This window comes from Bos taurus, chromosome 26, assembly GCF_002263795.3.
Source record: "Bos taurus isolate L1 Dominette 01449 registration number 42190680 breed Hereford chromosome 26, ARS-UCD2.0, whole genome shotgun sequence".
NCBI lineage: Eukaryota > Metazoa > Chordata > Mammalia > Artiodactyla > Bovidae > Bos > Bos taurus.
Window position 1 is genome coordinate 34,574,441 of NC_037353.1, and position 60,948 is coordinate 34,635,388.

The following is a 60,948-nucleotide window of genomic DNA, read 5'->3' on the forward strand; positions in this document are numbered from 1 at the left end:
TGGTGACATGGCATTAAAGCAGCAAGTTCTCTAAGAGAGCATTTCCTCTCTGCTTACCACGCTGCTCGATCAATCCCATCCCGAACTCTCTCCAGATAGAATATAATTGAGCCGGCACTCAGAAATAAAAGCAGTGCTTTCTAGCTCAGACTCAGACCTTTATTTTTACAGGAAGAAAAAGAAAAGAAAGAAAATTTAAAAAAAGAAAAGGCCCATTGATGAACCAAGTTTAAGCTGAATTAGCCTCTCAAACTTTGGAGTGTTTGAACCTATGCTCAGCAGCCAAAATGAATGACGTCTGAGATTAGGAAGTTAAAGGTTTTCATAGCAGAGGTGTTGTTGGCTCCTCCTGGGAGTGGGCAGGTTGAGAAGTGGATCTGACCACAGGAAGGGAGCGAGACAGCTGGGCAGTGTATTGGGTTCATTCTCTCTAACAAGTGTCTGCAGAGCCCTGCAGGAATGCTGCTTTTCTTCCAAATGTCCAGCTCTAGGAGACTCGACAATTTTTCAAAGGATGGAAAACTCTGGGTATTTTCTTTTTAGGGATTTGGGCCCATCCAGGGCCACAGACTCCTCTGGGAGGGGTGAGTATGCGGAACCACAGGGACTAAAAGGCCAAGTGAAAGGAAAGGTCTCTCAGGATCCTTCAGACAGGGCTCCCTCCAGGAGACCAGGAAAGGGAGACACGCACTTTTCCTAGTCAGTGACGATTGGCGGGTTTCATAACGTTCCTCTGCCACCTAGTGGCAGAGTCTACATGTAAATTCCACAGAACGTTCTAGGGATTCCTATGTCAGGGAGGACTATCTGCAAGACTTTTATGAATTAACTTTGTTTTACTCAATCAGTTTTCAAAACATGCTTCCTGGGGCTTACCAGAGAAGCGATCAATGAGAATTGACTTCGGGTCTGTGTTGCTGTGTGGGGTGATGACCACTTTGCCATGTGGACCCTTTGCCTGAGGACTTGTACCAAGTGACAACTTTTTCCATCATAATAATGTGATTCACAGCACAAAAGCTATATACACACATGCATGTGCTCACGCATGCACACACACACACACACACACACACACACAATCCTTGCTCTCTTCATCACTAGAGACAAGGAGGTCCACCATAATTCCTTGACTAGCCTCTACCATATGTATTGCTTTGGGGATTCTTTTATAAGGGTCAGGCCAATCTTTAATGACATCATGCCATTTACATGCCTGCAGTCTTTGCCTGACCTTGCACTGTTCTAAGCCTGGAAGAGCCATGTTCAGTTCTGGTGTTCTGGACTCTCAACCACGACAGTGGCTAACATTTATTTCATGCTCATGCTGTGTGACAGAGTACATAGAGTACACTCGTCATCTCATTTGAGTATCACAGTAATACTAGAAGGAAGGTACCTACCCTCACCATCATTGTACCTACGAGGAAACTGAAGCATGAAAAGGTGTAGAGGTTGTTTGACATAAACAAAAAATTCTGTAAAGCAATTATCCTTCAATTTAAAAATAAATAAATTGTTAAAAAATGATATAGAGTTTTGATCAACTGATCCAACCCACATGGGCAGATTCTGAAGTGTACATTCTTTCCCTATTTTGCCAAAACTGCCTTCATGTTCCTATCATATCTCCACTGTTTGACTTTTTGATGATATGAAACATAGAATTTTTCAAATTGATCAAATTGCTTGATTAATAGTCCAAGCTCATCACTGTGCACAAATATAAGGTCTCAGCAGGAGACATAAGAGACCTGGGTTCGATCCCTGGGTCAGGAAGATCCCCTGGAGGAGGGCACGGCAACCCAGTCCAATATTCTTGCCTGGAGAATCTCATGGACAGAGGAGCCTGGAAGGCTATGATCCATTGGATCACAAAGAGTTGGACACGACTGAAGCTACTCAGTATGCAGCATGAAAAACCGCCTGATTCCAGGAGGCGGGTGCCATAACAGCAATGCATATCACATTAAACCAAGGGCTTCTTAGCACTGAAGCAGAGGCCTGGAAGTGAATTACACGTGTGAAAAATTTGTAGCATATTTCGGACTAGCAAATCTCAGGGAAGATTTCCCAGAGCCATTTCAAAGGAAGACCTTGTAGATGGTGTGAAGGAATGAAACGAGCCCAGATCCAAAGTCAGACATCGAGGCCACCTATGCAGTCAAATGAATTCAGAACCTACTTTCATCAATTGCTAAAAATCATTCTTTTGACAAAGCTAAAAAGGAAAATAAACGTTGAAATTTAAGATCTCAAATAAAACGTGACAGCAGAAAAAACATACTTCAGTTTCCACACTTTCAGGCAAGCAGAGAACGTCTTTTAGTGCTTTGACATGAATGAAATCATTCAGTTTTGTGCCTTCCAATTTTTAAAGCCACTTGAGGTTTTAAGGCCAAGTGTCGCTAACTCTGTTAGATGATCTTGTCACCTCAGGGCGCTCCTAAATCTTTTAAAATTTGTTTTCATTTAGAGAAACGGCACTCTGCTGAGGATAGAGCAATGAGAAGGGTCAAAATTAGTAATATGAAAGGGAACAGACTCCAGAAAAACTGATATTCATGTCATTTGAGGTTGTTTAAAGTTTTTTTTTCAATTTTCCTTTTGAACAATGATGTACTGTACAGGGCAGTAAGTGATTGCACCTATATGATTAATTTTGTTGATCTCTACTTGTGTATTTCTACCTTCGCTGCATCTTTTACAACAGGCATTTGATTCATGCCAATTATAAGATTAATTAATAATCTTGTTAATATTTTATATTAATTAATAATAACATTTAATTATTTTAGTTAAATTTAATTACATTTTTATTAAATAAAATGTTGCTGCTGCTGCTGCTGCTGCTAAGTCGCTTCAGTCGTGTCCGATTCTGTGCGACCCCATAGACGGCAGCCCACCAGGCTTCCCCGTTCATGGGATTCTCCAGGCAAGAATACTGGAGTGGGCTGCCATTTCCTTCTCCAATGCAGGAAAGTGAAAAGTGAAAGTGAAGTCGCTCAGTTGCATCCGACTCTTAGCGACCCCATGGACTGTAGCCTACCAGGCTCCTCCGTCCATGGGATTTTCCAGGCAAGAGTACTGGAGTGGGGTGCCATTGCCTTCTCCGAATTAAATGTTAAGCTTAATTTAATATTTAAATAATAATTAACAATTAATAATATATTAATTAATGTAAGAAATGTCAATAAAGGAATCCAGCGGTTAAGACTAGGAGATGGCGATGGCACCCCACTCCAGTACTCTTGCCTGAAAAATCCCATGGATGGAGGAGCCTGGTGGGCTACAGTCCATGGGGTCGCTAAGAGTCAGACACAACTGAACGACTTCACTTTCACTTTTCATTTTCATGCATTGGAGAAGGAAATGGCAACCCACTCCAGTGTTCTTGCCTGGAGAATCCCAGGGACGGGGGAGCCTCGTGGGCTGCCGTCTATGGGGTCGCACAGAGTCTGACACGACTGAAGCGACTTAGCAGCAGCAGTAGCAGCAGCAGCAGTGGTTAAGACTCTGTGCTTTCACTGCTGGGACCTAGGCTCGATCCCTGGGTGGGGAACTAAGATCCTGCAAGCTACCTGACCAAAAAACAGAAAAAGAGAGAGTAAAGAAATGTCAATAAGTCAGAAACTTGCAACCAGCTGTACTTGGCCTTGAAATCTTGGGTCTATTGGGGCCATATGTTTATTTTACAATATTTGATAGAATTTTATATATTGTAACCCTTTCGCATCCAATAACACTGAACTCTGCCAGTTTTTACCTTGGCTGTTGGTAAATCAATCAACTAAAGTAGTTAATGCAAAAAAAATTTTTAATACATTGTTGGATTTTCAGCAAAATGTCTGCCAAGGAAACTTTTCAGCACGGAAAACAATATTTTTAGAATATAAATACATATTTATAAGTAGAAGATGTATTTTAAAATATAAGGTGAGGGATTCCCTGGCTATTCAGTGGGTAGGACTCGGGCTTTCACTGCCAGACTCCATTCCTGGTTGTAAAACCAACATCCCACAAGCCATACAGCGTGGCCAAATATGTATAATTTGAAGCAGTCCCAAACAAAAAATGTGTTGTTTTCTACTACACATTAAAATGCAATGACAAAGCTCTGCTTCCTTTCAACTAAAATGTGGCCAGATACCAAAGGCAGTCCACAGCCAGGACACTTCTTTGTCTTTCCTGAAGTCAGTGTCTTCTTGCATATCTTGCTAGAGAAAGTTGGCAAAGAGTGTGTATCTTTCCTAGCTAGATATTCTATCCCACTGGCAAGAAATACATGCCATTTTTGTAAATTATAACAATCCAAGAATGCCATACTCTTTCTCAATGACCTGCAGAGCAAATTGTACCTTGGGCTGCACAAAGTAATCTGAATTACCCAAGGAAAATGTGACCAGTACAGAGATCTATTGAGATATTGTTTATATGGCTGTGTTAATTTTTCTTTGATATTGTGTAATTTGGTTTTGCAACTGCTTAGATAAATAGTAGTTAAGAGAATACTGAATAATTTATAATTCATTCACTTATTTGATAAGTGGTGACTGTGCATTCTCTCAGGGCTGAGGATTCTGGCAACTAGGACTCTGGTGTCCTTGCTGAGAGCAAAAACTCTACAGTCATCTGGTCTGAATACCACCAGTTTCCCCAAAAGTAATTTATAATGATTTCCAGACTTATTTTTCCAAATGAAATGTCTATTATCTACAGCCTACATTGGGTGTTGGGCTTCCCTGGTATCTCAGCGGTAAAGAATCCTCCTGCAATGTACGAGATGTGGGTTAGATGCCAGGGTGGGGAAAATCCCCTGGAGGAAGGCATGGCAACCCACTCCAGTATTCTTGCCTGGAGAATCCCATGGACAGAGGAGCCTGGAGGGTTATGGTCCATTGGGTCACAAAGAGTCGGACACGACTGTAGTGACTGAGCACACACATTGGGTGTTAGGTTCCTCCTCCAGACTTTTAGGAGCCAGGCATGATGAAAGAACATCATGGCTTTGAGGAGCCATACAAATGGCTAGTGGGTACATGAAAAGGTGCTCAACCTCCCTGATCATCGGGGAAATGCAAATCAAAACAATGAGCTATCAGCTCACACCTGTTAGAAGGGCTTTTATGAAAAGCAGAAGTGTTGGCAAGGATGTACTGAGTGAAAGGGACCCATTTTACACTGTTGGTGAGCATGTAAATTGGTACAGCTACTATGGAAAACAGTATTGAGGTTCCTTAAAAAATTAGAAGTAGACTTACCACAGGATCCAGCAATCCCATTTCCAGGTACATAGCCACAGGAAATGAAATCAGCATTCCATGTTCACTGCGGCGATATTCACAAAGCTGAGATATGGAAGTAACCTAAATATCCATCAACAGATGAATGGATTAAAAAATGTAGTGCTTATATTCAATGGAATATTATTCAGCATTAAAAAAGAAGGAAGTCCTTTTCAGGTCATCTGATGTACTTCACTCTCACTTTCAGCAGTAGTCTGGGTCTAGTCAGGAGAGAGAAACAATTCAGTAGGTTAAGCAAAATTTAAATACAAAGAATTACTAACTATGAGAAAAGACTGTAAGATATGAGGAAATTCTATATGGTACCTTTGGCTGATGGAGAGAACCCAAGAAAACACAAACTTGGCAGGGGTTCAGCCCACTGAGCAGCAGAGGTGTTGGCTGGTTTGGCCAGCAGGGAGATGGTCTGGATTGTTCGGCAAACAATATGTAGGAGTGCCAGCAGAGGGGCAAGTGGTCAGCAATCAGCAGCGTGGCCCTGCAGTGGCTACTTTGTACGACTCTCTGGACCACATGTAACTGTGTGTATTCCTGCAGGGGTTTTGCCTTCCATGCTGAGAAGGCTATAGAAAGGTCATCAGGTGCTGCAAAGTTGCAGAGGGATGGCTGGAGCAGGCTCACTAGATGTCCTCTTACACAAGGCTGATACTCAGCCCCTTCCAGCAATTTCTAGAAGGTTCTTCCTCCTGTAATGTGCTTCCATTGCCCTCTGCTAAGGAAGCTTAACACCATGCTCACTTCGAAGGAGTATTGGTTAAAGGAATTCTCCTGTTGGTCACAGGGCAGATATTTCACATTACATTTGGACCTGAGAGGCAATAATTCAATAACCCACATACTTTCCATCTTCAGAGCTTCCTTAGCTTATTCGGTGCTTGGAACCGAATATGTAGAACCATAAGGTATTGGTATCAACTGTGATTCAGGCACTATCAGGGTCATCGGTGCTTCTGGAGCAAGGAAAAGCCTGGCAAAGTGTGACCTCAGGCAGATCACTTCGTCCCATGGGCCTTTCCCCTCCTCTTATACTGAGTGGCTGGAGTGGATCTGTGATTTTCAAATACCAGACTCCACTGAGGGGAGAAAAATAAATAGAGCTTTTCACAGTACTAAACTCATGCAATTTAAATGTTAAATCTTTCAGCCTCTTTTGAAAAGTGTTAAAGCTTCCTCTTTCATGAAATTATGGTGATAAATGGCAATTCTTTTTGATCCTCACTTAGCAGAATAAGTCTGCAAGCTCAGAATTTTGTTTCTGAAATGTTATTAGCCTGTGGGACCTGAAAGTCTGTTCGCCGTAAGCCTAGATGCTCTCTCAAGCCTTCCTCCATCTCTGAGAGCTGTGGTCCACATGGCCCTGCAGTCTTTGCTTCTCATCGTTCAACTCTAAAACAGGCAGAATAAAATCTAAAAAAGGTGCTTGCTCCAGCAGCACGTGTAATAAATTTGGGTCCATCACAGAATTCATGTGGCCCCTACACAGTGATGACTCATGAATAAATAAAGCATTTCATGTTTTTAAGATATTTTGTAAACCCCAGGGCAACCACTAAGACATTTTACAAAGAGGATTAACTCGTAAGCCAATTATGGAAATATAATTGAATTGTACAAAATAATCCAAAAGCAGGCAGAAAATCTAGAAAAGGATGGAGAATTATTTTACATGTGTATCTGGCTTAGCTTAAGGATTGAATCTTAGTGGCTGCAAACACAGCCTGAGTTCTATCAAAACACACCTTGAGGGACTTCCCTGGTGGTCCAGCGGTTAAGAATTCACCTGGCAGGGGACGCAGTTTCCATCCTTGGTCAAGGAACCAAGATCCCACAACCCAGCTAAGCCTGTGGGCAGCAACTACTAAGCCTGGCAACTAGAGAAAAGGAAAAGCCCTGACTCTGCAACAAAGACCCAGCACAGCCTAAATAATTAATTAAAAAATAAAATGTAAAATGTTTAAACATACACACACTGACTCAGGAGCCGTGCTTGAGTTATCTACATTGCTTTGAAAAGCACCACAGAACCTAAATGAAATATTGACGATGGAGCTTTCTTAAATTCAGGGAATGAGCACCAACCTTGTGGCGGGGTGGACACATGGTCAGTTGCCAGCACCTGTCTGCCTTCCTGTCTTCAACGGCACACCATTGCCTGGTTTTAAGCTGGGGTGGCTGAAATCGGAGCCCTGGTTAAACCCCCTGACCCAAGGACTAAAGGAGGCAAGTGTTGCCAACACCTTCCTTTGGCTGGTATTAGTAAAATTCCAAGCCCTGTCGTGCTTTTCCTCCCTTTTCTCCCTCCTTCCTAGCAAAGGTGAAACACCCCCAGTACGTCCACAGTAGAACCTGGCCTTTAGCACAGAGTCTGTGTGACCATGTCCAAAACATCTTAATTTTAAAGGTCCAGCCATCTAAACACTCTCCCCACTGACACCTCAGTGGCTGTGCATGAGAGGATGGGGTTGGCTGGAAAGAGTAAGTTCAAAGGCACCTGCATCCTTCTCATTACTTATTCTCATCCTTCAGCCACTGCACCTGCTGTCCCACCTTCAGAAACAGCATCAGGCTGCAGGTGTCTCCAGGCAGCACGAGGTCTGATGCTAGACTTGAATTACAGATCTTCTCAGGGAATGCTGCTCAAATGAACACTGGCAATACATCACCTTCTCTTACCTCTTTCCAACTGTATGAGGAAGCTGAACAATCTCTTTCAGGAGAATTAGAAAGTTGAACAATAGGATCTTTCTAGATAATAAGTATGTGTGTGTATGTATATAATCTCCATCCCTGCCCTCTTTCTCTTACTATGCACCTCCTATGGTGCCTGGCATGTGATATGATTCTTAGAATACAATTTTACAAGCCACCTATAGCAAAAGAGCACACACTCATTGAAAAATATCTTGGAAACAAGAATTTAAAGTGAAATATGAAAGTATACCAGGGACTTCCCTGGTGGGATACATCCAAGTCCATGTCCAGTGGATAAGAATCCACCCGTCAATGCAGGAGACATGGGCTCGATCCCTGGTCCAGGAAGGTTCTACATGCCTTCTGAAGCCTGCATGGCTCTAGAGCCGGGGACTCACAATTAATGAGCCCCTGTGCTGCAATTACTGAAGCCCATGTGCTTAGAGCCATGCTCCACAATAAGGAAGCCACCTCCATGAGAAACCCGTGCACTCCAACTAGAGAGTAGCCCCCTCTCTCTGCAACTAGAGAAAGCCCACACACAGCAATGGAGACCCAGCACAGCCATAAACAAACAAATGATACAGCAGTGTGTACAGGGCAATCTCAGGGAAGCATTCACATTAAAAAATCTTTTTAAAGAAAGTGCAGCACGCCTCAGGGGAAGCCACTGTTGAGTCTATGAATCTAATCAGAACTTCGCCTTTACATACATGGACAGTTGTATATTTAACAGTGCTTTTTCACTCTGTTGTAAAGGCTATTCTATTAAAGCAATAATCTTTGTAATACAATTATATATGCATCCTTCAACATTTTAATAATAGTATTTGCAAAAACAGGAATTACCCCTTTCTTTTTAAAGATTTAGCTTATCTGGCCACATCTCAGAGCTTCACAGTCTACACAGTTCTTCCGCATTCAGTGCCCAATTTAATCCTCAGAACAGCTCTGCAAAGTGCGTTTTATCATCCCCATTTTACAGGTGAGAAAACTGAAGCTCAAAGAGGTTATGTGTTTAAGGTTTCACAATCAGTGGCAGGGCAGGGTCATGCAAGTCCGTGTCCAGATCATTTTACATCCCTCAGCGTTCTCCAGCTGCCTTAGATGAAGATGGGGCCGGAAAGGGAGGCCCCATTACAGTCACCAACAGGGCAGCAAGAAAAGATATACCCACAGGTAATTCAGAAGCTTAAGGAACCCAAAGTGCTGAAAAAATTATAGTATCATCCATTAACTGAGTCCTCTGCAAAACCACTACTGAGGTTACAGAGAACAAAATGACTGATTTTTCTACTTCTCTGATCACAGTTAGAGGAAGAGCTTAGTCAAAAGACAATCAGAAAGAGGAAGAAAAGAGAGGTGCCAAGTCTCCAGCTAAGAGTCTGCTAAATCACCCGAGCTTGCACGTCCATCTTCTTTAACAGTTGATTGGTCTTTTTGTTTAAACCATATTAATACAAAGAAAAAGAATCTAATTATGACTTCAACCCACTCATGGATATATTTGTGCTTTAACTGTGTTCCTTATCATTTTAAAAGGAAAACACACATTCTTAACATGCAAAAGCAATATAGTACATTATATTTATTTCTGACCAGAGACACTAGGTCCTAAATGCTATTGGGCTAAGTAAGTACAGCATTGAGTAAACCCCTAGAACCTGTAAGAGCATCTCGCAGGACAAACCATGCTCATATATGAAACTACTTTTCTTATGCTGACAAGTGTCCAAAACCAATCAGAGGGGCTTTTACCTTCATTGTTGGAGGGATCATGCAACCAGCTGTATCAGAACGTGAGACTCAGGGCCCTCAAGCCATTTCTGCAGACCTCACCTTCACTTGAACTTGGTCCTTACCTCTACCCTACCCACCCCCAAACCTGATAAAGTCTCTGCTTCTCATGCCCACCACTCTATGACACCTATTGATCTGTTAATGAGCATTTAAGGCAGAAATTAATCTAGAAAAACATTTCAGTATACTCTGAGTAATTGTTTCTCAGGATTGACTGGCTTTTTTTTTTTCTTTTTAGAGGGGAAGTTTTAATAGAATCAACTTTAAATTATATAATACATGAATTTATCCTTTTAAAAGGGGCTTCTCTGATAGCTCAGTTGGTAAAGAATCCAGCTGCAGTGCAGGAGATCCCGGTTTGATTCCTGGGTCGGGAAGATTCACTGGAGAAACAGGCTGCCCACTCCTGGATTCTTGGGCTTCCCCTGTGGCGCAGCTGGTAAAGAGTCCACCTGCAATGCGGGAAACCTGAGTTCGATTGCTGGGTTGGGAAGATCCCCTGGAGAAGGGAAAGGCTACCCACTCCAGTATTCTGGCTTAGAGAACTCCATGGACATCCAAGGGGTCTCAAAGAGTCAGACACGACAGATTTTCACTTTCACTTCTATCCTTTAAAAAACTGGAACAGTCCTTAAACCTGGCACCTCCTCCTCCATTCCCCCCTCAATACACAATCAAAGTAATTTCTTCTAGTGTTTAGTGTTTTCTATTCAGTGTTTAACTTTCTGGAAATCCCCTCCTTTTAAAAAATAATACATATATGTTAAACTGTACATCTCTAGTTGAACTTACAAAAATGTGCAAAGTGACATCAGGAATCACTATGGAACATCCTCTATAAACAGCCACGTTATGTGGGTCCTGCCTCCTGTGGCATACCATCCATAGCAGAGGCAAACCTATCTATGATACAGTAGAGCACTTCCACCATCACAATAGCAATTTGACAAGGAACTGAATGTGACAAGGCATCTTGCTGAACTTTCTCGTTTTTCCCTTTCATCTCTTCCTCACTTGACTGACTTGTAAAAAAAGCCTATCCCAGCAGAATTTGAAGGAAGTGATGAAGGTTGGAAACTCAAGAGACAGCCAAACCAGCTCTGGGCAACAGTGTTGTTTTGGGTGTGTGTTAAGTTGTGTGTGGGAGATAGGAGTGTGGACAGAGACAAAAGGAAAAATTCTCTTCCGCTTTATCCTAAAGTTGTTACTGAAATGAAACTACACTGTGCCTGCAGGTAGAGTGCCATCTTTAAAAATCATCAGCAACCTTTGTGCTTTAGAAGACGGACTTGGCAAACAAGTGACTCAGACTGACTTCTGAGACTTCAGGACACCTTTGTGAGACTGTAATATTGGATCATCGAATTTCTCAGGAGGTATCTGGGGCTTGAGTGTGTGGCACACCATTCTGCCTTGAAGCTTCCAAGCCTCTGCTTTAACTTTTTTTTTGGAAAGTTGGTGCCTTGGAGCTTAGAAAGCATTTAACCACATAAAAGTAAAGAAAAAAATGTAATAAACGTTACAGGCAAACACACATAGCCTTCTAGCCCATAAATTTTGATTAGAGTTAGTCACTGTTTGAAAATACCATTTCTATAAGAAGGTGGATTCTGGATTCCAATTAGGAAGCAAGCAAGAGACTTTTCTTGGCCTGCGAGTCCCAAGCAGGTTCTCCCTCCATCCTTCCAGGCTTGCCTAGATAACACAAAAATAACAAATAACACAAAAACATTCAAATCCAGGGAGAAGCTGGTTCAGAGCCCAAAGCAATAGCCAAGGCCTTTAGCATGAACTCTAGGGAGTTGGGTTTTGGTGGGGGAGTTGGGATCTATTGGGGGCTCTGGTGGGAAGAGCTGAAAGTGTTTCTGTCGTGTTGGCGGGCACACTAGATCAATGGCAGCATTTGGTCAGACTTCATAAAAAAGAACCTAAGAAATACCACGGCAGGCTTAACTGCTTTGGGACAAGTAACATGTAAGGATGCTGAAAACACATCTTGCCCTTGGGTCTTTGAAAAATAAAAACACAGTGAAATGGATGATATGCAAAGCCATTCCAGTATTTAGTTTCCAAGTAAATGTAACTAAAAGTTGGCTAACTCTGTATTTCAGTGAATCCTAAAATTTCAATAGAACTCTTTTTGCACTGGGTTAAATGGCAGGGACTCCTCTTTCAGATGTAACACCCTACCTCTTCCCTTTTTTCTGAAATGCAATTATGGGTAGATCATCTGACTGGCTAGCAGCACAGCCTTCGGACAATTCAAAAGGCTGAAAATCTCTCAGAAATAGGATATGACTTCAGTGGGTGCTTCTTTTAAAAAATTAGAATCAAGTCTCCTAAATGTAATTTAGGAATTAATAGTGCATCTCTGCAGGGGCAGGGGCATCTGGTCTGGTCACACTGTTCTCGGCATTAGCCCTGGTCAGCCAGAGGCATCCTCCCAAGTTGCTGGTCCTCTTGAAGAAGTGTGCACCCATCCTGCACTCACTGATTGAAGCAGACTTTAGTAAGAAAAGGCAGGACTTCCCTGGTGGCACAGTGGATAAGGATTCGCCTGCTAGCGCAGAGGACACAGCTTCCATCCCTGGTCCGGGAAGAGTCCACAGGCCGAGAAGCAACTGAGCCCGTGCACCAGAGCTACGGAGCCAGCATACTGCAACTCGAGCCGGTGCTCTGCAACGAGAAGCCACCTCAGTGAGAAGGCCGCGCCCTGCAATGAAGAGAAGACCCTGCTCACTGCAACTAGAGAACGCCCGCATGCAGCAACAAAGACCCAGCGCAGCCAAAATATACATTTTTTAAAAAGAAATCATTAAAAAAAAAAAAAAAGCAGTCTTGGATTTAAGTCCATTGGAACGGTCCTTCATAACTGCAGGTCACACTGACCAGTTAAGAACCATAAGCTATCCTCTTCCAAAAACTGACTCTTCTTTTATATACTCCTTTCTCTTGCAAACAAATCTAGAAGCCGCTGAAAACAGATTACTAAGTAAGTCAGCAAAGCTTCCTCAATCCTATTAACTGTACCTTTATTTTAAGGATCCTGATTTCAGGAGATTCTTTCCAATACTGAACTCTTTAAGGAATGTGGCATAATCTGTGTGTATCTGAACTGTTATGAGAAACGGAAAACAACACACCATGATGTGAAATATCCATTATACATGTTACCTGTATGAAGCTAATGCCATTTCAATATCTTTTTATTGAACCTATTAGGTCTTTATTATTAAACCTACATAATTTGGGCAAGTAAGTTCCATAGTTTTGTGGAAAATCTGAATTTATTACTGGCTTGTCAAGTTCAATGAGAAATTTTCACATAGGCAGCCTTTTACAAAAGGCCAGATTTAGACAAAAATTTAAAATACAACATGGCATTCAATTAGTTTACTATTGTTCACGGACTTGTAATTAGTAGAATAAAGACAAAAATGGAAAGCAAAAATTCTTATTAATCTGGTTTAAAAAGGAACATTCAAGCAATTTCAGTCTTCTGATGTCTGGAGAATCAGTCTGTTAGTAGTGGTATGTGTAAATAATCAAAGATGCCAGTAAAATACAACTTGGTAAACAGGCATTTCCTATTTAATAAGTACAGTATATACATAAAATTCTCTTGAAAAGCTTCATTTTATACAGAAAGATATTTACAAAATGAACAGTGTAATCAAACTAAAGATTATCTGTACAATGCACACATATATATATATATGAACTTTGGAAGATAAACAAGTTTCATCATAGTCAAAATGGACAGCTATATGCATTTTAAAAAAGAATTTCATTTCAGAAGAAAAATACATCTTTAATATACAATTATATTTTTCATTTATTTTCCTGAAAAATTCTATTTGGATTCTCTTTTGATTATCTTCTCTTGTTCAGTCTTGAAAATTTTTCAGGTTTCTAGTGCCACCAACCAGTATTAAACATGAACAATCTTAGTGTCAAAAAAGAAATCTTTTGTTTTAAAAAGAAGGTTATTGGAAGACAGACCACTGAATCCAGCATTCATAAGGCAAATTAACCATATGGAATACGATGATTGATAAAAATAAAATATTTTCATCAGGGTAACATATACAACATTTACAGTATTAATGGTTTCTAGTGCTTTTTTTCTTCTACTGATAAATCCTCATCTGAAATTATATGTAAAAATCTTTAGAAAATAATATACTGCAAAACAATTTAGAAACAAACATGACACCATGATTAGGTTCATCTTTATGAGCATCAAGTGGACATTAATAACTTACTAAAATGGCAAAAATTAAGTGCCATTTTATGGTCACTGGATTTTTTTTCCCCTTCTTAAAACAATAATTAAACATCAAACTGTGAAAAAAGTTAGGAAATGTGCAGAACCATCACAAAAAAAACAATCTGCTCCCAGTGTACCTCAGCAAGGATTCACTTCCCAAAGCGTCATGCCAGAGCGAGACTTCTGGATCACCTACTTGCCAAGTGCATTAACCTCCTATGACAAGGGCTGGTTGTGGGCTGCAGAGACTCAAAGACTGCCTCCCAGCGGTTTTCACTAGACCATAAGCCCCATGCGGACACGAACTGCCCTGTCTAGCCTGTCTACAGTATAATGTTGACACCCTATATGGTGCCTGGCAATAAAGGGGTTTTCAATAAATGTGTTTATTATATGAAAAAATAACATTTGTTGGTAGCCTGACAAACTTTAATTTCAAGATAAATTGCTTTAAATGGTTATGGATAGAAAGTTTAAAAAACAAACAAACAAAGTTTAAACTCATTCTACTGTTCACATCCACCATTTTCAATCCTTAGAGCTTAACAGGCTAAACTCTGAAGTGGTATGGGGAAAAGGCAGTCACAGTAAGTATTCACTTTAAAATTAAAACCTAGTAAAGTGCATACTTACTGTGACTGCCTTTTCCCATACCACTTCAGACTTTAGCCTGTTAAAATTTGGCCTGTTTTAAAATTAAAACCTAGTAAAGTGCACGTGTATGTATACACACACACAAAAATAATTTCCTCCTCAAAGAAATCAAAATGGCGCTAACAAAAACAGCCTTTGATGTGTTTAATTAATAATAAACAGACAAACCAAAATTTCTCCCAGAAGTTTATCATTTATCCAACCATTTTCCTTTTCTGGACACCCCATTCTTCTTTCCATATATTGCCTTCTAAATGCTTAATCAGGATCTGTGGGTCAGTCTAGAGAGAGATCTGATAAATGCACTTTGCTGTACACACTTTTGCTCAGTCATGATCTATATACAAAAGGATATAGTAGAAACTAAAGAACAAAAGGAAAATAAAGCATTTTCTTCAAATTTTCCACAGTTCCTTACATTTATGGGGGGAGTAATAGTAAGTCAATATATGGTTTATAACTGCATTCTTCTAAAACTGTTTAACCATTAAACGTCTTTGAATGCTGGCACAAATGTTAATATTGGAATGTTTCATTTTCATATGCAATATATGTATGCAAAAATGTGTGTGTGTACGTACATATATATTTTTAAAGTGTACAGACATAGAATACTGTAGATCTGACCACTGTTTGGTCTCCATTAACATATTTTGTGTCTTGGAAGGAAAAAAACAAATACTGTAGTGTATGAACCTATATCACATAAGAAGCTGTAAAAATTTAGTTACATTGACTAGTCTTTGGGAGCATCAATACTATTATCAAAAACAACTAGGAAAATAATTCAGATGTGATTGCACTTACCCTCATTTCTTTATTTTGATAAAATTATTACTGGTAAAAAGACACATTATGGTAAGACTAAAACTTTTACAGCTATTTTAAATATAAAGTGTTTCTGAACTTATATTTCCATTTTGAAGTGAAAAGATTTTGTTTTTGGATGAAACCTATTAACTCAACATACAGAAAAAATAAGATGGTACAATGAATCATCTAGCCTTTAGTAAATGATCTTTTTACACAATGCTAAGTTGATTTAAAAAAAAAAAAAAGTTAAAATACATTAAAGGGACATTGCTAACAAAAGCCCAGCCCAACTGGTAAAGCCATACAATTCTTTAAAGGCTTTTAATCCATCACCTCAATGCTTACTTCTCTTGAGAGGAAAAGAAGGATGCAAAAATTCAAAACAAAAACGAAGCTTGCTGCAACATCTGTGTATGTGCCAAGGTATCATTACAGAAATGATCTGAATATAACGAAATGTAGAAAATCAGTGAGAAATTACAAGAGACAAGAAAAAAATTCAGTGACAGAAATACTGATACTGTGACCAGCAACACTTGAGTGCTTATCTTAAATAAATATTGTAAAAATCCAATAGGATACATAAATTTGGCTCTAAAACTCCTTTGGTTACAAGGACGTAATTATTTTGTGTTTTAAATAAATATATCGAAACACAGCACATTTAGGGGCTGTAAGATCACACCACTATAACATGGAAGTAAACTAACAGTAAAGAATGGTGCACAGATAAAATGGTTAACAGTGCCCTATGCTGGATTCTCTTGGGAACTGGTTCATCATAAGTATCTTATATTTATCTTTATACTTGATGTCAGTAAAACTAAAGTATTTCTGTTTCAAAGAATTCGTTATTCATCTCTTGGTTCTAATGACTAATTTACTTCACATTTTAAAATACAACTGAAGTCCACAGGAATTTTCTAAATGAGCAAATTATTTCAAATCATAGTTTATGTAACTAGAGATTTTTAAAAACTTAACAATTAACTCAATTCACATCTGAAAAAAATGTTCCTAGCACAAATAAGGAAACCTGACAGAAGCATCCACGCCCGATCCCTGCTGGTCACTGAGAGCCACTTTCCTATCAGCTTCCATGAAGATCAAAGGATTTAAGAACTCACTGGTGTCCCTAACACACAAGCAAATGTTATATCAGAATGTCAAAACAAAAACTTTCTTCATTTCTTTAGTTTTATTCATGTTGGAGAAATAGCGTATTACTGAATGATTAACACCTGTCCTTTCATGCATAATTTTAGAACGTGAAATCATTTCTGACATTATATATTTTAAAGGGAAGAAATACGGAGAAGGGGTTTTCAAAAGCCCTTGTTGTAATGTTCAGCACTTCATGTGACTATCAGCCAATTAAATTCAGTGGTTCAGATTCAATGACAGGCTGTCACTGTACAAGAACAAGTTTCATCAGAGCTCACATTCTTACAGTACACACAGCAATGCATTTGTATTGTAAAAAGGTACTTCTTTATACAGATAAGCAAAACAAACTTTTTACTGGCTGACACACAAAGCAGGGAGAAGTTTCCAACAGTGCTGGGCAGTGGCACCTGCTCCGTGTGTGGCTTTTGTCTGTTCACTGAGGAAGAGCTTTTGCGTTAGGTTTTCTTCGTCCTCTGCTCTAGTTCATGCTGGTGTTTAATAAGACGTTCTATTTCTGTTCCAAGTGTTTGCAGATTTTCCTTTAACAGTTAGAAAAAGAGGGAAAAGAAAACAGAACTACTAAGTGTAATAAGTAAAAAGATCTGATCTGAACTATTTTTCCCTAAATTTTGAACTAAAGAGTGATAAACAGTCGTATCTGCCATGTGAGATAAACTTTGCACATACATGTTTTCAGTGTAGCAATCCTGTATACTTCAGAATCATACTTAATCTTTTTACTAAAGCTGTAGCAAATTTTAGTGCATAAAAGTATTATCAGATTAAAACTTTTTTTAAACCCATTACTAACCATTAAGGCCCAAACAGCACAAACAGAATAGCTGGGTCAGATAACAGCTGCAAAAAATAAAATATAGCTGGAAAATACATTAGAAAATAAATACTTCAATCTTAATGCCTCAGTAATCAATTGTAACTATTGTAATATATGTCAAAGACTTTCCATTGCAAAGCAAATGACTCATCTTAGGGAGTCTACCCAATAGCTATACTAATTTTTTTTTTTTTTGGTATTTCTTTCTTTCCTTGTTAATTTTAAAAATTACATTTTTAAAAAAGAGAAAAACATAAAATGTCATCTATAGAAACAATGGCTACCCTTCATTACAGAAATAGTCCATCCATGTGTTAGACTGAATATCATTTCTGCCATGTTTCTTGGTTGGTAAGTGAATGAGAAATACAAATACCTTCAAAGTAATGTTTTTCAGCAATGTATCCTCCAAAACAGCCTGTAGTTTCCGGTTGATCTCCAAAGAGAGTTCCAATGTTAATCCAGTATCGGCTGGATGGGACGTGTACAAAGATGCCATGATGCCACCCCGCCTACTTAAATGCACTTTGTTAAAATCAGATGCCTCTGAAGAAAGTGTGCCTGATTCTTCTCGTAAAATATAACTCTGAATTATTCTGTAAAATAAAACACTATGACAATTACGTTCCTGCAGAATTTATAAACACTGCAATTTTCAAGAGTGAACTAATCATAAGTGTAAAGATGATGAATAAAATAATTACGTTATTAGGTTAATAACAGAACTATATTAGAACACAGGGGCTTCTCAGGTGGCGCTAGTGGTAAAGAACCAGCCTGCCAATGAGACATAAAAGACTCAGGTTCAATCCCTGGGTTGGGAAGATCCTCTGGAGAAGGGCATGGCAACCCACTCCAGTATTCTTGCCTAGAGAATTCTATGGACAGAGGAGCCTGGTAGACTATATACAGTCTATAGGGTCACAAAGAGTCGGACATGACTGAAGCAACTTAGCAGTTTTTAGAAAATAAGGGAATTTTTCTTATTCAGATGGCTTTTCAAATGATCCCATTTTTGTTAAAACATGGTATTTAGATTTAAGATATATAAACATGGCTCTATTTTTTTCCTTATGTAAATCAAAATACATGAACAATTTATGTTCCAGTTTCAGTTAATATTTTCTATTTTCTTGTCACTAAACTTAAAACTTGTGTTGTCCTCTTTTTCTTTTAAAAGTCATGGGCAGGGATGTCCCTGGTGGTCCAGTGGCTAAGATTCAATGCTCCCAATGTAGGGGGCACAGCTTCAATCCTTGGTAGGGGAACTAGATCCCACATGCTGCAACAGAGACCCAGCACAGACAAACACAAAAAAATACAAATAAATGTGTGGAAAAAAAGAATGGCTTCGGTAACTTTAAAAAAAATTTTTTTAATAAAAGTCATGGGCAAATTTTCCCCTAAATCTGTAATACCTCACTGTGTCCTGCTCAACAGGAATGATAATCCACAACCCCATTATCTCTTAGAACCACCAGCTTGAAAATAAGAAGCTAAGCAGAGCACAATCTATTTTTAAGTTCAAAGTTATTCTAGTAAACAAGTTTAACACCTACTGAACTCTATATCACCTTAAAGGAAAAACCTATACCTTCTTTCATTTCTGTATTCCCAAAACCTAGAACAAAACTAAGTGACCAATCAAAGATTGAGAACTATATGATCATAGTTTTAAAACCATTTTTTGAAAGAAAGGCTCTTGATATAATTGATTTTGAACTCAGTAACTTGATCGTATGAATAACGGTATTCTGAACACAGACCCCAGTACCATAACAACACACACTTTGGGACTTCCCTGGTGGTTCAGTGGTTAAGAATCCGCCTGCCAATTGCAGAGGACCTAGGTTCAACCTCTGGTCTGGGAGGATTTCACGCGCCAAGGGGCAACTAAGCCCGTGCGCCACAACTGCTGAAGTCCGCGCACCCTGGAGCCTGTGGTCTGCAACAAGAGAAGCCTCCGCCACGAGGAGCCGAAGTACCACAAGCAGAGGAGCCACGGCTCCCCACAACTAGAGAAAGCTGGCACGCGACAACGGAAACCCAGCACAGCCATAAACAAACACACAAAGAGGAAAAAAATACATACTTTGTTTTTTTCCTAATTTCTTCCACCAGCTGTTTGATGTGATCCTCCATAAATTCTATCTTCTCATTTTTCCGGGCATGTGCCTTTTGCAGCCTTACTATCCTCTCAATCAGCATGGCCTTGTCTACTTCTGGGAAGTTATCTACAGCTACTGACGACCCAGTATTTTCTGGAGATCGATCTTCTGCACTGCTTCGAGCATTGAGGGACCCTAAGACCAAAAAAAAAAAATTTAACTTATTGTACTTAGTCTGGAGTCAACTCTAATCTCAGGCATTATTTCTTCTATTATCATTTTCAAATATTCAATCTAACAGAGCTGGGCACAGAACTCAAGTCATATCTGACCATATCTGACCTGAGTTCTTGTTTTTGAATAGACTGATGATACAAAAAAAGGGTCTAAAAAACAGAAATATGAAGTGGCAATAGAGAAATGAGAAACTCAAGACACCAAAATTAAACAGAGACACACAGAAAGAGAAAAAAGTCACAAGACAGAATATAACCAGTAGCTGAAGCTCTGGAGCTGGTCCTCCCAGTAGCTCTGCGACTCTGGACTCTGTATCACAGTCACATTATTTAAAACCGGGAACCATGGTATGATCTGCCTCACTGGACTGCTATCCTCATTTAAATGAGTTACTATGTCCAAAGAGCTTAGAGCAGCATACAGTAAGCACTAAGTAAATGGTGGCTATTTCTTTTTACCAATATCCATTGAGAAGAACTTCTAATCTTTTTTAATCCCACAAAGACATATTTTTTTCCAATCCCATTTTGTAGATTTAAGTTAAGTAATACTATCTTATTCAAGGTTCAGTTCAGTTCAGTCGCTCAGTCGTGTCCAACTCTTTGCGACCCCATGAATCGCAGCACGCCAGGCCTCCCTGTCCATCACCAACTCCCGGAGTTCACCCAGACTCACGTCCATCGAATCAGTGATGCCATCCAGCCATCTCATCCTCTGTCATCCCCTTCTCCTCTGGTCCCCAATCCCTCCCAGCATCAGAGTCTTTTCCAATGAGTCAAATCTTCGCATGAGGTGGCCAAAGTACTGGAGTTTCAGCTTTAGCATCATTCCTTCCAAAGAAGTCCCAGGGCTGATCTCCTTCAGAATGGACTGGTTGCATCTCCTTGAAGTCCAAGGGACTCTCAAGAGTCTTCTCCAACACCACACTTCAAAAGCATCAATTCTTCGGTGCTCAGCCTTCTTCACAGTCCAACTCTCACATCCATATGTGACCACAGGAAAAACCATAGCCTTGACTAGACGGACCTTTGTTGGCAAAGTAATGTCTCTGCTTTTGAATATGCTATCTAGGTTGGTCGTAACTTTCCTTCCAAGGAGTAAGCATCTTTTAATTTCATGGCTGCAGTCACCATCTGCAGTGATTTGGGAGCCCAGAAAAATAAAGTCCAACACTGTTTCCCCATCTATTTCCCATGAAGTGATGGGACCAGATGCCATGAGCTTCGTTTTCTGAATGTTGAGCTTTAAGCCAACTTTTTCACTCTCCACTTTCACTTTCATCAAGAGGCTTTTTAGTTCCTCTTTACTTTGTGCCATAAGGGTGGTGTCATCTGCATATCTGAGATTATTGATATTTCTCCCGGCAATTTTGATTCCAGCTTGTGTTTCTTCCAGTCCAGCGTTTCTCATGATGTACTATACATATAAGTTAAATAAGCAGGGTGACAATATGCAGCCTTGATGTACTCCTTTTCCTATTTGGAACCAGTTTGTTGTTCCATGTCCAGTTCTAACTGTTGCTTCCTGACCTGCATACAGATTTCTCAAGAGGTAGGTCAGGTGGTCTGGTATTCCCAACTCTTATACTAGTAAATGGTAGAGCTGGGATCTAAATACCTATGTGTAATCTCAAACCCATATTCTTTCTACTATACAATTTTTCCACTATTATAAGAGTTGATGATGTTTTTCCCCTACTGTGCAACTCCTGGGAGGCAGTGAAAATGTCGTGGCATGCAGCCTCTAGAGTCTGAGTTCTGTCACTGTGGATCTGGGGAAAGTCAAGACTGATTTCCTTTAGGACAGACTGGCTGGACCTCCTTGCAGTCCAAGGGACTCTCAAGTCTTCTCCAACACCACAGTTCAAAAGTATCAATTCTTTGGAGCTCAGCTTTCTTTATGGTCTAACTCTCACATTCATACATGACTACTGGAAAAACCATAGCTTTGACTAGATAGACCTTTGTTGGCAAAGTAATGTCTCTGCTTTTTAATACACTGTCTAAGCTGGTCATTAACTTTTCTTCCAAGGAGCAAATGTCTTTTAATTTCATGGCTGAAGTCAACCAGTTCATCCTAAAGGAAATCAGTCCTGAATATTCATTGGAAGGACTGATGCTGAAGCTGGAACTTCAATACTTTGGCCACCTGATGCAAAGAGCTGACTCATCTGAAAAGATCCTGATGCTGGGAAAGATTGACGGCAGGAGGAGAAGGGGATGACAGAGGATGAGATGGTTGGATGGCATCACCGACTCAATGGACAAGTTTGAGTAAATTCCAGGAGTTGGTGATGGAAAGGGAGGCCTGGCGTGCTGCAGTCCATGGGGTCACAAAGAGTTGGACACGACTGAGTGACTGAACTGAACTGATGGAACCACTCTGAATTTTAAGTTTCCTCATTTATAAAATGGGAATTACAACACTTACCTCACATGACTATTCTGTGAGTAGATATGTTTAAAGCATTCAGCATGGTTCCTAGCATTCCAAATATGATAAATATGCTGACATTTTGCTAATTATCATTCTCACAATGCTATCAATCAAATTTATAGACTATTAATTTTTGTTTTAAACTAGGGGCATTTTTGGAGAAAGAAATGGCAACCCACTCTAGTATTCTTGCCTCGAGAATTCCACAGACAGAGGAGCCTGGAGGGGCTGCAGTCCATGGGGTTGCAAATAGAGTTGAACACGACTAAGCCACTCAACAAGAGGCATATTTACCATGAAAAAGCAAAAAGATTCAGAAATACATACATATATATATTATCTGAAATATAATGATGACCCCATCCCATTAGGTCTCAGGTGTTAAAAGCAATATAAAATTAAAAAGAAAACGGAACACATGCTATACCATATCTTTCATAGAGATGGATACAAATCTGAACTGAAAAATGGAAGAAGAAATTGTTGCACAGAATGAAAAAGCAGGTAAGGAAAAGGAGGTAAGGAGACATGGTATAGAACCCCATGACAAACTTAAAATCCTGTGTAATGATTACAACTTAAATGTTTTAACTGGAAGTATTTTTTACAAAGTAATTGTATATAACCACTGCTTTTTATAATTCAAAATTAAAGAAAAACATATCGATACCTTGTAAAACAAAAAATGCTATTTCTTTTGATAACTAATCACTGAAAAACAACTATAAAAGCCTTAGTTTTTACCTGATGAACTAGAACGACTTCCCATGCTGCTGACTTCTTTATCACAGCTTCCATTCTCAACCTGATCTAACTTTCTTCGTGCTGCAGGAAAAGAAATGGATTACTTGTGACAACAATCATGACCATCTGCCCCCACTATCTTCTGATTTTAACTGCTAAAGTCACTTAGGCCAAAATGGCATAAGCAACAAAAGAAATTTCTTGAATACATACTTTCAGCAGGAGGTCTGTAGGGTCATTCACATAAAATGACATTTAGAAACGCACAGGTCAAATACAAAGTACATGGAAATAATATTATGATAACAACCAATACTGACATCACTTAGGTACACAGAACCTAACTTCTGGAGTCCTGAAAGATTTAAAAGAACTCCACAGTACCAGAAAATCCCCCCAAATTTCCCTTCAATTACATCTATGAAAACTAAATTCTTCTGGCAAGTATCTGAATATATTTCTATTAAGTAAATGCTAAGTCTCTTTTACCATTTTACTTTATGTGACCCTATTTTAATACAAATAAAACAGTGGGGAGTAGTAGAGAACAGGACGTCAGACTATCTCTTATTCATCTGCGTATCCAATCACATAGCAGACTCCATAACTGTATACATTTTTAAATGACAGAAATTTGAGTTCCAGTTCTAGCTGTCAATCATTGTGTTCTGGAAATTTATAACTTTTCTGGATCTCAGTTTCCCCTAAAATTTAGGGTTAGGATTCAACAATCTCTAAGTTAGAGGTCATCAAGGTGGGTGCAGGTACCCTAGATGCTGTACATAACAATTCATAGACAAGTGTAGGCAGAAAATACTAGCACTCTACTTAATCTGATCTTCTTAAATTTATATTTTTCATGTTTTTCTAATGTGCATAAAATAGAGTAATACATGTATACAATTTACAAACTGGAGAACGAATACTTAAATGCTTTTCATTGATAGTAACATGTGATTAACAAAGTCTAGACATTGCTGTCCTGGAAGGCACTTTCCCCATTCTTCTATTCTGTGATTCTGTGAACAAATGTATTTTAGCATAGAACATGCTTTAAACTATTTATGAAACAACAAAGTCAGTCATTTGGTTTATGAACATTAAAAAGAACCTACAGCTCTACTCAATGTGGGAGAAACTAATGTAAAATATATTTTTTCTATAAATCCTTCAACAAAAAGAAACAAGAACATTTAAGTTCTAAGTGCAGAAGAACTGTATACCTTGCTGAAGTTGTTTGGTAAGATCCTTGACACTAGAGGCATGTTTACGTCTTTGAGTCACTAATTCATCTTTTAATTCTTCAACCTGGGTACTCAATGCTTTAACTTCAGTTTGTCTACAAGTGAGTTCAGCTTGCAGAGCCTGGACTTCCTCTTTTCGCAGTTCTTCTTCTTTTAACAATCTACTTTCCTAAATATTAAAATAAAAATACCGATTTTTGATATGTTTTAATTACTGCCCAGAGTTTAAGACCTTAAAAATACAAGCCCTTTGGTAGTAAATTCTTCTATCATCACTCCTTACCAGGTGGTTATTGTGTTCCTCAAATTTCTTATGCAGTAAAGTAGGGTGGGGGCAGAAGGGGAGGAGTGATATATTAATGCATCTGCCACCTCACACAAGCAAAACAACATGTGATATAGGTCTCTGTAGTTTTGGACTAAAGTCTTAAATTATTTTTAAGAGTAACTTAAGACCCCCTCACAACTTGGAAATATTAAACCATTTTTAAGCTATAAAAATACAGAAATTTAAAGTCCTATTAAGAAATACATGGTAATTCCAGTTAGGAATGACAAAAATCCTGGTTTTCTTACTTTCAAAAGTGAAATACTTCTTCATAACAATGTTAGGGAGAAATTTTATTAAAAAACACATAAGTTGAAAGGAAAAACTGACATTTCTCAAAGCGTCGGAAATTATCAGAAAGTCTGTGCTTATCCCACCAAAAAGAGCTTAATCATCCACCATTAGGTTTACATCTTTAGGGAAATTTAATTTGTGCTTCTTGCTGTGTTGCCTTAAAAGTTAAATGTACACTAATACTTACCAAATTCATATTTGTCTGTTTCATGTGTTCACATTGGCTTTGTAACTGACTTTCACTACAGGAAAGTTTATCAAACTGTGACTGCAAAGAATTGGATTCAGATTGAAGCTGTGCATTCTTACTAGTGAGCTTTTCTGTAAACAGTAGTAGCTCAGATTCTCTTTTCCTACTGCCTTCGATGTCTTTTTGTAGGTCATTAATCAAAGAATTAAGACTTTCCACTTCTTCCTTCAAATTTTCAATTTCTTGTTTACCTCTAAAAAACAAAGTTTATATTTCAGAAAAAAAATTAACTATTAAAGGACATTAAGGGTTTGAGAATTTTCATTGATTGAAATGCTTTATAAAGGTACTTTTATTCATTCATTCAAATATTTATTTGGATCACTACGAACACCTAATATATGCTAGGAACTAAGAGCTCACTAAGAGCTATAAGCAAGACTGATCTAACTCCTGGTTTCAAAGAGCTTTTAATCAAGCACTGTGAAAAAACATTTTTGATGATGAAAGCACAGAGTGTAAGTGATTAAAGTAATACTTAAAGGGTTAGCAAGCTTTTCCTATAAAAGACCCAGACAGGAAACAACATCCTATTCCTGGGGCACGTGGCCTTTGCTGCAGCTGTTCTAACGGAGCCACGGTCGTGTGAGAGCAGCCACACAGCACGTAAGGGGTGACAGTGGCTGTGCACCCAAAAAGCGTTTCTCTACAAAAAAAGGCAGTGCACTGGAATGCCCTGCGGGCCAGAGTGCAAATTCCTGAGTAAGAGCAGAAGCAGGAGTGAGTGGGAGAAGACAACACATTCCAGGTAGAGGAAACAGTATGTGCAAAGCTGGGGAGGGAACGAGAGAATGACGTCTTGTTGATACTAACAGACAGATATTCAATACTGATGAGGATAAAGACTGTACTATATCCTAGCACTTACACAGGGCTCCACACCTAGGAGACAATTAATCCACGTCTGTTAACCAACTACTGCTAAAATACAGAATGAAAAAGGAGAACGCACAGGAGGAGAAGCAATGTTACTAATGATCATCCAAGCCATGTTAAGGCATCTGAACTCACTAGGCAATTCTTGAGGCAATGGGAATCACTGAAAGGTCTGAGACTTCCTTTTTAAAAAAGATCATGTTAACTACACTGTAGTAAACTGACTAAAAGGGAAGTAAGCAAACAACAACAATAGCAACAGTTTAGAAGCCGTGGCAGTTTTCTAGATGAGAGCTGATAACGGCTTAGATGATGGTAGTAGCAATGGGGATGTAAAAAGTAAATGGACTTGAAAGATACTAATGAGTTAGCATCAGAAATATTTTGTGACTGGTGACGTCTGAGGGAAAGGATAGAAGAGCCAAGGGTAATCCCCAGGTTTCTGGATTGGAAAATCGTTTGGATGTCACACTCATCACTCATCTCAGCAACATCAGAGAAACGTATTTGCAGGCAAGACAGATGAACCAGTTTGGGACATGTTAAAAAGTTTGAGGTGTCTTTGATATTTGCATGTCTAGAGCTCAGCAAAAGGGGTTAAAGATAATAACTTGAAGGTTCTGCAACACATTACAGGAAGAGTTAGGATCGCCCAAGGGTATAATAAAATAAGAATAAAAGACAGCTTAATGACAGAAAGAGAGGGCTACCAAGGAGACAAAAAAAGACTGGCCAGAAAGTTGGGGAGGAACACCAGGAGAGCACAACGAAATTCATTTGGCTTCAGCCAAAGGAATGGAGCATGTCAAGAAAGGTAAGGGGCTTAGTGTGTCCATACTGAGAACTCAAGCATGGCTTAATCTGGGAAGTATCTACTCTATTTAAGGATGTATTAGCAGTTTGTAACAGTACGTTGGGGAAGCTTGAAGAAAATGGAGAGAAATAGAAGAGCAAAGGATGCACACAAATGGAGGAGGGCTACAGATGATTCTATAAAGATGTGGTTGTGAAGAAAAGGAGAAGGGCGATCATAGGATTTCTGAAGTTTTTAAGATGGAGCAACATTTAAATGTAGACAGAAGAAAAGAGGGAGACAGTGAAAAGAGGGAGGTAAGAGATAAAGGAAAAAGAAGGAATAATCAAGGAAGACCCTGAGAAGGCAGAAGAGCGTGGGATCCACAGTAGAAGTAGAGACCACAATTTGATTCAGAAATAGGAACATTTCTTGCACAAAAACAGAAGGAAAAGAAAAACGACTGCAGACGCAGGCAAGCTCACAGGACTGACGGCAAGAGGCTGAGAGGTGTCACCTGACAGCCCCCTTTTTTCTGCCAAGAGTAAAGGGCGAGGAGAGAGAGGAGATTACTGTGAAAGCAGTATGGTTTGGAACAGACGCTAAGAAGATGGGGGAGAAGACTCTAAGGACATACGGTAGGACTGCGGGTGCAGCAGTAGTCCCAGCTGAGGTTGCTAACCATGAATTTATAGCAGCAGCATCTGGATGATGGTGAAGATCTCTTCAGCAACACTCAGCAGCCTGGGTGTTGGTAGGGTATAACAAAGAAGATATTTGGATCCAGTCTGAATCCAGGCTTTGTCAGGTAAAGTCCTAAGCAGAACTCAGCTAACTGGTGTTATAAGAAGCCAAGGAATAATGTTACCTCCTGATTGCAAGCTACATACATGCAAAGATATAGACAGAGATACAAATCTACCTTTTAGAAGAAACACTACTGTGTATAAGTAACAGAATTTGAAAGCTAAGGAATGGATTTAAAAAAAAACCCACAATCCATTCTGTCTTATAAATAATTACTGCCAATGTTTACATAAGAATATAAACTTTGATTTTTAGAAGCGTGTTGGGAACCTCAAAAATAATCCAAAACAGTTCAAATGAAGATAGGAATTAAAAATTTTTTTGCCTAGTAAAATATAAGATTATTCTTATTTAATGCAATGACTGCATTTAAAAACACCAACTTAGACAGAATCAAAAAGCCTGTTGATTAGCACAAACAGAAGTCGCTCATTTTATACCTTTGATGCTGCTCCTGTATCTGATCTGCAATTTTCACTTTGTCCAACAAATTCTGAATTTCAGCTTTTTGGCGATTAATAATCTCTTTATATTTTGATAATTCATCTTCTGTCCTCAATCGTTCGTCTTCTAGACATTTTACCTATCAAATAATCATAAGCAAGTTAAACTACAAAACAGTATTTTCTTGTTCCTTATTAGCTATTTCAGATAGTGGTTATATTTTAATAACCTGAGCTGAATTGTGAAGCAGTATTAATTAACATGAAGAAAATACAGCGAGAAGTTAATACTCCTGTGTTTCAGTCTCAGATTTCTCATGATTTAGTCATGGCAGTTTTAGCATGCCACTTCATTTTTGCTGCACCTCCATTTTCTCATCTGAAGAGGATATACCTTCCCTTACCTACCTCAAAGTACTGGCATAAAGAAAAAATAGAAGGGCACATGAAAGACACTTTAAAAATTAAGTGATCATAAATTCAAGACGGTTACCTAAAAGCTTATTTCTAAGTAAATGAAACATACACAATGATAGCATATTTGACACATATTAAAAGGGATACTATTCTTATAAGGACCATAAACACTGGAAAAGACTTGGGAGACTGTTAAAAATTAAACCTGTATACAAGACTATGAAATATATTCAAGAGAAATGTACAGTCTTTCTACTATTTTCTGACATAGTTCTAAAGCCCATGTATCTTCCCAATTAATTTGCTAGTAAGACTGCCTTTAGATCAGAGGTCCAAGGACAAGTTACAGATAGAGCAAATGTGCTGTGAGACAGGAATGTTTGGCAAACACTTTAAAGGGACTGAAATGGAAGACATTTTTATTTCTCTAAGAGTCAATTTTGTTGCTAGGGAATTGACACGCTACTTCTTGATTTTAGATTATTTCTATATAAATATCCTTCCCCCAACATTTAAACATCAGAATGAGGACTAAATGAAAGCTGTTTACCTGTCCTCTAGGGTCACGACTACAGACTGAATTACCTTTGTTCTCAGTGTCCTGAGCTCATCCATGCCCTCCTTAAATGTCCTCTTCAGATCTTCTAGTTCCTTTATTTTGGCATGATGCATCTTTTTAAAAGTTCAAAAGAAACCACAAATCATTATATGCTAAACCAGATCTAACATTTATTGCCTGCTCCTTCTAAAAGACCTTAAAAGTAGATGGCAATAAGCACTTGTTTCTCTCCTTCAATATTACACCATCTAAGGTATACAAATACAGAGCTACTCACTTCTAGCTGGTCAGATTTTTCTTGCATTTGTTTTTCAAGTTCTCCTTTTGTGACTCTAAGCTTGGCATCAAGCTCATTTGATTTAATTTCTTCTGACTCCTAAGGGAAATGAAATGACAAAAGTATGGCAAGTTTTAAAGTTTTATGCTTTGAAATGTGAAGACGGCTTTTGCAATTAAGTTAACTAATCATAAAATACACAGCTCATGCATCTAAAATTGATGACTGCATTAAATATTTTAAATATATCAATTTTGCACAACAGAAGAGAGTATTTAATATGCATATTATACAGAATGGGCTTTTTTTTCCCTAAGTTATACATTTCCTTGTACTCATCTTTCTTCTAAAGTTTTACAGTGTTTTTATTTGTCCAAAAACTTTTCTAATAAGATTTCTATTTAAGCTGCAAGTATTTTAACATAGGAAATAGCCTGCATTTAATTTAGCTGCCCTAGAAAATCTACTCCACACTTCAAATACTACAGATACAAAAATTTATGAAACCAGAGTATTAATATTTGCTAAAACTTGTTATAACTTGTTATAAATAAATCTATTCAAAACTTTAGCATACCTGATATGTTTTTATCATATCTTGACAATTTTTCCTAATCTGATCTGCTTCTTCCTTTGCTTGAGTTAATTTTGTTGTTGTTTCTTTGAGTTTATCTTTGGTTTCCTGCATTGACAAAAAGATAGTGTGAGATGACAGAAAATAGATATTGGTCTCTGCCCCCAATTCCTGACAGAGCTCCTGAAACCCCTCATAGCCTGGGCCCAGGCCTGGCATCTGAAGTGGCAGGCTGGGGAGGTTTTGTGGGACTGACACTCTCTCTGAATAGACAATATCAAAGTGAGTTCAACTGTAGGTCACTCGGCTGGTGTCACACACAACTGCTAAGGGAAAAGCCTCCACACACTGGTAACCAAAGGAGTCAGCAGTGAAGTGTTCTGTGTTAAAGTAAAGGGGACACGCAAGAAGAAACCCACAGGAGGGAACTGGATTTTCCCTATGCTAGAGGAACGGTTTTTTGTTTTTTTTTTTAATTTACAGACAGCAACAAGGCTGGCACGGTGATGTGATGACTGGTGAGAACCATGGCCAGAGAGTAGAGAAAGTTCTTGTCTCAGCACTGCCACTGGAGTCAGAAACTATTCCAGTAACAATACTTTGCACTTCTGACAAAAAACTAATGTGGCCTACACAGCTGATTGATCAAGTCATTGAATAAAGTCAAATTTGATAGTTTTCAGCAAATCAGTAGAAGTTACTAACTTGAAAAGACAAAAATGCAAAATGTTTAAGCAGTTCTTTGTAGACCCACATAAAAGACGATTCTTTGTTTTATGGCCAAGGTACCTATTCAGAACTTTTTTTTTTACAGATTCATGCTGCAATTTGGTTTCTCTTCCTCACCACTCTATTAAAATAGCCATTCGGATGGTTTGCGTGGAAGACTTTCTCATCAGATCCAGCTGCTTTTTCTAATTTCTTATTCCTGACTTACCTATTCCAGTTCTGATCCACTCCTGACTCTTTCAATAGCCTTCCTCTGTCTATAAGGCAGTATATTTCTTTCCCCCACCCGCTTCTTCCCTTCTCTCTTTTCTTACCTTGCTGGACTTCCTGTAGTGATTGTCCAAGTACAGCCCTACCCTTCAACTTCAACGTTCTCCACCAGAGTACCCGTACAGTGCCATAATTGGGGTACCACGTGGATTTCTAATGAAAATTTAGGTATCATCTTCTCCTGGCAGGTTCCCTTTAGGAAGGGACAGAAGCTGCTATTCTGCCTTCCCACAGATAGAATCCAGGGAACGCCAACACTGGAACAAATGGTACTTTCTACTGTAGCTCATTACATGCTTCCCTACTGAGAAGACAGTTCTGGCTTACAGCTAGCTCAGTATTCACATATGAACTGTTCATGTAATAAATACCGAATTAATGAAGGAATACTTAACATGAATCTTCTGTTCTAGTCAGGCTGGTTTTCCCAAACACCAAATCTCCCTTTTCTCCTTATCTTGTTCCTCCACTTGGAATGCCTTTCCCTTCATCTCTTGATATAAATTCCATCTACACATCAGATACCACTTCTTATATGTCACTTTGTTTTTTGATAAATTTACTACACAATTAAGTGTCTAGTGACATACTTTCAGTTGCAGGTCTTTTAATAATAATTTGGCTTATATTAAAACAGTGACTTTTAAAATATAAACATTTGAAGGCTTTTTCAAATACTGTTTTTTAAAATATGAGAATATTAGCTCAACAAGAGGAGGGAGAGATAAAGGAACTTTATCTGTAGCCCCCCAACTTCTATATCATCAATAACTAAAGCAGAGCTTGACACACAGAGGCACTCACTCCATTCATTCAGAACGTAGCAGCTGAGACATTCCAGTACGTCAAATACAATTTTAAACGGTGTGTAGCCATCCCAGTGTGAACCCTAAGGATTCTTGCTCCTATTCCTTCTGGCAGTTCTTCCACTGCCCATATATCAGCAGTTGCCTAACACTCATTTGCGGATCAGCAATTAGCTCAGAATCCCACCATTCTCTAACCTTTGACCATTGTCAACACAGACACCCAAGACGGACAGGTCATGGTGGTGAGTCCTGACAAAACGTGGTCCACGGGAGAAGGGAATGGCAAACCACTTCAGTATTCTTGCCTTGAGAACCCCATGAACAGTATGAAAAGGCAAAAAGATAGGACACTGAAAGATGAACCCCCCAGGTCGGTAGGTGCCCCATATGTTACTGGAGATCAGTGGAGAAATAACTCCAGAAAGAATGAAGAGATGGAGACAAAGCAAAAACACCACCCAGTTATGGATGTGATTAGTGATAGAAGTAAAGTCTGATGCTAAAAAGAGCAATATTGCACAGGAACCTGGAATGTTAGGTCCATGAATCAAGGCAAATTGGAAGTGGTCAAACAGGAGATGGCAAGAGTGAACATCAACATTTTAGGAATCAGAGAACTAAAATGGACTGGAATGGGCGAATTTAACTCAGATGACCATTGTATTTACTACTGTGGGCAAGAATCCCTTAAAAGAAATGGAGTAGCCCTCATGGTCAACAAAAGAGTCTGAAATGCAGTACTTGAATGCGATCTCAAAAACGACAGAATGATTTCTGTTCGTTTCCAAGGCAAACCATTCAATATCACAGTGATTCAAGTCTATGCCCCAACCAGTAATGCTGAAGAAGCTGAAGTTGAACGGTTCTATGAAGACCTACAAGATCTTCTAGAACCAACACCCAAGAAAGATGTCCTTTTCATAATAGGGGACTGGAATGCAAAAGTAGGAAGTCAAGACATACCTGGAGTAACAGGCAAATTTGGCCTTGGAGTATAGCATGAAGCAGGGCAAAGGCTAATGAGAGTTTTGCCAAGAGAACGCACTGGTCATAACAAACACCCTCTGCCAATAACACAAGAGAAGACTCTACACATGGACATCACCAGATGGTCAATACCGAAATCAGATTGATTATATTCTTTGCAGCCAAAGATGGAGAAGCTCTATAAAAAAGATCTTATTGACCCAGATAACCATGATGGTGTGATCACTCACCTAGAGCCAGACATCCTGGAGTGTGAAGTCAAGTGAGCCTTAGGAAACATCACTATGAACGAAGCTAATGGAGGTGATGGAATTCCAGTTGAGCTATTTCAAATCCTTAAAAATGATGCTATGAAAGTGCTGCACTCAATATGCCAGCAGATTTGGAAAACTCAGCAGTGGTCACAGGACTGGAAAAGGTCAGTTTTCATTTAAATTCCTAAGAAAGGCAATGCCAAAGAATGCTCAAACTACCACACAATTGCACTCCTCTCACACACTAGTAAAGTAATGCTCAAAATTCTTCAAGCCAGGCTAAAACAGAATGTGAACCATGAACTTCCAGATGTTCAAGCTGGATTTAGAAGAGGCAGAGGAACCAGAGATTAAATTGCCAACATCCACTGAATCATCGAAAAAGCAGGAGAGTTCCAGAAAAACATCTATTTCTGCTTTATTGACTATGCTAAAGCCTTTGACTGTGTGGATCACAATAAACTGTGGAAAATTCTGAAAGAGATAGGAATACCAGATCACCTGACCTGCCCCTAAAGATACCTGTACGCAGGTCAGGAAGCAAAAGCTAGAACTGGACATGGAACAACAGACTGGTTCCAAATAGGGAAAGGAGGATGTCAAGGCTGTATATTGTCACCCTACTAGGAAATCACTCCTGAATATTCACTGGAAGGACTGATGCTGAAGCTGAAACTCCAATACTTTGGCCACCTGATGTGAAGAACTGACTCATTTGAAAAGACCCTGATGCTGGGAAAGATTGAAGGTGGGAGGAGAAGGGGATGAGAGAGGATGAGATGGTTGGATGGCATCACCAACTCAATGGACATGAGTTTAGGTAGGCTCTGGTAGTTGGTGATGGAAAGGGAGGCCTGGTGTGCTGCAGCCTGTGAGGTCTCAAGCAGTCAGACATGACTGAGTGACTGAACTGAACTGAACATAGACACCTATCCCTACAGTTTTCTCTGATAATATTATATACAAATATCCAAAGGTTAACAGTTCCTGCATGTGTGCTAAGTCGCTCAGTTGTGTCCATCTCCTTGCAACTAACATTTCTACAAACTTGAATTATTTAAAGAGATAACAGGGACTTCCCTGGTGGTCCAGTGGCTAAGACTGCACACCCCCAGTGCAGTGGGCCCAGGTTTGATCCCTGGCCAGGGAGCCAGATTTCAAATGCCACAACTAAAACCTAGTGCAGCCAAATCATTATCAATACATTTTAAAAAGCCAAAGTTAAAAAATCCCATCTAATTTAACATATAAATCATGCAAGAAAGTAGCTTTTCATAATTCGGAAAACTCAGCAGCGGCCACAGGACTGGAAAAGGTCAGTTTTCATTTCAGTCCCGAAGAAAGGAAATGCCAAAGAATGCTCAAACTACCATACATTTGCACTCATCTCACACGCTAGTAAGGTAATGCTCAAAATTCTTCAAGCCAGGCTTCAGCAATAGTGAACTGTGAACTTCCAGATGTTCAAGCTGGTTTCAGAAAAGGCAAAGGAACCAGAGATCAAATTGCCATCTGTTGGATCATTGAAAAAGCAAGAGAGTTCCAGAAAAACATCTATTTCTGCTTTATTGACTATGCCAAAGCCTTTGACTGTGTGGATCACAATGAACTGTGGAAAATTCTGAAAGAGATAGGAATACCAAACCACATGACCTTCTTCTTGAGAAACCTATATACAGGTCAGGAAGCAATAGTTAGAACTGGATATGGAACAACAGACTGGTTCCAAATAGGAAAAGGAGTACGTCAAGGCTGTATACTGTCACCCTGCTTATTTAACTTATATGCGGAGTATATCATGAGAAATGCTGGTCTGGATGAAGCACAAGCTGGAATCAAGACTGATGGGAGAAGTATCAATAACCTCAGATATGCAGATGACACCACCCTTATGGCAGGAAGTGGAGAGGAACTAAAAAGCCTCTTGATGAAAGTGAAAGAGGAGAGTGGAAAAATTGGCTTAAAGCTCAACATTCAGAAAACGAAGATCATGGCATCCAGTCCCATCACTTCATGGGAAAGAGACGGGGAAACAGTGGAAACAGTGAGAGCCTTTTATTTTTGGGGTTCCAAAATCACTGCAGATGGTGATTGCAGCCATGAAATTTAGAGACGCTTGCTCGTTGGAAGGAAAGTTATGACCAACCTAAACAGCATATTCTAAAGCAGAGACGTTACTTTGCCAACAAAGGTCCATCTAGTCAAGGCTATGGTTTTTCCTGTGGTCACGTATGGATGTGAGAGTTGGACTGTGAAGAAAGCTGAGTGCCAAAGAATTGATGCTTTTGAAGTGTGGTGTTGGAGAAGACTCTTGAGAGTCCCTTGGACTGCAAGGAGAGCCAACCAGTCCATCCTAAAGGAGATCAGTCCTGGGTGTTCTTTGGAAGGACTGATGCTGAAGCTGAAACTCCAATACTTTGGCCACCTGATGCGAAGAACTGACTCATTGAAAAGACCCTGATGCTCAGAAAGATCGAGGGCAGGAGGAGAAGGGGATGACAGAGGATGAGATGGCTGGATGGCATCACCAACTCAATGGACTTGAGTTTAGGTAGGCTCTGGTAGTTGGTGATGGACAGGGAGGACTGACGTGCTGCAATTCATGGGGTCACAAAGAGTTGGACACAACTGAGCGACTGGACTGAACTGAATCACGAAATATTTTGGCTCAAGCTATACTACAGGAGTCACTAAAATAAGCTTTACGCCTGATTAATAACTATTGCTATATTTGTTCTTAAAACTGATTCTAATAGTTTTTCCACTGTGTTACAGTACTTACCTTATGTGAATCCATTTCTGCTTTTAATTTGTTTTGTGCCCATTTTACTTTAATGATGTGAGAGTTGATATCTTCCTTTAATTTGTCTATTTCTCTGATGAGTCTAGTAGCTTCACCTTCCTAAAATAATATCACTGGGTCATATTTTTCATTTAAACAACCAACAATCATTTGTGTGTCTTTCATATCTCAAGATTATCAGTGCAATCCAGGGGCTAGCACTTTATGGCTTACAAGCGATAAAACTGATTTAAAGTTTAAATCATAAGAGGAAAGTAAAAATCCTAAAACCAATGAACAGATATAAGATGATTAACATTTATACTTTAACCGACTATTATGTTTTGTGAGTATAAGCACACCTCTGGTGCTTCCCAAAAGGCTAACATAAGGTGAAATGTAAATTAAATTGGTTTTGCCAGAATTACTGACAACAATGACAACATTGCTAAACTAAAACTTAGTAGAAAATAACACTGATTATCAAGAAATGATAACCTGCTGGACACAAAACTATGCCATGAGGCTGTTAGTTAAAAGCAAAGGCTCTGAATAGCTCAGTAATTAAATCTCTTTAAACAGCATCTAAAAACATGTTTTTCTGCAAGAAAAATATAAATCCTATTCTATGAGCATTACATTAAAATTCTGGTCAATTATACTTCTCGCTCAAAAACTAGGCTTCCCTGGTAGCTCGGCTGTTAAAGAAATATGCCTGCAATGTAGGAGACCCCAGTTCGATTCCTGGGTTGGGAAGATCCCCTGGAGAAGGGACAGGCTATCCACTCCAGTAGTCTTGGGCTTCCCTGGTGGCTAGGTTGGTAAAGAAGCTGCCTGCAATGAGGGAGACCTGGGTTTGATCCCTGGGTTAGGAAGATCCCCTGGAGAAGGGAACAGCTACCTACTGCAGTATTCTGGCCTAGAGAATTCCATGGATTGTATAGTCCATGGGGTCGCAAAGAGCTGGACATGACTGAGTAACTTTCACTTTCCTGTGTATCTTTTACAAAAGTAAAATCTTCCTTTGAAGCATGAAGTCATTTCTACAACATGTAGATTTTAAAAGAAAGTTGTAAAAAAGATCTAATAAACAACATGTGTCAGTTTCTCATGTTTTCACAGGAAAAACGTTTTGCAGTGACTAACAAGATATTGGAATTATTAAAGCATTCACATTCTTTGAAGGTAAACTAACAAAACAGCTTTATGTTTAACAGTGGTTGAACCATGTTAATTTATGATTATTTGATTAAATAAGGAAAAGCAAAGAGAATAAGCTTCAGGTAAGGACAACAGCGAAAGTGATACCTTTGTTTCATACAGCTGGTGTAATCGTCCTTTCTCCTGAGAAAGTTGCTTAATTTTGTTAGTGTTTTTCTCACATTCTTTATTTGCATCTCTAAGTTTTTTTTCAAGCATCTCTTTTTCCTTTCGAAGGTCTAAAGATTCCTTCTCACCTCTTACATACTTCATTACCATTGCTTCTTTTTCCTGGCGTGCCTCTTCACATTTCTTGTTGGCCTTTGAAAAAAGTATCTAGCATTAATAAAATATGGTTTTTAAAGTAAAAATAAACTAAAACAAATAATATTTTCCTACAATATCACCAATTTATTTTTTGATTTTTGCACATTTTGGGGACCCGTGTCATGAAATCATAAAAAAGAAATGATACGATGAACAAATTAATATCACTAACATCTGCTTCTTCCCTTTCCTATTTCACTTCCTTTGGCTAATACAGATGCTATTTTCTGTTTATGCCTTCAGATCACTTTTCCACTCTTTCCTAGCCTGCCCTGTGCTCTGGGAAAATGACCAGCAGGGACTATATTAACAAGTTTCTTTATCCTCATACAAAGAAAAGGTTTGGAAGAAGACATGTTTTACTGTTTGAATTGTTATTGTGTACAATTTATTATCATTCTGTTTTTATTTTAAAATATAATCCTAATTCTAACAGTTATTTTAATGAAACTATGTTTGGGTTTATTAAAGCTATCAATTTCTTAATGTCTTATCCTCTATATTTTTCTTTAATTAGTATAAAAGGTTTGAGAACTGATAGTATAAGTGTTAAGCATGTAACATTCCTATTGCTCAGGGTCAGCATATTGTAAAGAATCACAGAAATAAGAGTTGAAGTTTTTTGTAGTTAACATACATTTATGTAATGCTTTAGTATTTTTAAAATCCTATTCCTAATACACACTAATGTCTAAAATTATCTAACAGGGTTAAATAAACAAAAAGTCAACAGAAAGTTAATAATAATGATGATTTGAAAAATACCTGTTCCATCCGATGGGCCATCTCTTTGTGTAATTGCTGAATTGCATTTTTGGCTGCAATGTCTTGAGCTAATACTTTATCTTTGGAAGCCTGAACTTCTTTATTAAGTTCCTCTATTCTTGTTTCCAACTGTAAAGAAAATTATTTCCAGATTATTTTTATAGCTATAACAAACAGACCACTAACATTTCAAATAAATATAAATTATATATATATGAGCATAAAGAATTCAAGAATATACTTCAGCCATAGACATAAAAAGTAAACATTAATGATGTGCCAACATATCATTAGAATTAAGTCAGTATAAATCTGAAGCAGACTCTGAGAAGAAAGATGGTAAGCTCTAGAGTAATTATCAATAAAATAACTCAAAAAAGTTAAAATATCATGAAAAAAATTTAAATGTTACATATTTACTTAATGCAATATAAAGCAGTAAGTGAGGAATAGGGAAACAAAATAGGAACATACCAAAAAAGACATAAAGAAACTATAGACATAAAATACTCAAAAATGGTAGACATAAATCTATAAACCTAACCCATAACCCTAATCTTAAATATTGTAAAAGCTACAACTTGACAGAAATCTTGAAAAAATTACACTAAGAAGCTAGATATTACATGATTCCACTTATATGAAGGAAAAGGAAGCATATATGATTCCATTTATATGAAATATTCAGAACTGGCAAATATATAGAGGGACAGAAAGTAGGTAGTTGTCCCCTAGAGCTGAGGAGAGACAGCTGACAGGGGCTGGAGGGAAATGAGGGGTGACTACCACGGGCTTGCAGTTTTCTCCTGTGATAAAATTTTCTAGAACTGTGACAAAATGTACAACTAAAAACCATCAAACCGTATACTAAAATGAGTGAATTAAGTGGTATGTGAATTATATATCAATGAAACTGCTATAAAAAACCCTACATGTTAGCTTACATATAGTACACATGTACTGCTTTTCCTTATGACAACACTGTCCAACACAATACAAGCCCAATTTTTTAGTAGCAACATTTTAAAAAGTAAAAAGAAACAGGTGAAATAAGTGTTTTATTAAACCCAATGTATACAGAATATCATTTCAACAGGTGGTCAACATTAAAGAAACTGAGCCATTTTACCCCTGTTTGTACTAAGTCTTTGAAGTGCACATTTCACACTTACATCACCTCTGAATTTGGACTAGCCACCTTTCACATGCCCAATATCATGATGGCTAGAGGCAGCCATATTAAGTGGTACAGATTCAAAGATAAAATTAGGAAAGAAAACTCTGCTATACTGGCTAGCAAAAGAAAGGTCAATCGAATTTTCTCCTTTAAAAAGGCACAACCACTAACAAGTTCAAGAAAAGAACAGCTCTGGTTAGCCTCCATCTGTTTATTCTGAAGTTTCTGGTCATCAGCAGTGATCTGTCTACCAAAATTCATATTCAGCCCCACACTTTAAAATTAAGGCACCTTCACTTTAAAATTCTAAATTTGGTCTACATGTGGTAGATGACACACACACACACACAAATCAGGATTAAACTTTCCTGATTAAGTATAATTTCATTAAGTATAACAAAGTGTAAGTAAGTGAAACTTGGTTTAACTTTTCATTATGGTACTACCAGCTGTTTACTTTTATTTTCATTATACAGCTTTCTGTGAAAGATGAGGCAAAAAGAAAGACTTTTAAGGCTACCATGTTTCTAACCTTTTCCACAGAAGAAAAGTGAAAGTGAAAGCCACTCAGTCATGTCTGATTCTTTGCAACCCCATGGACTATACATATAGTCCATGGAAGTCTCCTGGCCAGAGTACTGGAGTTGTAGCCTTTCCCTTCTCCAGAGGATGGATCTTCCCAACCCAGGGATCGAACCCAGGTCTCCCACAATGCAGACAGATTATTTACCAGCTGAGCAACAAGGGAAGCCCAAGAATACTGGAGGGGGTAGCCTATCCCTTCTCCAGTAGATCTTCCTGACCCAGGAATTGAACTGGGGTCTCCTTCATTGCAGGCGATTCTTTACCAGCTGAGCTACCAGGGGAAAAAAAAAAAAAAAGGCAGCTCAAAAAGATAAAGAGCGGCTGAGCTACCAGTCTAGAATATGCACTTTGCTGATCCAAGCATCACAGTACATTAAAAAAGAAAAAAAAAGGAAAGGAAAGGCTTGGGGAAACTAGCTAACCAGATAAAATCTGAAGTAAGAGAGTCAGCCTTCAGTATAGTTTATAAAATACTAAGAACAGAACTACATTGAACTATCAGCTTAAAAGGGCTTCCCAGCTGGCACTAGTGGTTAAGAATTTGCTTGCCAATGCAGGAGATCTAAGAGACGCAGATTCGATCTCTGTGTCAGGAAGATCCCCTGGAGGAGCAAAGGGCAACCCACTCCAGTATTCTTGCCTCAAGAATCCCATGGACAGAGGAGGCTGGTGGGCTACACTCTACGGAGTCACAAAGGGTGGGACACAACTGAAGCAACTTAGCATGCACGTATGCTTAAGCTGTAAAACCTTCTAAGGCCAGATACAAACGTTTAGGTATATACTGCTTCTTCTGAAACAATCTATTTGACTGCCAAACAAACTGTCTTTCCTTCTCAGATATCTATTATAGATAGAATACTGCCACACATATCATATAAAAATATTAATTTACATAAAACAGAAAGATAAGGCTAGGATTCCCATAAGAGAGAATGCTTCACATACCAAGCAATCTTCTGCATTTAAAGTATGATTTAATTTACAGAACTTCGATTTATATACAAATTTTCAGGAATGTATTTAAGAACAGACTTCTAAGATTTTTGTCTTTTTACCTGTTTAATTGTGTTCATATGCTGCTTCTCTGTTTCTGTTCTTTTTTTAAGTTCTTCTCTTAAATTGTCTTTTTCTGAACAAATGTCTAAGATGAGTTCCTGATGCTTCTTATTTTCTTTAATTAACCTAAATATAAAAAGGCCAGTATAAGTAAAACATAATTTAAAATGTGAAAAATAATCTGTTTGCAGACTGAGGTGGAGATACTTATGATTAATAAACTAATATTTCCAAGAAGTTCTTTGGTAATGATATATTTCTTGGACTCCAAAATCACTGCAGATGGTGACTACGGCCAAGAAATTTAAAAGACCCTTGTTCCTTGGAAGAAAAGCTATGACCAACCTAAACAGCCTATTAAAAAGCAGAGATATCACTTTGCCAACAAAGGTCCATATAGTCAAAGCTATGGTTTTTCCAGTAGTTATATATGGATGTGAGAGTTGGAGCATAAAGAAGGCTGAGCACCAAAAAATTGATGCTTTCAAACTGTGCTGCTGGAGAAGACTCTTGACAATCCCTTGGAGAGCAAGGAGATTAAACCAATCAATCCTAAAGGAAATCAACCCTGAATATTCATTGGAAGGACTGATGCTGAAGATCCAATACTATGGCCACCTGATGTGAACAGTCGGCTCATCAGAAAAGACCCTGATGCTAGGGAAGACTGAGGACAGGAGGAGAAGGGGGCGACAGAGGATGAGATGGTTGGATGGCATCATCAACTCAACGGACATGAGTTTGAGCAAGCTTCAGGAGCTGGTGATGGACAGGGAAGCCTGGTGCTCTGCAGTCCATGGGGTTGCAAAAAGTCAGACACGACTGAGTGACTGAACAACATATTATACTTTACAAAACATTCTCTGGCAAACAGGCTATTACCCTTTTCCTAGAAATCTGTATGTTTCAAATTAAGTGAAATATAAGCAGATAAAGAATACCACACTCTTTTATGTCTAAAGGCACACGAATTATGTGCTCCATCCCTTCAAAACTGGAGTCCCTTCAAATCAGTCAGGGTCAATCAGGTACAATGTTTCCCCTCCAAGCAGGTGTCTGGAGACAGGCACTTTTGGAAGTCACTACGTGGAAAGCATTGCTACAGCCTTTCTATGGGTAGAGGCAGGGTTGCTGCTAAACATTCTACAATGCAGGACAGCCCACCACCAACAAAAAACCATCTGCCCCCATATGTCAATAATGCTGAGACGGAAAAATTTCGCTTTAGATTTTAATGACATTCTAATTCTTGGGCTTCCCTGGTGGCTTAGAGGGTAAAGCATCTGCCTGCAATGCGGGAGGCCAGGGTTTGATCCCTGAGTTGGGAAGATCCTCCCCTGGAGAAGGCAATGGCACCTCACTCCAGTACTTTCGCCTGGAAAATCCAATGGACGGAGGAACCTGGGAGGCTGCAGTCCATCAGGTTGCAAACAGTAGGACACGACTGAATTAGATACCATCAGGAGAAGGAAATAGCAACCCACTCCTGTGTTCTTGCTTGGAGAATCCCAGGGACAGAGGAGCCTGGTGGGCTTCCATCTATGGGGTTGCACAAGAGTCGGACACGACTGACACGACTTAGCAGCAGCAGCAGCAGATATTAAATTAGAATAGAATTAGAAATCTAATGATATTCTAACTTAATATCTATGATATTCTAATTTAATATTTAATGGTATTCTAATTACAGAAGTAGTCAATGTAAAGTAATAAAGTGTGAGCAGAAATTTCATTTTGAGTTATCTAAAAAATATAAATAAAACCTTAAAAATTACCAATAAAAGTACTTAAAACTATAAAATAAGATACCTAAGAGGGTTAACAGCTAATATTTTAGGATTACTAACAACAGCAACAGCTATTATTTAACATTTATTGCACAATTACTATTTCCTAAGTGTAGCTTTAAATGTATTATTTAATTTTCAGGTCTATAAATTAATAAGTCTATAAAATCATTATTTTATGCTTTATGAATTTGAAAAACACACCAAAAATGAAGCCTACAACTTATTCCAGGTCATATACTTAGTAAGTGGAGAAGGAAATGGCAACCCACTCCTGTGTTCTTGCCTGGAGAATCCCAGGGACAGAGGAGCCTGGTGGGCTACAATCTATGGGGTTGCAAAGAGCTGGACATGACTGAGCAACTAACACATATAGTAAGTGGGTGAAGATTAGATTTGGACCCAGGTCTAATTCCTTGCCATCTTCTACTTTGAAGATCCCTCAATTACTCAACAAATGTTGACTGAGTACCTACTATGTACATATACTAGTAGTCTACATTTCGGGGGTATGTCAGTGAACTATCCCTGCACTCGTGATGCTCACATTCTAAGAGAGAAATTAAACAATAAATAGATATATAATGAAATGCCAAGTTGTGATTAAGTTCTATTAAGAAAACTAAAAAACTGGCAAGAGGACAGGGAAAATGAGTTAAACTATGACTATACTTACGGAGAAGGCAATGGCACCCCACTCTAGTACTCTTGCCTGGAAAATCCATGGACGGAGAAGCCTGGTAGACTGCAGTCCATGGGGTCGCTAAGAGTTGGACAGGACTGAGCGACTTCACTTTCACTTTTCACTTTCATGCATTGGAGAAGAAATGGCAACCCACTCCAGTGTTCTTGCCTGGAGAGTCCCAGGGACGGGGAAGCCTGGTGGGCTGCCGTCTATGGGGTCGCACAGAGTCGGACACAACTGAAGTGACTTAGCAGCAGCAGCAGCATGACTATACTTGAGGTAATCAGGACAGACCTCTCTCATAGTACAGGAATGCAGTGAGGAGGAACGTTGTGAAAATGTTTGGGAATAGAAAACTGTGTAGCATACAAGCTTCTTCAAGCCTTTTATGGCACAGTGATTTAACTCAGAGTATATGACAAAGATGAACACTCAATTTGTTGCAGAAAACAACTAGAAGCACAAGAATCCTGACTATAGTTCATAAAGTAAACAATTTAGGGAGAGAGAAGTGAAGAACAGCAAGCCCTGAAATTATTATTCTTATATGCCAAGTGCACATCCTATACACAAATAATTGCTCCTAATTAAAAATCTGGTTGGGACATTGGATAATAATATGACGGATGTATTAAACAAAGACATTTGCAAATAGATGCATTCATGAAAATTTAAGCCAAAGCAACTAAAAGGTAGTTTTCTTTACAGGAAATTGAATGAAGGTAAAAGAAAAAAAGACAAGTTATTTTAGAGCTAACCTGAATCATAAAGCATTTTATTTGAAATCTAAAATATTACATGCATAATAAAAATAACTTGGGATTTAAAGTAATAATATTTTAACCCTTTAATGTCTTCAAAACAATCCTATCAGGTAAGTATTGTCCCCTTCATACAGATGAAAAATCTTTGTCTCAGAGAGGTTGACTTAACTAAGCAAACAAAGCTTGCAACTGGCAGTGGGAACCTTCCAACTGTGCTTATTGACCCCGTCTACCACGCTGCCTCTGTCCCGACATGATAGAGCACAAAAGAGGAATTAACTTTCTACTGTATTCCTAATGTTTTTAGCTAAATTTAATAACATGTAACCTGTTCATTTCTGATAAGCACATTTAAAAAATTCACTTAAGCCAGACTAAATGGGTTCAGATTTTAACTTTGTCATTTAGTAACTTGTGACCCAGAGCAAGTTAGTTACTTAACTTCTCTGTGCTTCAAGTTACCTTATCTGTAAGATGGGAATAATAACTGTTCATACTGCATAGAGTTGTTTTGTGAGGATTCCATGCATTAATACATGGAAAGTGCCAGGCACACTAAGTCTTCTGGCTATTATTATCAAATCTATAACATCTTATAATTTACAAGAGAAATATGAAAGTGGTCAAGACTCAAAATCTAAGGAAAGTAGAAAGAAGTATCAGGAATAATCTCAAAGGGAAACTTTAAAAGATTAAAGTATAAATCAGATCAGATCAGATCAGTCACTCAGTCTTGTCCCACTCTTTCCAACCCCATGAATTGCAGCACCCCAGGCCTCTCTGTCTATCACCAACTCCCGGAGTTCACTCAGACTCACGTCCATTGAGTCAGTGATGCCATCCAGCCATCTCATCCTCTGTCATCCCCTTCTCCTCCTGCCCCCAATCCCTCCCAGCATCAGAGTCTTCTCCAATGAGTCAACTCTTCGCATGAGGTGGCTAAAGTACTGGAGTTTCAGCTTTAGCATCATTCCTTCCAAGGAACACCCAGGACTGATCTGCTTTAGAATGGACTGGTTGGGTCTCCTTGCAGTCCAAGGGACTCTCGAGTCTTCTCCAACACCACAGTTCAAAAGCATCAATTCTTCGGCGCTCAGCCTTCTTCACAGTCCAACTCTCACATCCATACGTGACCACAGGAAAAACCATAGCCTTGACTAGACGGACCTTTGTTGGCAAAGTAATGTCTCTGCTTTTGAATATGCTATCTAGGTTGGTCTTAACTTTCCTTCCAAGGAGTAAGCGCCTTTTAATTTCACGGCTGCAGTCACCATCTGCAGTGATTTTGGAGCCCAGAAAAATAAAGTCTGACACTATTTCCACTGTTTCCCCATCTATTTCCCATGAAGTAATGGGACCGGATGCCATGATCTTCATTTTCTGAATGTTGAGCTTTAGGCCAACTTTTTCACTCTCCACTTTCACCAAAAGGCTTTTTAGTTCCTCTTCATTTTCTGCCGTAAGGGTGGTGTCATCTGCATATTTGAGGTTATTGATATTTCTCCCAGCAATCTTGATTCCAGCTTGTGTTTCTTCCAGCCCAGCATTTTGAGAGAGTCAGTTCCTAGGCAGGTTGATAGAGAGTCTAAGGGTCCCCAAGGAGAGAGGGGTCTGGAATTCTCAAGGAGGAAGAAAGGACAAACTTTTTTTCTTTCTCCGCATTCCTTAGGATTATATAACAATAATGTATCCTGCCTAAGGACAGTCTTTGGATTCAATCTTCTGTTATCTTAAAATGTTAATTATGGGAGTAGACCTGGTCTTTACAAGGATGTATCTTGCCTGAGGACAGTGTTATCTTAAAATGTAAATTATGGGAGTAGGTCTGATGAGGTCTTTACAACCTCCAGACATTCTTTGGATTATATAACCTCATTGTTAACACTAGCAAGCGGGTACTCTTTCTGCCCCCTTCTGATGCCTTTGTCAGAAGCTTTCTCTATCTCCTTTATACTTTAATAAAACTTTATTACACAAAAGCTCTGAGCGATCAAGCCTCGTCTCTGGCCCCGGATTGAATTCTTCTCCTCCAGGGGCCAAGAATCCTGGTATATTCACGTGATTCAACAACAACCTTTCAGTTTCTCATGATGTACTCTGCACATAAGTTAAATAAACAGGGTGACAATATACAGCCTTGACGAACTCCTTTTCTTATTTGGAACCAGTCTGTTGATCCATGTCCAGTTCTAACTGTTGCTTCCTGACGGGCACACAGGTTTATCAAGAGGCAGGTCAGGTGGTCTGGTATTCCATCTCTTTCAGAATTTTCCAGTTTATTGTGATCCACAGAGTCAAAGGCTTTGGCGTAGTCAATAAAACAGAAATAGATGTTTTTCTGGAACTCTCTTGCTTTTTCCATGATCCAGCGGATGTTGGCAATTTGATCTCTGGTTCCTCTGCCTTTTCTAAAACCAGCTTGAACATCAGGAAGTTCACGGTTCACGTATTGCTGAAGCCCGGCTTGGAGAATTTTGAGCATTACTTTACTAGTGTGTGAGATGAGTGCAATTGTGTGGTAGTTTGAGCATTCTTTGGCATTGCCTTTCTTTGGGATTGGAATGAAAACTGACCTTTTCCAGTCCTGTGGCCACTGCTGAGTTTTCCAAATGTGCTGGCATATTGAGTGCAGCACTTTCACAGCATCATCTTTCAGGATCTGGAATAGCTCAAATGGAATTCTATCACCTCCACTAGCTTTGTTCGTAGTGATGCTTTCTAAGGCCCACTTGACTTCACATTCCAGGATGTCTGGCTCTAAGTCAGTGATCATACCATCATGATTATCTCTGTCATGAAGCTCTTTTTTGTACAGTTCTTCTGTGTATTCTTGCCACCTCTTCTTAATATCTTCTGCTTCTGTTAGGTCCATACCATTTCTGTCCTTTATTGAGCCCATCTTTACATGAAATGTTCCTCTGGTATCTCTGATTTTCTTGAAGAGATCTCTAGTCTTTCCCATTCTGTTTTTTTCCCCTATTTCTTTGCATTGATCGCTGAAGAAGGCTTTCTTATCTCTTCTTGCTATTCTTTGGAACTCTGCATTCAGATGTTTATATCTTTCCTTTTCTCCTTTGCTTTTCGCTTCTCTTCTTTCCACAGCTATTTGTAAGGCCTCCCCAGACAGCCATTTTGCTTTTTGGCATTTCTTTTCCATGGGGATGGTCTTGAACCCTGTCTCCTGTACAATGTCACGAACCTCAATCCATAGTTCATCAGGCACTCTGTCTATCAGATCTAGTGCCTTAAATCTATTTCTCACTTCCACTGTATAATCATAAGGGATTTGATTTAGGTCATACCTGAATGGTCTAGTGGTTTTCCCTACTTTCTTCAATTTCAGTCTGAATTTGGCAATAAGGAGTTCATGGTCTGAGCCACAGTCAGCTCCTGGTCTTGTTTTTGCTGACTGTATAGAGCTTCTCCATCTTTGGCTGCAAAGAATATAATCAGTTTGATTTCGGTGTTGACCATCTGGTGATGTCCATGTATAGAGTCTTCTCTTGTGTTGTTGGAAGAGGGTGTTTGTTATGACCAGTGCATTTTCTTGGCAAAACTCTAATAGTCCTTGCCCTGCTTTATTCCATATTCCAAGGCCAAATTTGCCTGTTACTCCAAGTGTTTCTCGGAGAAGGCAATGGCACCCCACTCCAGTACTCTTGCCTGGAAAATCCCATGGACGGAGGAGCCTGGTGGGCTGCAGTCTTTGGGGTCGCTAAGAGTCGGACACGACTGAGCAACTTCACTTTCACTTTTCACTTTCATGCATTGGAAAAGGAAATGGCAACCCATTCCAGTATTCTTGCCTGGAGAATCCCAGGGACGCGGGAGCCTGGTGGGCTGCCGTCTATGGGGTCGCACAGAGTCGGACGTGACTGAAGCGACACAGCAGCAGCAGCAGCCAGGTGTTTCTAGACTTCCTACTTTTGCATTCCAGTCCCCTATAATGAAAAGGACATCTTTTTGGGGTGTTAGTTCTAAAAGGTCTTGTAGGTCTTCATAGAACCATTCAACTTCAGCTTCTGGAAATAAGGAAGTTACCCAGAAAAGCAAGAATGGCAGAAAAACTGATGATTCAAGTATAAAATCATTGTTTTTTCCATAACAGCAGCATTCCAGTAAAGTTATTAGCAGCAGTAGCTGCCATTAGTTTTTAGGCAGTATTAAGAAAGTATCAAGAGATATCTGGAGTCTCAACAGATATTTGTACACTCATTTTCACAGCAGCATTATTCAAGACGGTCAAAAGGTAGAAGCAACCCAAATGTCCACTGACGGATGGAAGATAAACAATATACAACATACATACAGTGGACTATTATTCACCCTAAAAAGGAAAGAAACTCTAACACATGCTACAGTTGGGATGAACCTTGAGGACATTCGCTAAGTGAAACAAGCCAGTCACAAAAAGGCAAATACTGTACAATTTCATTTACACGAAGTATCTAGAGCAGTCAAACTCTTAGAAAGCACGACAGAATGGTGGTTACCAGCGACTAGGGTGGGGGAATAGGGAGTTGTTTGATGGATATAGAGCTTCAAATCCATGAAAAGCTACAGTGCTGGCTGTACACTCTGTGAATATACTTAATACTACCAAACTGCACATTTAAAAATGGTTAAGGTGGCAAATTTTATGCTATGTGTATTTTATCACAATTTAAAAATAAAAAATAGGAAAAAAAGGCTTTGGATACTGGGATTAAAATTCATTGGACAAACCAATTTCCTCCTCCCCTTTCTCTACACACACCCCTCCCATTCTAAAAAACTTTTTTAAAGTATCACTTTTTAAAAAAGAAATCAGTCTATATTAATGAAGGCTAGCAAGTTTCATTTTCCTTTATAAGGGTTATAAGAGTATATTAAATATATGCATCACTGACACATATAAATATAAAATGAAAACACAGGGTGATATAACACTAGGAAAAGATAAAATGAAATTTAAACTGTTGTTAAAATAGAAATTAACTCCACAAATTGAAGAGAAGGCAAAAATTAACTATGTTATTATTTACTGAATGATAATATACCAATTCTTCTGTTCTCTAAATTTTAATTTTTTTAACCAATAAATTTACAGCGGGGATTTTAAGAAAAAATTTTTAATTTCACAACTTCTCATTCCTTTTGAATTTATCTTAGTTCTGACAATGTAATGCTTTACATTCTTTTAAAAATGAAAAAATTGAGCTGTCTTTACAAACATTTCTAGATCTTTAATGAACTTACACTTTAATACAACATTTATTCTTTTAAACTTAACATATTAAGACTTCTATCTAAAACAAATTTTGAATCATATTCAAAACAGTGCCTTTATAAACATTTCTATATATGCTAACATATTTAACATAGGTATATTATATATAACACTCTTAAAAACACTATTTACCTACTATTTCTAAAATAATGAAAATATCACATCCTAAAAAAAAGTTATGTATTAACTAAGCAAACTTGACATTTGCTCAATAACTTAACTACTTATGTGCATGGCTCTACTGCGGAAATAAAAGTAAATAAAATGATACTTTAAAGAATTTAATCTTTAATCCCCATGTAAAAAATGACTTGAAAGAATAAAAAACTTACTTTTTTATGGTGTGTTCCTGCTGCAAATACTTATCTTGCACACACTTTTCAAACATAATTAATGCATTTTCTCCCTTATTCATTCCATTTGGTACTCGGTGTTCTTTTGCAAACTCAGTAGATAAGAGCTCAGATTCTATTTCTTCCAACAAATCCTCTGATGTTGAAACATTCTTTATTTTTGAAATAAGTTTCTTGGTGCAGTCTGTATCATAAGGACTTTCTGAGTAAGTCTTTTGATTACCTGCTGCTGTAAATGTAGATGACCTTAATTCCGCCAATATTTGTGTGACTGTTTGTTCTGCTTCACTTGTTTTCAAAACTTGCTTTGTAAAATCTCCACCAGGAAAACTAGCTATTTGTTCAGAACTTTCTGGGCCTGTGTCTGTTTTAGCACAGGAATCCTTACCCCCACCATGATCTGGAATATAATTTTCCTGTGTTTCAGTTTGATTATTGTGTTCATTAGGCTGACATAAAGTTTTATCCAAGTTTAATGACAACAGTTTGGACTCATTTTCTAAGCTGCTGCTTTCATCACCAGAAGAAGAGTTGCATGAGCCTTCCTTTGTTTCCGACGTTTTCTCAATATTTTGATCAGAGGAAATGGAGGCTATGTGCTCTGTCTCCGACATGCTGACTGGCACCGATTCACTGTGTACGTCTTCAAATCTGCTCCTGATCTTCGTCTTACATCTAAGAAAGTCAAAACACACATTTTTAAAAAGTTTTTTTTAAACCAAGACCCCATATATAGTTGCATGCATTTCATGATGTAGAAAAACTAAGGCTACACATTTTACCAGTAAAAGTTCGTTCACTCTCTTCTCCTTCGATCCAGTCCTACCGCTTCACTTCAGCGGCAGTTTGGCCCCATGATACTGGGTACACAATGATACTAACAATGAGATTAGTGCCCCAGAATTGTTTATTAATAGAATTCCTTTAGCTCCATAAGGGGAAGAAAAGACTATGTAAAGAACTTAAAACAAACTATTGCAGAAATCAGATAGCAATGAAAACAATGGGCAAGAAATTACAAATCAAGGTAATAAAACAATGTACATTAACAATGCTATTTACTGCCAAAGGAAAACTAGACAATAAAACACAGCTGCCTACAGCCCAGACACCTATAACTGAGCTGAAAGAAGTCAAGGTGTAAAGGATTCCTGGCAGGAATTCATGTTTCTCCCTGGGATAAAGAAGTATCATAGTGATTTCCAAACATTCTCATCAAGAACACACAATGCTCAGCACAACTCAGATGGACCCCATTTGCATTGCTTCGCTCATAAAAGGAACATTTACAAACCTAATTCAACAATGTTAGAATATATTTTTTAAGCTGTTTATGAGGGTTACTAAGCTAGCTATTTTCTGAAAAATTAGTCAACTTCAAAAATTATCCTGAGACAAAAAAACATAGAACATTCCAACAATCTTAATGAAGAATTCTAAGAAAGGAAAAGAAGACCAGCTTGCCTGTTAAATATCCTGGCATCAACTAATTAGACATTGGCCCTAATACTATAAATTACCTACTTGTACAACGTATTTCCAAACAACCAAACAAATTATCATTATTATCTTGCTGTGTGTATGTTACAACTAAGACAAAGTCCACACTAGCAATAAAAGTTTGGTTTAGGCAATAACAATAAATGCAGTAAGTTAATAAAAACCCTTATGAGTAAGGTGTATTCCAAATCAAGGACAAAGTAAAATAATTCTCAAACAGGGACCTTAGCCACTATGTGGCTTCCTCATTTGGAAGGAAGCCACTACCTTCCTCAAAATAACTAATTTTAAGATACAACTTATGAATGTATTGCTGCTGAATTTGAAATCTTAATTTGGAAATCAATCTAAAAAGTGCTTTCAAACATCATAACTAGTCATAACTAGTCAATGTTATGTGATATCTACTGAAGTCGAGTTCAGAGCTGACCAAATGTAATGGACAGAAGATAAAGAATCTATTTGAAAGAGAACGAGTCTGTGACTCTCCAGCATAGACTGACCAAGTCAGAAGAAACTTTCATTTGACGACTCTATGGCGCTTGTCTGTGTGCTGTGCTTTGTCGACAGAAAAGCATCACACAAACAATGGTTATCTTCTTACCCAGCTTTCACGTTCCCCAGGGTTCAGTCCACAGCTTTATTTTCCCTGCTAGAACTCCTCCAGTGTGATCACTGAAGCCACAAGCTCATGGTTGACGCGCACTTGGTTTCACCCTGTGCTCCTGAGTTACAGATAACAAATTACCTCTTTGTTTTCACTCTACTTCTACATCTGTAATAATCTCACACGAATAGTGGCATTTCCAGTGGCTCAATTCAAAAAATGGCTAAATCCAGAATCACAACAATAGCTTCTAAGGTTGAGAACCCCTCATCCTTCATTTCTGCCAATGCTATCGTTTTTCTTCGTCATGACTCTTTCTTTCCTTTAGCCTCATATTCTTCTACTGATTTCATGTTTCCTGCAATTACACCCTCATTTCTGCTGTCACTGTCCCCTTCCTGCAACTCAACCCAGGCCTGATAACTTCCTATCTGAACACTTGAACTGTTGGTTTCTCAATCTCACTCCATCCTCCCTCCAGCTCTCCTTCCTGAAACTTCAAGTCAAGGAGCAAGGAGGCTAATATTAGGGCAGATGACCTGAGACGGCACCAGGTAAGTGTCATCCAATCCAGAGAAGGCGGTAAGTGTACACTACATTGGCTCTGCCACAGAGGCACAGGAGCTGCCCTGCAAAGTGAATCCTCGGTGGCACAAGGGTCAAGGGAGTTACAGAACTGCCCCTTCTCCCCAAAACACCACACACACCACCTCCAGGGAGATCACATCAAATACAACCAGATGAATCAGAGTAAAGGCAGAGCTACTGCTTCCCTCTTTCAAGTTTCAGATAGTGAGAACTCTGCCTCCACTGGCTGGTATTCCCCCAACTCTGAAAGGGCCAGTTAAGAGGAAGGAGAGGGGACAAATTTTAGAGCCAAATTACATCTCTTCTTTAATCTGAGCAGCTGGGAACTAACAGTTTCAACATTTCTTCATAGAGAAGAAAGAGTTTATGATTAACATGTTTTTGTTGTCTGCTTTTGTAAGCAAGTGAAACCAGTCGTAATTCCTGGAATAAGTTTTTTCTAGTAATCAAAAGTGGCAGAAGAGTTTTGACACCAAACCAAGACATTATTAAAGGACTGTACCTCAGAGGCAAGTGGAGGGGATGTGGACATTTCATGTTTATACTTCAGAGTTGCGACTGTACTATTTTCTCAATCTTATCTCTCAACACAATCTTAAAATCCTAGTATTTCTCTATCGTACCTTACCAGCCCTTGACCAGATGATTCTAGATTCCTCCAAACAATGTGCACGTTAACGTCTCCATGGCTTTGCTCTCATCTAGACCAGTGGCCCTTCAGTCTAGTGGCAGTGGTTTAGCCCCTAAGTTGTGTCCACTTCTTGTGACCCATGGACTGTAGCCCACCAAGCTCCTTTGTCCATGGGGTTCTCCAGGCAAGAATTCTAGAGCCGGTTGCTACTTCCTTCTCCAGGGGATCTTCCCCACCCAGGGATTGAACCACTTCTGCTGCATTGCAGGAGGATTTTTTACTGCTGAGCTACCAAGGAAGGCCCTCCCTTCAGTCTATCCAGAGCCTAATTATACTTAAAGGACAGACTCTAAGGTCATGTCGCCTCCAAATTTTCCTAATGGCAAGCACAAAAAAAACCCTCTCATGTAAATGAAAACATACTGTACTTACACTCATCAGGTACACAATCATAGCCTTCCTTGTGGCATTTCTCAACAGCCTTTTAAAAGATTTCCGTACTCGCAAGGAAGAGGAACCTCACTCTGAACTGAATCAAACTTCTTAAATCCCAAGCAATGAAACAGTAATAGTAAAAAGATAAACAAATCCAACAAATATATTCTCTACTACACTTAGAGTCATTCTTGCAAATGCTATTCAATGGTTCTCAGTGAGGGTGGGGCTGAGTTTACACAATGAACTGGGGGTGCTGAAGACATTTAGAGGGTGGAAACCTGGCTGTAAGAAGACTTGCTATGTGCAAGACAGCACAGAACAACAAAAATGTCTCATTCTGCCGGCTCTTCATCTAGGTAATAAATGAACAAACACACACCTGTTGCTATAAATACCTCAGCTTAGATTCTGTTTTACATATCAAACCTCTGCAAATTAAAGGCTGTAGCTCAGATGATAAAGAATCTGCCTCTGATGCAGGAGACCTGGGTTCAATCCCTGGGTCAGGAAGATCCCCTGGAGAAGGAAATAGCAACCCATTCCAATATTCTTGCCTGGAGAATTCCATGGACAGAGGAGCCTGGCAGGCTACAATACTTGGGGTCACAAAGAGTCACACACGACTAAGCGACTATCACAAACACAGTTCAACATCAAAAGGCAAGTACTTTCTATATTGTTTCTCAGTAATATGTCCATAATCTTTGGAAAAAGTATCCATATAAACTGGCATCTGATAACCACTTAGTCTGCAAACTCAGTTTTCAGATGTTCAAATGAATACTGATCGGGGCAAAAGGAAAGGCGTTAAAGAAGATTTGTGTGTCTATATGTAAAAAGCCATCGCCAAGAGTAAGTAAGTACACAAGAACGCTGCAGGGAGGGGCCGCCATCATGTGCTTGACTGTCTGCAGCTAAGCAGGGGAAACAGTCAGCTGAGTCCTCCTGTGGGCCTCCAGCTGGCAATGCTGATGCAGGCCCATTTGGCTGCTGTACAAATTTTTTCTTGGGGGTGGGGGTAAAGGAGTAGATGTCATTAAAGCTACCAATGATGGAATAGCCTAGGCGTATATTAAAGGGGTAGGATGCAAAACTATACATTTGTATATAAGATTGCTTTAGTTAAGAAGTGCTTGTATAAATCAAATTCACACTCATATACAGACATAGTGACTATAATTACTAATTACAATCTCTTTTGCTGAGGTAAGAAAAAACACAGGTTACTTGACTTTTTAGCAATTCTTACTCATTAGGGGAAGACACTATATTTAAATTTAGCGAAGTCACAAAATTCCTCTTAATTCAAGGACTTTTTTTCCCACCAGGGTTGTTTCTGTTTCTGACACAGTACTACAGGACCAATTCGCACTTCAAAACTGTTTCAGCAGAGTGAGAAGTGGTTTCGCTCTTACTGGAGCTCATCAGCTGTAGGCAACTGGTCAAGAAACACTCTTCACTTGCCTTAAAGCCAACCATTATTCACCATAGATTTTATTCTTAACCGGCAACTGTACAAAATCATTCCTATATAAGAACCTTATAAACAAAAACTCTGTTTTTAACAACTTTTAATACTATTTCTTGTTTGCCAGTAATTAGTAGTATAAACAAACAACAAAAGAAAAAAGCTTACTCAATAAATGCAAATACAAACTAATCCAAATCCACAGACATTTGGTACTAGATTATCAAACATACAAACCTCATACAAAACTGCCAAACCAGAAATACATTTCTAAACTAGATATTAATTCATTTATTCACCACATATGTATTGAATATGAATTATGTTCAGCACTGTCTTACCTGTTGAGAACAAAGCAGTGAATAAAACAGATATCTTTCTGGAGTTTACTTTCTGGTGTAATGAACCAACACACAAAATCTGTGTTAAATCTTTTACTCTTTGTTTACAGTATTGTAACTGGAAGGTCAGCATTCCATGAGACGCTATATAAGAAACATATGAGTGTTTAACTCCAACAGAAACATGTGACTCAGTTCGGCATAAATGTTATCTATAACAAACTACAAATTTTAAACTTACAAATTGTACCATTTGAGTCTCAAATAATACCAGCTGTAGCTTCTCAAGTAATGTACATCAAGATAAGCAAGTTGAGCTTGTGATGGCACTCCTGTTCTTCAATATAATAGTTTACTGTCCTTTGAAAAAAAAAGTAAGTACATCCAAAGGTCTTTTACACATTCCTCAAATACACTTTGAAAACAGAATAAACAAAATGATAACTTATCTTTCCGACCAGTTCTAATAATGTTCTAATAAAACAATTAAAATCAGAAGCAACCAAAATCATCATCCTCAGTCCAACATAAACTGATCACAACCCCCAAGTGTCTGACTTTTGATAGATATGAACTACAAAATATAAATACTTTCCTGGATAAAGTTTTAAAACACAGAATAATGAACAGAAAAGAACCCATACCAGAGACATAAAACTTTGTTTCCCGTAATGAAAATATCTGACACTGAAGTTTATACAAGGCGAACCTAATTCTACTCTTAAAAGATTAAAACCTGAGCTTGTTATTTCAAAGAACTCTAGACTAGTTCTATCAAAAGGAAGATTTATTTGTAAAGTAGTCACACTGTAAATGAGCTTTTTGGTAAAATTCAACTTTAATATACTGCGTTTCCTTGTGAAACACATTACTAGCTCTTTGTCCATTAGTTTAAAAAGTGTATCATATGAGGCCAAGGTCAATTATCCCTGTAGGGCTTTGTTTAGCTTTGCACCCATGGGTCAGGGCATTCAGAATTTCACAGTATGTATACTATAACACACACAGAAAAAGATGGTGAAAAGACTCAGGGCAATAGATGCAGCAGGACACTCACCCCCACAAACAGTACGAAAACCTGTGATACGATAACAAGAGAAATTACGGTCTGTCAAGACTCCAGGAAAAAGCAGCAAAGTAGCTACATCATATATCACATTACAAGTTATATGTCATATTAAAAGTTTGGTATTTTAGATCCATGGTATTTTATATATGTCTTATAGTAACTTTTAAATCAGAAAAGTTATTAGCATAGAAATCTCATCTAGAAGCTCCTTGTATAGACCTCACCAAAAAAAGTTCAATGACTCTAAGAAAACACGAAAAGTATTTTCAGCTAATTTCCCCCCCAAAAAACCTAAAAAGTAAAAAATAAAAAACAAAAAAACAGGGGGGCAGGGTTGACCTACAGTTTCCTTTTCAAAATGGGACTAGCTAATAACCTAAAAAAAATTTTAAAAAGATAAGTTTTAAGTCTGCCTTATATTAAGAAGTTCTGGTTAATGTTTATATTTTGAAGCCACCTTTGGCCTGGGCTTGGTTAATTTGGTACAATGCAATTTACCAAAAAATTAAATTATTAGCTATGACATGATCATCTCTGAAGCAGGTGAATAATTCGTGTTTCTTAATGACAGGCAACTGTACTCACAATCCAACTGACACTTTGCTGGGTTTGATTTCTACTTTCTGTCTTTGCCCCTTCACACCAGTACTTCTTTTGTTTACTTCTTAGCCCAAATAGATTTTTAAAATCTCAGTAGCTGAGAAATAAAGTTGAAAGGTGGCTTCTGAAATAATAAAATTACAGGGTTACTCGCAAATTTAAGTTATCTATGCTCCCATCCTAAAGGAAATCAGTCCTGAATATTCATCGGAAGGACTGATGCTGAAGCTGAAATTCCAATACTTTGGCCACCAGATGCAAAGAACTGACTCATGTGCAAAGACCCTGATGCTGGGAAAGATTGAAGGTGGGAGGAGAAGGGGATGACAGAGGACAAGATGGTTGGATGACATCACCGACTCAATGGACGTGAGTCTGAGTAAGCTCTGGTAGTCAGTGATGGACAGGGAAGCCTGGAGTGCTGCAGTTCATGGGGTCGCAAGAAGTCAGACACGACTGAGCGACTGAACTGAACTAATGCTCCCAAGGTTGCCCCGAAATGACACTGAACATAATATTCCCAACACAGTAAGCCCAGTGACATGTTTATAAGAAATTCAAGAATCAGCTTTAATTATTTAAAACTAGAGATAAGAGGTAAAAAAACAAATCTAAACTTTGTGAAAGAAACGTAACTTCAGGTTAAGGAGTCTTTAACATGAACTGTTAAGATGAATTTGAAAAACTAGTACAGATTATTAGTCATTCTTCAAAGGAAAAAATGATTTTTCTTAATCTCTAAATAAAGGCTGCATCAACCTATCACCTCTCCTAAACAGCAGACTTCCAGGAAGTTAGCATGTATTTGTAAATAGATGGTTTTAAATAGAATATACTAAGCAATCCTCATTAGCTATGCTGTCACTGAATAGCATCAAAGAACTACTCTTTAGTTTACGGTTGAAGGGACTAAAAGGTTAAAGGTCGGTTACTGTGCTCCACCACTGCTTTCTCGTTAGCAATAAACAAGACTCTGAAATACCAATGATACTCTTATGGAATCTCCACTCTCTATGGAATCAGTGGAGTGAATCAGTGAGATTTTTAAAGGAACCTCCGAATTTATATGCAGGTATTTTGAATAAGAAAAGGTCTTAAAAAGAATAAAACCAATATAATTGTAAGCCAGGCATTTCCAGGTAGAATCTTTAGTGATTATACATGCCCGCCTATTACAATGTAACAAGGGGTTTTAATTCTTTATGCTGCAAAGTTTGTGAATCACTCAGTATCTTCCACTGAATTTAAAATAATAGGAAAGGACCAAAAAGGAAGGAAAAAAAGAGAAGAAAAACAAAGCCAATCTTCACTGTTTTCTATTTGTACAATGATGGATAAGGAATTTGAAAGTAGCTGAATAGAAAAGATACACAAGCGGATGGTCGGTTTTACTATTAACATCTCTCACACCTTAATCTTTCCCACACTCTGCAAATATGAAGGTGTAGTTAGCAGTCCGGAAGGCTACACCCACAAGCATACCTAAACACTTACAGTTTTTTGGTGTGTTTTTTTGTTTGTTTTTGAGCGACTGCCAGCATACCTCTTGAAACACTATCACTGATTTGCCACATATTGTCCTCAGAAAAACTCCCAACCTATCATTTTAGAAGAAATTTAAAAAGGTAGGCATGAAAGGTAGATTACACAGGTACACACAGAGAAAGCTGCCAAACGCCTGGGGCTGCCCGGCATTACTATACTACATAACTCTCGGAGGTAACAAGATCATCAAATCGAAGATAACCCAGATGTTTCAAATCCAGGCCTCTTTCCTCTAAGCAAAATCAAGATGTAAAAATTAGCTAAAGTTCTTCCATTGTTAACAGGCGATGAATAATTATACCTGCACTGTTCCCCAAGATTGCTACGAGGGGACATGTAGAAGGGGGTTTACCATTTTACAGGTTTGACAGACACATAAATTTGAAATCTGATCCTTAGCAACCAAGATTTATCAAATGCCTTGATGTCCTTGGCGGGGGCGGGGGGGGAGGCAATATAAATACCAAGAACGATTTCGCTCATAACCACGATCCCAAAGAATCGTCTCTAAAATTGCTTAAAATCATAGTAATGGAAGTGTTTGGAAAAGGGTTTAAAGTCACTACAGTAAACACGAAACACGAACACAGTCAACTTGGAGAGGAAAGGAGAAACAGACGCTGAGTCCATGAGGGGTGGCCGTGCAGGTGGGGCTTAGCTGTTGTACACACGGGGAGACCCGGCCAGCGGCCTAAGTTCTGCCGCTCTCTACGGACCTCTCAGGAGGCGCGGCCCCCACGAGCCCCCGCGACCCCTCGCCGCCTCCGGCCCCGGCGGCCCGGGACTGACGGCCGGGAGGCAGAAAGAGGAGGGAACTCCTTCCCCCAGCGCTCGCCTAACTCCCTCGAGAAGCCAGGCTAGGGAGCCGCCCCGGGACGTGCAGGATGGCGCAGGAGGTGGGAAGCCCGCCGCGCCGCCACCGCGACTCCCCGGTCCTCCCCGGGCGCCCCTCTAGGGTACTTACCCCACTGATCCGAGCTTCAGGCCACACCCCTAAAGAAGCCGCTGGAACTACCGCTCAGGAATCAACTTCTCCATAGAGGGGCCCCGCAGACCTGGAAGTGCGGGGGCGGTGGGGAGAGCGGTGGGAACAGAGCCAAAAGCACGCTCCCTCAGCCGCGGCTGCCCCAAGCCCCCGCGGAGCTGACACATCAACAAAGATGGCGGCGACGCCGAAGCCGGCCAGGCTACAGCTGAGGGGGCGGGGCTCCTCAGAGGAGCCAATCAACGAGGCGAAGGCGTCGTGACGCAACGCACCTTGGGCCTGGGGAACCTGTCTGCAGTGGGCGGGGCCGACGATCCTCTGTCTCCAGCTCGGCCAGCGTCCTTCCCGGGCACTTCGTCTTCGGAACTCGCCACCCCTTGGCCATTCTGGCGAGCCAGCTGTCCTGCCTCGCTAGTCCGGCCCTACCTCTCACGCCCCTCCCCGATCCAAGTAGGTTATTGCTTCCTGTAGGACGCGCTCCTTGGAGCTGATCCCTCTGCACCCTTTGGCCCCTACTCATTTTACTCAGGGACATAAAGAGAATTTGAAATTGTGACCTCCCAGCTCTGATGCGTTAGTCTTGCACCTGACGTGGGCGGAGTCAGCAGGAGCTGCCTACCTGCCCCTCAGACAGTTCATCTCTGGGAGAGGCCCTGGGGGTTTCCATAACACCGCATTCATGCCTACCGCTTGGCACCTACTGCCATTGTTTAATAATAAACTGTTGGTGCGTTCCTCTCTAGTACCCGACTGTGAGCCTTGAGCACGGGAAGTGTCATCACCCTAGCACGCAAAGTGGGGTTTGGCACGCCAGTGCTGCTCAATAATTAGCTATATATATGTCTATATATATATAGTGTACTGGGCGGGGGAAACGTATACTGAATACAGTTGCATAATCACGTCCGGAGAAGGTGAGCAGTTTCAGTCTGGAGGTTTTGCAAACCTACTCTGCCCAGTTTAGTGCTGCTCTTTGATTTAAGGCTTCTTACTGCACAACTCATGACTGAAAGAACAAAACCCCCAAAACAAAAAGTCTCACTTGAAAAACATTCAACACTGTGTAACTCTATTCCTCTTTCCAACAGGAAATGGCACCTCCCTCCTTAAATGAAGATATTAGTTAAAACACATTATGCAGTTAAAGTGTGACAGTAAAGAAATGACTTTTAAGCAATAAATTTACCAAACATTCCTGTTGTTTAGTCACTCAGTCGCGTCAGACTCTGAGATCCCATGGACTGCAGCCCAAGCCCAGCAGGCTTCTCTGTCCATGGGATTTCCCAGCAAGAATACTGGAGTGTTTCACCAAGCATTCCTTTTGAGATGTTATTCCGAGGGGAAAAATATAAAAGAAACTTTAAGCTTTTTCAGTATGCTTATTGGCAGTAATATTGACACTGTTATTTCTGAACTATATTAGTATTAAACATGTATGTAATCCTTGGAAT

The 60,948-nt window shown here is 39.1% G+C and overlaps 1 protein-coding gene across 4 annotated transcripts; it reads right to left on the reverse strand.

Annotated features, from left to right (window-relative positions):
* Positions 1-13,370: 13,370 nt before the first annotated feature.
* CCDC186 (coiled-coil domain containing 186) lies at positions 13,371-60,075 on the reverse strand. Of its 4 annotated transcripts, none has more exons than XM_059882052.1 (16): positions 59,770-60,075; positions 49,705-50,400; positions 40,867-40,993; positions 38,047-38,175; positions 37,063-37,275; positions 35,755-35,874; positions 29,927-30,031; positions 29,350-29,448; positions 29,099-29,185; positions 28,094-28,236; positions 25,115-25,370; positions 24,285-24,474; positions 23,062-23,142; positions 19,629-19,839; positions 17,913-18,147; positions 13,371-17,240 (listed from the first exon to the last, which is right to left on the reverse strand). In XM_059882052.1, the coding sequence occupies exons 1-16, from the start codon at positions 60,030-60,032 to the stop codon at positions 17,157-17,159; spliced, it is 3,039 nt and encodes a 1,012-aa protein (XP_059738035.1). In that variant the 5' UTR covers positions 60,033-60,075; the 3' UTR covers positions 13,371-17,156. The 4 variants fall into 4 exon arrangements, with proteins under 4 accessions (XP_059738035.1, XP_059738036.1, XP_024841885.1 ...); XM_059882053.1 differs by having other exon boundaries at positions 17,913-18,132; positions 59,770-60,071; XM_024986117.2 differs by lacking the exon at positions 59,770-60,075 and adding an exon at positions 59,477-59,668.
* Between the last annotated feature and the right edge of the window lie 873 nt (positions 60,076-60,948).

Excerpts from the sequence above, each read along its gene's own strand:
- CCDC186 (XM_059882052.1), bottom strand. The coding sequence starts at position 60,032 with ATGTCCCTGAGTAAAATGAGTAGGGGCCAAAGGGTGCAGAGGGATCAG. Across the intron at positions 28,237-29,098 it reads TCAGGACACTGAGAACAAAG|GTAAAATGTCTAGAAGACGA; the intron begins GTAATTCAGTCT and ends ATTATTTGATAG. Across the intron at positions 23,143-24,284 it reads TACCAAACAACTTCAGCAAG|CACGAAGAAAGTTAGATCAG; the intron begins GTATACAGTTCT and ends CTTTTCCTGCAG.